The sequence below is a fragment of the Papaver somniferum genome, unplaced genomic scaffold (genome assembly GCF_003573695.1).
Source record: "Papaver somniferum cultivar HN1 unplaced genomic scaffold, ASM357369v1 unplaced-scaffold_32, whole genome shotgun sequence".
Taxonomy (NCBI): domain Eukaryota; kingdom Viridiplantae; phylum Streptophyta; class Magnoliopsida; order Ranunculales; family Papaveraceae; genus Papaver; species Papaver somniferum.
The window spans coordinates 3,686,283-3,758,371 of NW_020643262.1; the positions used below are offsets into that span (position 1 = coordinate 3,686,283).

Genomic DNA, 72,089 nt, shown 5'->3' on the forward strand with positions numbered 1-72,089 from the left:
GTCGAAACTAATATCACACATGAGGTGTGGGGATTAGGTTTCCCAGTTGATAGAGTTCTCCTTTGTATAGTCTTCAAATCAGGGTTTGCAATCAATGTTACCTTGGTAACAAAACGTTCAATATTCACCGTTATATGAAATCTGATTAGACTCAAGCTAATATCTTTCAACCGTTAGATCGAACTTAACTTGTTACAAACAAATGAAAAGTGACTTCATTTAGATATGGGTAACCGTACCTAAACGTGTACACTTTGTTGGCACAACAATTGTTAACCTAAGTTAGCCATATGAACACTTTCATATCAACCTTGTTCATCTCAATCACAACTAGTTTAAATGACTCATATGTAACTAGTTCTAGAGTTGTTCAATTGTTTATATTCTCGTAGAAGTATATGTTAGAGCACTGCTCGGTCGAACTCGCATCCGTTGCTATCTCAAGCATGTTTGTCAATATTAGTGATCAAAACTATAAGTCTTGATTTCTAGCCTATTTGTAGATGTCTCGGACTAGGACATAGATTGTGTAGTTGAGCTTAGACTTCACGACTTTCATCATTTGAAGACGAAGAACTACTAAGGGTAGCTTGTGGAACTTCATCGACAAAAGGCATGTGGAGACTTAAACTCATCTATCACTTGGAAAGTCTATTTCTACTCTATCTCCTATATTGAGACATAAGTCGTATTACGATATAGTTTTCTATTATACACATTTGAGATTTAGAGCTGAGTTTATCTCGCTTACATATTTCTCGAAATATGTGTTGGCAAGCTTTCGCTTCGACCAAGTTCATCTTATATCATGTGACAATTGCCGAGTAACGTCTTACATGGTTTGTGTGATACAATCATTTGGTGTTTTCTTGGAATGTTTCGTTATGATTATTTCAATAACTTGAAAATTGCTTTGATGCTAATAGTATGTGAAAAACGACTATTATCATCCTCTAAGAAAGTTTCAATGATTGAAATAAGAGTTTAGAACACTTAACTATTATTGGATATGTTATGTTGTGTACTCTTGCACATATGTAATCCATGTCCGGGAACCATAGTATGCGCACCCATTTGCGTACCATTTGGTTTGAGAAATCCGGGAACCTAAGTATGCGCACCCGTTTATGTACTGGCGTGCAGGTTCATGTACGAGAATTTCTGCCGGGATTGTAAGTTTGCGTACCCATTTGCGTACTGGAGAAACCCAATCTTAGTCCGGGTATTTCAAGTATGCGTACCCGTTTGCATACTTGAAGGTTAAATTTCTAAAATCGGTTGTGAACATGAAAATAAAAATTTATATAATAAGGAACGAATCTTTGCAAACTGTGGCTATAATGTTCATGATTGATTCGATGGAATCAAACCGATTTTGCTTCAATTGTGTTATTGTATAATTCTATAAGAATATAGCAATCAAACAACTCTTTAACTAGTTTCATTTGAGTCATTTGAACTAGTTATGGTTAAGATAAATAAAGTTGATGTGGGAGTAATCATATGGCTAACCTCGGTTAACTATTTGTGAACCAACATGGTGTACACGTTTAGGTACAGTTACATAAACCTAAATGAGGTTTTTCATCTATCGGTGAATATTGAATGCTTTGTTACCAAAGTAACTTGGATTGAAATCCTGATTTGAAAACTATATAAAGGAGAACTCTAGTAACTGGGAAAACTAATCCCCATACCACATGTTTGTTACTTGTTGCATAACTAGAGTCGATTCTCCTTTAACCTTAGGTTTCTATTGAGACCCTGTAGGTTAACGACTTGAAAGACTTCATTGGGATTGTGAAGCCAGACCCAACTATTTTCTTTGTAGTTGCGTGTTCTGATCTTGCCTGATTCTATCGTATTGAGTACAATTAAAATAATTGACTCGAGATTAATTTCTCCGATAGGCAAGATAAAAGTAATCACAAACATCTTCATCTCATCATTTGTGATTCCACAATATCTTGTTTCGCTAGTAGATTAAGATTATTGTGAGGTAATTGATAATACTAGGCTGTTCTTCGGGAATATAAGTCTGGTTTACCAATTGGTTCCTGTTCACCTTGATTTATCAAAAGATGTAACAAAAACTCTTGGGTATTTCTTCGGGAGACAGATTTATTCAATCCTGTAGACTTTTCTGTGTGAGACAGATTTGTTTATCAAGTCTTCGACTTTGGGTCGCAACAACTCTTGGTTGTGGGTGGGATCAACTAAGGAAATCAAGTGCTTAGTATCCTGCTGGGATCAGAGACGTAAGGAACGCAACTATACCTTGAATCAGCGTGAGATTGATTAGGGTTCAACTATAGTCCAGTCCAAAGTTAATTGGTAGTGGGCTAGAGTGTGTAGCGACTTGATACAGTATGGTGTTCAATCTGGATTAGGTCCCGGGATTTTTCTGCATTTGCGGTTTCCTCGTTAATAAAACTTCTGGTGTCTGTGTTATTTCTTTTCCGCATTATATTTTGTTATATAATTGAAATATCACAGGTTGTGCGTTTAGATCAATCAATTAGAATATGAAAAGGTGAGGGTACCCAAATATACCTCAAGCTAAAACTTTTTCTACCTATAAGTCCTTTCTCCGAAAGTGATTGTCTATGGAATGATTCGATACAATACAACTAATAGGTTCACACTTCGTGTGATCGTCTATGGATACGAGATGAGACAATACAACAACGAAGTATGTTTACTTGATATAAAGGTTCGGACTTAACCAAACATAATAGGATTGCTTATCAAGTAAATAGGAATTAACATTTGTGTAATTTACTTTAATTATAATAAAACAATTATAATGCGGAAAATAAACGTAAATGACACAGCAAGATTTTGTTAACGAGGAAACCGCAAATGCAGAAAAACCCCGGGACCTAGTCCAGAATTGAATACTCTCAGGATTAAGCCGCTACAAAAAATTACACTTAACTTCGTATAGTTGAGACCAAGTAACTAACCCTATAGTTCACCTAGTTCCGTCTGTATTCCCACGCCTCCGACGTATGAATAAGTCACGTACTTGGAACAATCCCTTTGGTTCGTATTCCAAACAGTAAAGGAACAAGAAATCTATTTGGTATCAACTCAATTCAACCAAGTGATATGAGTCGGACAAAGGCTCTTCCGTTTATCTTAACATAAACTCCTTCGTCGGGTCTAGATCTATCTTATGTTCAATCATCTAAAGGTAATCGATTAAGATTACAACACCTTTAATCCGAAGAACCGTGTTGATGCCAATCTACTCAATTAATCAATCCAATCTACCACAAGGATAAATCGATTATTAATTGGATCCTCTTTTACCCAAACAAGTATTGTGCACACCAAAGATTATAAAACCCAAGTCAGATATTCAATATATTCTCTGTCTTCAAATCTTCTTAAATCTTCAATAAAAACCTGCACACAATCACTTGAATCTCTTGTGTTCAATCACGCACATAATGAAGTCTGTTAACAATGGATTATCACAAGATCGTCTTTAGAACTAACAACAGTCTAAAGATCCCTGTCGAAACTCTGAACTAGTTTGAGTGAATCTTATATCAGAATAGAAGATTCTCAAGAATAAACAAACTAGGTACAATCAGATTTCAACCACCATTAGTCAATTAAATCAATCGGAAACAAAGATAAATCGTAATTATCTAGTTTCCCACCAACGGGTCGCGCTAGAGCTTCTCAATCCCAAAGAAGACTTTAAAACGAGCGGCCGTAAGAGATTTTACCTAATTATATTACTCTCCTCTTCGATAGGCGGCTACACTAGTAACAAATACAAAAGAGGAAGTATGTTGTTACGAAGGATTAGTTTGCTAGAAAGGCAAACTTCGTGTATTTATAGACAAGGAAGTTTGGACACCAAGGAATTTCCAAAATCGAAAATATTCTCAAGATATTCATTAAAGCACAAATTCGGTTTCCATAATTCCTGGAAATGCTCTGTCCAAAAACAACAATAGAAATCTCTCGGAAATCTAATTAGTAAATGCGCATTACTAATTCTGTAATTTCCCTACAAAGTGAAATTAATAGCCTTAATTAAAAGATTCTTAACTTCCTTATATTTCGATCCTGGGATTCTCTTCTCTTAGCCGTTAAGGAGTATCTTTGAACAATTATAGAAATAAACATTCACAGCACGTGTTCAAAGTTTGTCAACATCTTTACTTTGTAAGTTCTCTTTCACACTTACAACCTTGTAACCGATTTGCCACACTTCCAAACAAGTTTAGAATTAGTTCATCTGACTTTCATGAACTATGTGATTAATCAAACCAACATTCAATCACAATCATGGGTTTACGGTTATACCAAAACAAGTTTCGGTTCTACCTCCATGTGAGTACTACTCATGGTCACACTAGCTTCCCAAAGATTCGGTTGACTAGGTACTAGGATCGGTTCCCCACATATATATGGTATCTAACTTATATGTGTTGCACATGTCCATAGGATCGGTTCCCCTTTCTGCTATAAACCTTGCTGCACCCCATACAAGGATCGGTTTCCCTTGATGTACTGCACCCCTTACAAGGATCGGTTCCCTTTCCCTTACTAGGATCGGTTCCCTTTCCCCAATGCAGACATAATCTGATCATATCACAGGTGATTACTTAAGATTGGTTTTACTAATAAAAGTTATACCAATACAAAAGTCAGAAATTTGTGAATAGTTCTAACAAGAACACAACAAGTTGTGAGCGGTTACACTCTATCATACATATTGGTTGTTCATAAGATATGCAATGAATAACAAAACCAATAACTCCTGGAAATTTCCTTTTCGGTCCACAAACAAGTTTATGAACTTACTTCCTTGGAACACATGTAAACATTGTTCCCTAGGATGAAATCCTGACCTTATACCCATACATAATCACAATAGCATTCAAATGGTTATGGAGATATCTTATCTACAAAGTTTAATGGTTAAGAAAGAAACCTCGTATTGTATTCCTTAATATTATGTCTATCTAGATTTCATATATGCTTCGCAATTATGTTTTCAATATGCACGACTTGAAAGATACGTTAGGGAATGAAACAGTTCAAGTCAAATATCACTAACCTCAAGTGGAAGGATGATTGTTGTCGTTGTATCTCCTTGCTTCTTCACATCTTCAAGACCTCGTAATACTTGTAATGTCTCATATCCTAATGCTTTCAATCTAACCTATACGAAGTTTAACTCTAGTACATAATCAAGCGACTCTTAACATGAGTTTTGATTCACTAAAATATGACAACCAAACTTGACATACCAACGCTTGGTGGGTTCAACCGAGCAATGCTCTAACAAAATATCTAACCTTTGGTTGTTAATTTAAATTGATTGACACTTGAACATTGGTTTTTGGTACCGTTCAAGTTGTTTCACATAATAATCAGGTTCGCGGATTTCTATCTGTTTGATTTGCTGATTACATTGTGAAACAGAGATACTAAATTCTTAGATATACTTTACTCTAGATTGAGTCTGACTGTCTAGTTGATTCTCTAGAAATTGTATTGGAGTAAGTCCTCCCAGGTTCCCAAACGAATTGTTGGGTGTGGTTGTTAAACCCCCGCATTTTCAGTATATAAGACACAATTGAAGCAAAATCGATTTTGATTCACTCGAATCAATTCATGAACATTATAGCCACGGTTTGCAAAAGATTTCTTTCCTTATTATATAAACGTATTAGTTCATGGACAAACCGATTTTAGAACATAACCTACTCAAGTATGCAAACGGGTACGCATGCCTTAGTAGCCGGACTTGGAATGTGTTCGCTGGTATGCAAATGGGTAAGCATACTATCTTACACTTCCAAGCTTCAGTTGAATCCAGTACGCGTACATGTACGCATACTATAGTACCCGGACTTCAACTGACTTCGCCAGTACGCATATAAGTACGCATACTCTAGCTCCCAGACTTTACCTGACCTCGCCAGTACGCACATGGGTATGCATACTACATTCCGATCTTGGATCAACACATGTGAAAGTACGCATACTGTGCTTATAATTCAATTATGGTTAAGTTTTCTAAACTCCCATTTCAATCATTGAAACATTCTTAGAAGACGGTAATAGTTGTCTCACACAAACTATTAGCTTCAAAGCAATTTTCAAGTGATCGAATGATCAATACGAATCATTCCGAGTCTACATCAAATGACTGTCTCACAGAAATCATGTAAGATGATACAAGGTGATTTTCACATGATCATCTTTTGACTTTCGTAAAGTATATAAGATAAACTTGGTTAAAGAGAAAGATTGCCAACACATATTTCGAGAAATATGTAAGCGAGTTAAACTCAGATCGAAATATCAAATGTGTATAATCGAAGTCTATATAGCTATATGACTTTTGTCTCAAATAGGAGATAGAGTAGATAGACTTTTGAGTTATAGATGAGTTCAAGTATCCACATACCTTTTGTTGATGAATTTCCACAAGCTCCCCTTAGTAGTTCTTCGTCTTTAATCGATGAATGTCGTGAAGTTTAATTCTCAACTACACTTTCTATCCTAATCCGAGACTTAGCTATACTAGAAATCAAAACTTATAGTTTTGACACCTAAACTTGACAACAAGCTTGAGATAGCAACGCTTGCGAGTTCGCCCGAGCAGTGCTCGAACAACCTCCTCCTTTGTCAATTTTAGTGACAAAACTATCAATACATATGGATTACAAAATAAATAAACTTTGTAGCTTGTCATCCAAATGCTTTATTTCCTTGGTTCTTCAAGATTACTCGAAATATTCGTCAGTTCCAAGTACTCCAGTGATTATGAACGTGTTCAACTCAGAATCATAGTTGTTGAAGATCCGTAGTTATAAAAAAGAGAAAAATGTAGCTCTCAATCATTGTAATACAGTGTCATAGTATTACTACACCGCATCATAGTTTAATTGTATCACAACTTTGACAACAATACTATGGTGATATTTATCACTGCCCTAGGTCAATACTTCATCTCACATGAAACCACCCCCCCCCCCCCCCCCCGATCAACCATATGTATTTGTAGTATGAACTATACATTAATTCTCCCCTTTTTTGTCAATATAAATTGGCAAAGGTACGAAAACTAGTGGGATCCTAATGAAATTCTCATAGAGATGCTTCATGACTAAAAGGTACGAAAACTAGTGGAATCCTAATTGTATCAACTTTGTTTTGATTATTTCACATAGTCAAAACTTAGTGAATTCATCAAGGAGTTTATAAATATACAAGAAAACTCCTACAATATTCCACAGCCGCACTGCCCACAAAGATTTGGAAATTAAGCACAAGTTCAATTAAGAACTCTCCCTCATAAAATGCCATTCCCGAAAGAACAACAAAAGCAACCTTACTTTTACAAGAAAAAAAGTATTTCTTTGGACATAAACAAATTACATGAAACATGAATTTGTATCCAGAAAACTCAATTAAATTAACCACAAGAGAACCCATGGTTAATTTAATCGGAAATGCTCAACATAAGAGAACTTACGAAGCCGCATAGTACTTTCATATAGAAGTGGATCATGGAAAGATCAATATACGGAATATTAAAAGATTCATTTTATTTTTCATCAATATTTACATAAAGACATGTAATAGACTTAATCTTTGCAATCAAAAGTTCATCCTATCTTCATCAATATTTGCATAATGACATAATAGGCTTAACTTTTGACATATATTTGACAATCATAGTTCACGGACGCAAACACACATATCTCATACCAAGTTGCAATATACAAAACCATAAAGATTAATATTGCAAAATCATCTTCCAAATAAACTTTAGAATTTAAATAAATAATGAAAAAGCGGGGGTCTAACAACCACATCCAATATTTAGCATAGCAATCTATATGGAGAAACTCCAATATACTTTTAAGAGAATCTCTATTTCACAATGTAATCAACAAATCAAACAGATAGAAATCCGCGAGCCTGATTATTATGTGAAACAACTTGAACGGTACCAAAGATCAATGTTCAAATGCCAATCAATTTATATCAACAACCAAAAGTTGGATTATCTAATTGGTTGAACTACGCACAACCTGTGACATTTCAACTATATATAAAATATAATACGGAAAATAAATAACACAAACACCAGAAATTTTATTGACGAGGAAACCGCAAGTGCAAAAAAAACCCGGGACCTAGTCCAGATTTGAACACCACACTGTATTAAGCCTCTACAGTCACTAGCCTACTCCAAGTTAACTTAAAAATGGAATGTAGTTGAGACCTAATCAATCTCACACTGATCAAGGTACAGTTGCGCTCCTTACGTCTCTGAATCCCAGCAGGACTCTACGCGCTTGATTCCCTTAGCTGATCCCACTCACAACTAAGAGTTTCTACGACCCAAAATTGAAGACTTGATAAACCAATGTGTCTCACACAGAAAAGTCTATCGAATAGATAAATATGTATCCCACATATATACATATGAGTTTTGTTATGTATATATATCAAGATGAACAGGAACCAATTGATATACCAGACTTATATTCCCGAAGAACAGCCTAGAAATATCGATAACCTGACAATAATCTTAATCGTATGGTAGCGAAACAAGATATTGTTGAATCACAAACGATGAGATGAAGATGTTTGTGACTAGTTTTTATCTTGACTATCAGAGATTAAATCTCGAGCCAATCTTAGAGAAGATAGTACTCAATTACGATAGAAAACAACGAGATCAAAACACATAACTATAGAGAAAATAGTTGGCTATGGATTCACAATCCCAATGAAGTCTTCAAGTCGTTAACCTACAGGGTTTTGGAAAAACCTAAGGTTAAAGGAGAATCGACTCTAGTCGCAACTAGTATCACACAGGAGGTGTGAGATTAGGTTTCCCGGTTGCTAGAGTTCTCCGTTATATATTCTTCAAATCAGGGTTTGCAATCAATGTTACCTTGGTAACAAAGCATTCAATATTCACCGTTATATGAAAACCTGATTAGAATCAAGATAATATCTTTCAACCGTTAGATCGAACTTAGCTTATTACACACAAATTAAAAGTGACTTCATTTAGATATGGGCAACGGTACCTAAAAGTGTACACCTTTGTTGGCTCAACAATAGTTAACCGAAGTTAGCCATATGAACGCTTTCATATCAACCGTATTCATCTTAACCATAATTAGTTCAAATGACTCAAATGAAACTAGTTCTAGAATTTTTCAATTGTTTATATTCTCATAGAAGTATATAAGACATAATTGAAGCAAAATCGATTTTGATTCACTCGAATCAATTTATGAACATTATAGCCATGGTTTGAAAAATATTGCATTCCTTATTATATAAAAGTATTAGTTCATGAACAAACTGATTTTAGAACATAACCTACTCAAGTATGCGAACGGGTATGCATACCTAAGTGGTCGGACTAAGTTTGGGTTCGCCAGCAAGCGAACGAGTACGCATACCACCAAACTCATTTAAGTCCCGAAACTTGAAACTCACGCCAGTACGCGTACCGGTATGCGGTACTTAGTTCTTGGACCTCCACTAAACCAATTAGTACGTATACGGGTATGCATACCATGGTTCCCGGACTTGGAATAACTTGCAACAGTTAGCATACAAGTATGTATACTATGCTGTATCCAATCATGGTTAATTTGTTCTAAACTCCCATTTCAATCATTCAAACGTTCTCGGAAGACGGGAATAACTGTCTCACACAAACTACTATCTTCAAAGAAATTTTCAAGTGATCGAATGATCAATACGAAACATTACGAGTCTACATCAAATGACTGTCTCACACAAACCATGTAAGATGTTACAAGTCACATGATCATCTTTAGACGTTCGTCAAGAGTATAAGATGAACTTGGTTAAAGCGATAGCTTACCAACACATATTTCGAGAAATATGTAAGCGAGTTAAACTCAGATCGAAATATCAAATGTGTATAATCGAAGTCTATATAGCTATACGACTTTTGTCTCAAATAGGAAATAGAGTAGGTAGACTTTTGAGTGATAGATGAGTTCAAGTCTCCACATACATTTTGTTGATGAAGTTCCACAAGCTCCCCTTAGTAGTTCTTCGTCTTCAATCGATAAACGTCGTGAAGTCCAATGCTCAACTACACTTACTATCCTAATTTGAGACTTAGATATGAATAGACTAGAAATCAAGACTTATAGCTTTGACAACTAAACTTGAAAAACAAGCTTGAGATTGCAACGCTTGCGAGTTCGACCGAGCAGTGCTCTAACAAATAAATATAAAAACATTGCAAGATGAAAATCGTTGGTAATAGCTATGTGTACTCACAGAATTGCTATTGCAAACCCTAGTTATCCTTCTTAAAACACAAGAATAAATTCTCATAAGAAGTTTCCTAGACAAATAAATTTGAGCAAGAACCGAAAATCATTTCACTTACTTTGAAGACTCTTCTCATATTCCCTATAATCATCAAGTTCATCTTTAATTAAATCAATCATGGATTCAAGATTATCCATCTGGTCTTCAAGTCTTTTGATGGAGGATTCTAGTTCACTCTTCAACGCCCGTACTTGCTCCAAGACAAGATTCATGGTTAATGAGAGTTTATCAAAATGAGAACTAGTAGGATTTCCGCCAGAGGATGAATCACGTTTATCTTGAAACATCTCATTATCAGAAGAACCAAAATGAACTTTCTTAGAGGGAAAAAGAACAGTCCATACATCATCCTCTTTACTCGAAAGACTTGAAGAGGACATGATAGAGAAGGTAAATGAAATGTTTGCTTAAGGTAAATAGATTTCTTTAAAAAGAAGAAGAGATGAGATAAATTCCCAAAAAGACCTTTGACAAAAACCCTAACAGAAACTTAAAAGAGATAGAAAAAACATCCAAGTGTTCAGAATCGGTTCTTAGCTTAATAACCACACCTAGAGCAATTTAAGAAGATACACGAACAAGTCAGCAAAAATCTTTTCACGTCCCTCTTGGATATTATTGCTCTTGTCCAAGGGAAAATATACAAGAACAATCTCAAAACTTATAAAGAGTAATTTCTCCCACCTAAACAAGGATCGAGAGGTTTCACAAGAGAGGAGGGTGATTTTGTTAAAGCTTGTTTCAGATTCCTCTTTGTGGAGTGAGAATCCGAAGAGGATATTTTTCTTCCCTTTATTTTTCTGAACAAACTGTTCATCGATTTTTGCATACTATGAATGGTTCTGAAAATCTCTTTAGGAAATGACATAGATTTCTCTTTTTCTTCTTCTGAAAACGTGATTTGGAAGAATTTTTTTCAAGAACCTTTGTGCAATCCGTTTCTGAGTAATCCTGATTTTTATTCAAGGTGTACTCACAATATGCTGTGAAGTTAACCATGTCATTCTCTTCATGAGAGAGATTATAACTTGACGAAATCACATGAGTAATATGCTGATTTGGTTTGCAAGAACTTATCGAAAAGTGTCGATCATTCTTTTTAACAACACAATTGCGAGAAGTTCCATCTTCTTGTCTTAATATTTTTAGTTGACATTCCATATTTTCAATCCTTTTAATCCAGACTTCCTTTTCCAGTTGAAATTTTCTCTTAATCAAGTAGAGATGTTTGGTCAAGAGAACGAATTTTTCTTTTAGAGAAGTTTGATTGTTTATCATGGAATAGTCAGAGATGTCAGTAGAACAAGGGTGATTATCATCAAAATAAGTGAGAGAACTTTCACAGACTTCTTCCTCCAGACAGTAGTCAAGAGTTTCCATCCATGCTTTGGTTATCTCACTCTTTTCTTTATCTGGAATACCAGAAATGAGATGATCACATTTGTAGCACATGGAATAAGTTCGATTGTCATAGTTTTTGTGAACATTCTTATCCATTACATTGATTGAGGAGGATTTTTTGCGAGACCTTATTTTTCTTCTCCTAAGAGTTTTCTTTAACTATTGTACACACAGTGAAAGAGTAGAATTAAAGCAATTTTCATCCTTCAGATCAAAGAGTTATATCTCTATTTCTCAACTCAATCTGCAATCAAAAAATTAGGAATTTGCGAGCCCGATTGAATATAAGAAATAACTTAGACGGTATCAAAAACCAATATCCAAGAGTCAACCAATTTAATCAGAAACCAAAGGTTGGATTCACAATTGATTGAACTTATGCACAACTTGTGTTATTTCAATTATATAGAAAAAATAATGCGAAAAAAAAACACAGAAGCCAGAAGTTTTGTTAACAAGGAAACTGCAAATGCAGAAAAACCCCGGGACCTAGTCCAGATTTGAAAACCATAATGTATTAATCCGCTACAGACACTAGCCTACTCCAAGTTAACTTCGGAATGGAATGTAATTGAGCCCTAACCAATCTCACACCGATCAAGGTACAGTCGCGTTCCTTACGCCTCTAGAACTATGCCGGATTCTGCGCACTTGATTCCCTTAGCTGATCTCACCCACAACTAAGAGTTGCTACGTCCCAAAGTCGAAGACTTGATAAACCAATCTGTCTCACATAGAAAAGTATATTGAATATATAACTCCCACAAATATACCTATGATTTTTGTTCCGTCTTTTGATAAATCAAGGTGAACATGAACCAATTGATATACCCGACTTAGATTACCGAAGAACAGCCTAGAAATATCAATCACCCACAATAATCTTAATCGTATGGTAGCGAAACAAGATATTGTGAAATCACAAACGATGAGACGAAGATGTTTGTGACTACTTTTTATCTTTCCTATCAGAGATTAAATCTCGAGCAAATATTAGAGAAGATAATACTCAATACGATCGAAAAAACAAGATTAGAACACACAACTACAGAGAAAATAGTTGGGTCTGGCTTCACAATTTCAATGAAGTCTTCAAGTCGTTAACCTACTAGGTTTTAGAAAAACCTAAGGTTAAAGGAGAATCGACTCTAGTCGCAACTAGTATCACACAAGAGGTGTGGGTATTAGGTTTCCCAGTTGCTAGAGTTCTCCCTTATATAGTCTCCAAATCAGGGTTCGCAATCAATGTTACCTTAGTAACAAAGCATTCAATATTCACCGTTAGATGAAAACCTGATTAGACTCAAGCTAATATATTTCAACCGTTAGATCGAACTTAGCTTGTTACTCACAAATGAAAACTGACTTCATTTAGATAAGGGTAACGGTACCTAAACGTGTACACCTTTGTTGGCTCAACAATAGCTAACCGAAGTTAGCCATATGAACACTTTCATATGAACCATATTCATCATAACCATAACTAGTTGAAATGACTCAAATGAAACTAGTTTCAGAGTTGCTCAATTGTTTACATTCTCATAGAAGTATACAAGACACAATTGAAGCAAAATCGATTTTGATTCAATCGAATCCATTCATGAACATTTTAGCCACGGTTTGCAAAAGATTGCATTCCTTATTATATAAATGTATTAGTTCATGAACAAACTGATTTTAGAACATAACCTACTCAAGTATGCAAACCGGTATGCATACCTAAGTAGCCGGACTTGGACTGTGTTTGCCAATATGCAAACGGGTGCGCATACTATCGTACACTTCCAAGATTCAGTTGAATCCAGTACGTGTACAGGTACGCATACTATAGTACCCGGACTTCAACTGACTTCGCTAATACGTGTACAGTACGCATACTCTAGCTCCCGGACTTTATCTGACCTTGCCAGTATGCATACTACATTCCGGTCTTGGATCAACACATATGCAAGTACGCATACTGTGTTTATAATCAAATTATGGTTAAGTATTGTAAACTCCCATTTCAATCATTGAAATATTCTTAGAAGACGACAATAGCTCTCTCACACAAACTATTAGCTTCAAAGCCATTTTCAAGTGATCGAATGATCAATACGAAACATTCTGAGTCTACATCAAATGACTGTCTCACACAAATCATGTAAGATGTTACAAGGTGATTTTCACATGATCATATTTTGACTTTCGTCAAGTATATAAGATGAACTTGGTTAAAGCGAAAGATTACAAACACATATTTCGAGAAATATGTAAGCGAGTTAAACTTAGCTCAAAATATCAAATGTGTATAATCGAAGTCTATATATCTATATGACTTTTGTCTCAAATAGGAGATAGAGTAGATAGATTTTTGAGTGATAGATGAGTTCAAGTATCCACATACCTTTTGTTGATGAAGTTCCACAAGCTCCCCTGAGTAGTTCTTCTTTTTAATCGATGAATGCATGAAGTCTAATACTCAACTACACTTTCTATCCTAATTCGAGACTTAGCTATAAGTAGACTAGAAATCAAGACTTATAGTTTTGGAAACTAAACTTGACAACAAGCTTGAGATAGAAACGCTTGCGAGTTCGACCGAGTAGTGTTCTAACAATGATAATCAGCGTACTTCTCATGCAGCGGTATGGGTACGTTTTCCAGAACTTCATGTTGAGCTTTGGACTGAAAGTTCTTTGTTGGCAATGGGGAAAATATTTGGTACTCCTAATGTAGTTGTTCAAAGAACATTGAGTCTGGAATATGGTCACTTTGCACCAGTTCTGGTAGATATTGACTTTGCTAAACATATACCTGAAAATATTTATCTTACATCTGGAGGGTAGGAGTTTTTGGCAATACTTAGATATTCCAAATTATCGTAAATTCTGTTTGCATTATAACATCATTGGCCATACTAATGAGGAGTGCAAGAAGAAGCTAGCGAACAAAAAATCCAACAAAAGAGAATACTTAAAAGTTGGCTCCAGTTGAGAATCAACCTGCAAAACAAGTTTGGCAAGGGGTTAAAAAGAAGAAAGCTGGTATAAAGCCAAACAACCTTCCTGGTGGGGGTAATGAGTTAGCTCTTGTTGTGGTTAATAGTGAGGAGGATTCTGTTTTGGAGAAGTCTTGAGGATGATATTGCAAAATCTGAAGCTGTTATAAGTGATGCGACTGCTAAGTTATAGAGAACTAAACATGACGTTATTACACATGCAACATTATCCTCTAAGATTAAATTGGCGAGAACTAAATCTTGTGAGACTAAGTATGGGGAGGATGTTGAATTTGCTAGAACTAAGAATTCATCTCAAGATACGATAGAGGCTTTATCTTGTACTCCTTTGTATAATGCACTTGTGGAAACTGAGATTGCTTTATCGCCAAACAAATTCACTGTGCTAAGTGATGAATTGGGTTTAATGATCCTTTGAACCAATCTGAGGGTATCACTGATCATAAGAATAATAATGAAGATACTGGCCAAAATCTAGCTGAAGGTGTTAAGGGAAAGAAGTGGATGGACCTGGATGAAAAGGAAAACCTAGAAAAGATAGAAAAAAGGAAAGCACGGCGTGTTCACATTGAATCTGGTAAGTCTGCAAGTCGGGATAACTCCTATAATGCAGATAAGGAAATTCACTCTGATAAGGAATCGATGTCCATCTCGGATTCAGAAACTGATGAACTAGGAATTAAAGTGAGTAAGGGATGGTTAAATAAATTTGTGAATTGGCGGTGTAAAGATCCTCCTATGAAAGTTTCTGACCATTCTACCTTAGTTGGTTTATTCTTTTGTTACACAAAGACCACATCGAGCTCCTTTTAGAATACAAAAATGTGGTTTTCACGTCTAGATTTTATGAGGCTTGTTCAAGACAGTTGGGACGCTCCAGTTTATGGTACTCGTGACTTTATCTTTCCTTACAAGTTGAAACGTCTTAAAACAACAATTAAGCTTTGGAATCAAACGGTTTTTAGGAATGTTAATATTAGTCTAAGACAAGCTCAGTTGCGCCTTGAGGGTGCTCTGAGAAATTCATGATGACCCTTCGGATGAGTCTAAATTTTGTGTGGTGAGGGATGCTCTTGTTAAGATCTAAGATATTTGCACATATCAAGCTATAATGTTAAAGCAAAAATCAAGAAATAAGTGGTTGTAAGAGGGGTCAAGCAATACTGCTTATTTTCACAACAATATTCGAAAACGTATGAGTAACAATACCATTTCGGAGCTTGTCACTGAAGATGGGAGTACTATTATGAAAGCTAATCAACTGTGTAATCATGTGGTAAGTTATTATGATAATAAATTCAATATAGATGACCATCCTATTGACCCTCCGCTTTTTGATTATGAGCATGCATCCATTTCTGCTAGCGAATGTCAAGACATGGATAAAATTCCTACGGTGGAGGAGATCAAAGCTGTTGTTTTTGAGTTAGGTGCTGATAGTGCACCATGAACTAATGGTTTTTCAAGGTGCTTCTATAGACACTGTTGGGAGGTTATCAAACATGATTTATCTAATGCAATTATTCATTGTTGACAGCATAAGTCCACTTCAAAGGGGGTTAATTCAAGACTCATTATTCTCCTTGCAAAAGTAAGAGGGGCTAACACTCTTAGGAACTTTAGGACGATTGGAATAAGCAACTTTTTCCTTAAGATTCTCACTAAAATCTTGGCTACTAGATTGGTTTAAGATTTTCACTAAAATCTTGGCTACTAGATTGGGTGGAGTCTTAGATAATCTAGTTTCTGAAGAACAAATAGCTTTTATAAAGGGTAGAAATATCCATGAGAATATTATCTTTACTACAGAATTGGTTAATGGTCTTCAAAAGAAGCGTAAGGATGGTAATTTGGGTCTCAAACTTGATATTTCTCAATCTTTTGATACAGTGAGATGGTCTTTTGTCTTGGAGGTATTTCGAAGGTATGGTTTTTCGCAGGAGTGGTGCTCTTGGATCCTTTGTATACTTCAATCATCTAGAATTTCGATTCTTCTTAATGGATATCCAGAGGGTTTCTTTACTATTCATGCACGTCGTTTAGGCAACAAATTAATTAACTTCTATCTGCACTATTAACTGGTAATATAATGGCAAGGAGTTCGTTCCCACGAAGAGCAGGGAGATTTCAGTTGTTAAAAGTAAGAAAATAAGGGGTTTTTCAGATTTTTAATAAAAGTAATTGACAAAAGAAAATATAAAAGATTGATTCGAAAACAAGATGAACAAAAACGATCAAGGAATCCTTCATTGTCACTAAAAACAAACTTAATTAAAATAAACGTTTATTCCTTGTTGAATTTATATATTGTCACCAATCGTAGAATAACAGTAAGCTCTATTATCCCCGGAATTCATGTTGTCACTGGATACAGAAGCGCTCAACTACCAGATTTTATCCATCCTAGCAACCATGAATAAGCTCTCAAGGTGTAACCCAGTCGAATGCATTATGTTTTGTGAATTAGGTTGATCCTAGCATCCGATGCATAAACTTGGTCTGCGCACTAGTGTCATCTCTATACACAATCACTTAACATAATCCCTCTGTCAAATTTTACGATGTACTACTTGTGTAAAGGATTAAAGTGACTATTACACGTATCACACAACCCTAAACTAGTAAAATAATTATTATTAGGTTAATTCAAATGGACAATTAAATAATCTGTTAGAGCACTGCTCGATCGAACTCGCAAGCATTGTTATCTCAAGCTTGTCTTTCAATGTTAGTGATCAAAACTATAAGTCTTGATTTCTAGTCTACTTATAGTGATATCTCGGACTAGGATAGATTGTGTAGTTGAGCATTAGACTTCTCGGTGTTCATCAATTAAAGACGAAAAACTACTAAGGAGAGCTTGTGGAACTTCATCAACAAAAGGAATGTGGGGACTAAAACTCATCTATCACTTGGAAAGTCTATTTCTACTCCATCTCCTATATTGAGACAAAAGTCGTATTACTATATAGTTGTCGATTATGCACATTTGAGATTTCGAGCTGAGATTAACTCGCTTACATATTTCTCGAAATATATGTTGGTAAGCTTTCGCTTCAACCAAGTTCATCTTATATTCTTGACAAAAGTCAAAAGATGATCATGTGAAAATCGTCGAGTAACATCTTACATGGTTTGTGTGATACAATCATTTGGTGTAGACTTGGAATGTTTCGTTATGATTATTTCAATAACTTGAAAATTGCTTTGATGCTAATAGTGTGTGAAAACGGCTATTGTCATACTCTAAGAAAGTTTCAATGATTTTCATAGAGTTTAGAACTATTGGATTATAAACATAGTGTGCATTCTTGCATGTATGTGATCCATGACCAGAACTAGAGTATGCATACCTGTATGCGTACTTGTAGTTGTGAAATTCCGTGTACCAAGTACACATACCGGTACGCATACTTGCGTAAGGTATAGGTCCGGGAATTTCTGTTGGGTTTTGGAAGTGTACTAAGGTATGCGTACATGTTTGCATACTGGCGAACCCAAACTCAGACCTGTTACTTAAGTATGCGTACCCGTTTGCATACTTGAGTGATTAAAGTTATAAAATCGCTTGTGACATGAACGAATGCATCTATATATTAAGGAATGCATTCTTTGCAAACCGTGGCTATAATGTTCATGAATTGAATCGAGTGAATCAAACCGATTTTGCTTCAATTGTGTTCTTGTATACTTCTTTGAGAATATATCAATTGAACAACTCTTTAACTAGTTTCATTTGAGTCATTTGAACTAGTTGTGGTTAAGATGAATAAGGTTGATATGAGAGTCTTCATATAACTAACCTTGGTTAACTACTGTTAAGCCAACATGGTGTACACGTTTAGGTACGGTTATTTAAACCTAAATGAAGGTACATTTCATTTGTGTACAACAAGTTAAGTTCGATCTAACAGTTGAATGATATTAGCTTGAATCTAATCAGGTTTTCATATAACGGTGATTATTGAATGCTTTGTTACCAGGGTAACTTAGATTGCAAATCCTGATTTGGAAACTATATAAAGGAGAACTCTAGCAACCGGGAAACCTAATCCCCATACCTCATATATGATACCAGTTGTATAATCTAGAGTCGATTCTTCTTTAACCTTAGGTTTTTCACAAAACCCTGTAAGTTAATGCCTTAAAGACTTCATTGGGATTGTGAAGCCAGACCTAACTGTTTTCTATGTAGTTGCATGTTCTGATCTTACTTCTTCTATCGTGATTGAGTATTATCTTTGCTAAGATTTGCTTGAGATTTATCTCTGATAGGTAAGATTAAAAGTAGTCAAACATCTTCGTCTCATCGTTTGTGATTCCAGAACATCTTGTTTCGCTACTGTACGATTAAGATTGTTGTGATTGATAATACTAGGCTGTTCTTCGGGAATATAAGTTCGGTTTATTAATTGGTTCATGTGCACCTTGATTTATCAAAAGACGGAACAAAACTCGTAGGTATTTTCGTGGGAGACAGATTTATCTATTCCAATAGACTTTTCTGTGTGAGACAAATTTTGTTTATCAAGTCTTCGACTTTGGGTCGTAGCAACTCTTGGTTTTGGGTGAGATCAGCTAAGGGAATCAAGTGCGTAGTATCCTACTGGGATCAGAGACGTAAGGAGCATAATTGTGCCTTGAATCAATGTAAGATTGATTAGGGTTTAACTACATTCCAGTCTGAAGTTCGTTGGTAGTAGGCTAGTGTCTGTAGCGGATTAATACAATGTTGTGTTCAAATATGGACTAGGTCCCGGGGTTTTTCTGCATTTACGGCTTTCCTCGTTAACAAAATTCTGGTGTATGTGTTATTTCTTTTCCGAATTATATTTTGTTATATAATTGAAATATCACAGGTTGTGTGTTGAATCGATCAATTAGTAAACCTAACCTTTGGTTGTTGATTGAAATTGATTGATCCTTGAACATTGGTCTTTGGTACCGTTCAAGTTACTTCTCTTATATTCAATCGGGCTCATAAATTCCTAATTGATGATTGCTCATTGAATTGAGAGATAGAGATATAAAACTCTTTGACATACTTTTCTCTAGATTGAGTCTGACTGTCTAGTTGATTCTCTTGAAAGTATATTGGAGTTTGTCTACTCATATTGCCGAACGAAATATTGGGTGTGGTTGTTAGACCCTCCCTTTTTGAATTGGTATTAGAGCAGGCAAACACATTTAAGACCTCATAAGTCCGTGTTTGTAGCAATCTGATTTCTGTGGACCTACGAAGTATCTCACAAATTACGTACGTAGATATGCCTTCCAAAGTTTCTGATCATGCCAAAAATCTTGGGTCTTCCTCAAAGGATAACTCCTTAGCAGATTCTTTCAAATCCCGGGGGAAAAACAATAAATTTGACATCGTGTCAGAATAAAAAATGGAACTCACTAGATCGTTAAAAAAATCTGTTGATATATCATTGACTTTCCAGATTCTAAAATCAAGACTCTTGAAGAAAAGAATGATCAGCTCATTGATGAATTCGAGAAATCTCTTGAAAGAGAACGTGATCTCTATTGCTTTATTGAATCTCTTTCTAACAATATCGAAAAATAGGTTCAAGAAACTACTCTACAGCGTGAAAATATTAGTATACTTGAAGATACTGTTAGAAAGAACTCAATTAGAGAAGAACGTTTAATCAAGGCTCATTCATCAGAAATAAACTATCATCATGTTGAAAAAGAGAAACTTGTTGCATCTTTTCGATGTGCCCAAGAACAGTGTAACACCTTGAAAAAGGAAAACTTTGTTTTGATGAGTAAGTCATCCTCTGCACCTTCTTCTGATACTCACAAGGCTTTACCCAGCGTGAAGAAAATTCCCTTCAAGGAATTACCCACTGTGAATCACTTGCAACATTCGCATGTATCAGAAAAGGTTATGAGTCAAGGTAATTATATTTCTAATCCACGATGTTGTTCCTTCTGTGGGAAAAAGAATCACTATGCTCTTCATTGTTTTGATAGAAAGAAACAAATCTCACATCTTCATAATTTGCTTCTTTCTACTGTCAATGGAGTAAATCGTCCGACGACTTTTACAGTGAATTTCTTTCTTACAGAAAACCATAATTCTTATAAGAATGATCCCTCTTCAAGAAATCGTCACAGGTTGCAAGTTCCTATGTATGGTATAAACTCTTGTGCCACTAATGAACACATTCCCTGTGCTTATAAGAATAAGTCTGGCAAGTCTAAATCGAGAAGATGGAAAACCTTCAACTTTTCTCCTCTAGAACCGATCTCTAGAGGTCCTAGACTTAGTCCTCAGAAAAATCCCTCTGATGGACTTTTAAAAGGGTTTATCACTAATTCCCCTGGGATAAGTTATAATCAATTGAAAAAGGGGAATAATCGATACAAACACACAAAAGATTTGTACAACTCATCTCCCATAATTCACAGTGAGAATACTTGTCACTTCTTTACCCGATTCCAGGTAATTTCTTCCTTGTATCTATCTTGAGAGTTGCAAGGATGATATTTTGGGAGTCTCAAGAATAGTTGTATGTTTTTATGCGTCTTTATGTTAACTTTATTCGATCCTTATGATCGTATCTCGTGCTCTAATTTGAAGAGAAGTTTTCTAACTTATTGAGCCATGTTAACAAGTATTGTGTTTTCTCTAGTTGGATTTTTTTCTAAATACTTTCCTATTCTGTGACTGGTCCATGAACGCCCATGAACCTTGACTATCCCATATTAGTTCAAAAGTTAACTCTATTATATGTCGGTATGAAAGTATTGATAAAAGATAGAATGAACTTTTGACTACAAAAGTTAAGCCTATTATGTCATTATTTGATGGAAGATAGGATGAACTTTTGTTTACAAAGATTAAGTCTATTATATGTCATTGTGCAAATAGTGATGAAAAATAGAATGAATCTTTGATTATTCCGCAGTATTGATCTTTCCATGATCCACATCTTTGTGTATGTACTGTGTTGCTCTGTAAGTTATCTTATGTCGAGCATGGCCAATTGAATTGATCATTTTCTTTATAGTTAATTCAATTGAGATTTTTGGATACAAATTCATGTTTCATGTGATTTGTAAATGTCCAAAGAAATCCTTCTTTTCTTGTAAAAGTAAGGTCGCTCTTGTTGTTCTTTCGGGAATGACATTTGATGGGGTAGAGTTCTTAATTGAACTTGTGCTTATTTTCCAAATCTTTGTGGGGAGTGCGGCTGTGGAATATTATAGGAGTTATCTTGTATCTTTATAAACTCCTTGATGAATACACTAAGTTTCGATTATGTGAAATCATCGAAAAAAGTTGGTATGTTGTTCTCTTTTGGTCATGAAGTATCTCTATGAAAATTTCATGAGGATCCCACTAGTTTTCGTATCTTTGCCAATTTATATTGACAAAAAGGGGGAGAATTAATGTGTAGTTCACACCATAAATACATATGGTTTACGGATCATTATGTAAGGGGGAGTGGTTTTCATTGTGAGATGAAATATTGACTAAGGGGGAGTGACATATCACCATAGTATTGTTGTCAAAGTTGTGATACAATTGAACTTTGATGTTGTGTAATGTTACTATGACACTGTATAATGATGATTGAGAGCAACTGTTTCTCATTGTTATTGCTACGGATCTTCAACAACTATGATGCTGAGTTGAACACATTTGGAATCATGGGAGTACTTGGAAGTGACGAATATTTCGAGTAATGTTGAAGAACCAAGGATATCAGGCATTTGGATTAGAATCTACAAAGTTTATTTATTTTGTAATCATATGTTTTGATAGTTGTGTCACTAAAATTGACAAAGGGGGAGATTGTTAGAGCACTGCTCGGTCGAACTCGCAAGCGTTGCTATCTCAAGCTTGTTTGTCAATGTTAGTGATCAAAACTATAAGTCTTGATTTCTAGTCTACTTATAGTGATGTCTAGGACTAGGATAGATTGTGTAGTTGAGCATTAGACTTCACGGTGTTCATCAATTGAAGACGAAGAACTACTAAGGATAGCTTGTGAAACTTCATCAACAAAAGGTATGTGGAGACTAAACTCATTTATCACTTGGAAAGTCTATTTCTACTCTATCTCCTATATTGAGACAAAAGTCGTATTACTATATAGTTGTTGATTATGCACATTTGAGATTTCGAGTTGAGATTAACTCGCTTACATATTTCTCTAAATATGTGTTGATAAGATTTCGCTTCAACCAAGTTCATCTTAATATTCTTGATGAAAGTCAAAAGATGATCATGTGAAAATCGCCGAGTAACATCTTACATGGTGTATGTGATACAATCATTTGGTGAAGACTTGGAATGTTTCGTTATGATTATTTCATTAACTTAAAAATTGCTTTGATGCTAATAGTGTGTGAAAATGGCTATTGTCATCCTCTAAGAAAGTTTCAATGATTGAAATAGAGTTTAGAACTATTGGATTATAAACATAGTGTGCATTCTTGCATGTATGTGATCCATGACCGGAACTAGAGTATGCATACCCGTATGCGTACTTGTAGTTGTGAAATTCCGTGTACCAAGTACAAATACAGGTACACATACTTGCGTAAGGTATAGCTCCGAGAATTTCTGCTGGGTTTTGGAAGTGTACTAAGGTATGCGTACCCGTTCGCATACTGGCGAACCCAAACTCAGACCGACTATTCAAGTATGCGTACCCGTTTGTATACTTGAGTGATTAAAGTTCTAAAATCGGTTGCGACATGAACTAATACATTTATATACTAAGGAATGCATTCTTTGTAAACCATGGCTACAATGTTCATGAATTGATTTGATTGAATCAAACCGATTTTGCTTCAATTGCGTTTTTGTATACTTCTATGAGAATATAGCAATTGAACAACTCTTTAACTAGCTTCATTTGAGTCATTTGAACTAGTTGTGGTTAAGATGAATAAGGTTGATATGAGAGTGTTCATATAGCTAACCTCAATTAACTACTGTTGAGCCAACATGGTGTTGTTGATGGTGGTTTTTGGTTTATGGCTAAAATTGCGAAACCTTGTATTTAATGTGTCGTCATTCTACAAAGAAACAAAGCCGTTTAAAAGTAATGGACGCCTAGGCCTCTTTACTCAGATATATATTGAGCAATTCAGTATATTTATATATAAAATTTATCCAGAATGGTGCGTGCAACAACAATCCCAGATATTCTATAAATTTTATCTCCTGCCTGCATTACTCACTAATACATGGCCCGTCGAGTACTTATTCTATGTCAGTTCCCCAGCAGAACTCTTAATGTTGACATGACATGACAATTAATGTTTGCTCGCAGCTGAGTAGCATGAATTTTCCAAAGTGTTAGGATTAAGATATGCATGGAAGTACTCAATTAGAGGCACGCAAAGTTATACTGCCCTCTGAAATATAATTAATGATTTTGTATGAACGCACAAAATTCACCAGAAATTGATTGATCGTGCCAGCCCACAAAATTCAATCTTTCTAAACCTAATTTTACTAATTTACGAAAATTAGGTCCTTTTTGCGGCCTGCGCAATATCTCGAACCCTATTGGTCGAGACCAAACCTAGGCAAGCTAGAAAATTGATCCGCCATGGACTAGTAGGAGCAGAATCCTACCAAAAGTAGAAAACAATAAGTAAAAGAGAAACTGCGACAAATAAAAGCAGAAGAAAAAGGAGACGCGCGGCCACGCCACTCTGCTGGCAAGCCACACCCCATGTTACTGCATGCCGGCCCCTCTTTCTCGTCAACCAATCAAAACGCTTCAAATGCGCAACACACATTTTAATTAAAAGTGGAAGTTGGCTGGTCGATACGCTTAATTCCTTAAGGAACTGAATATAGGCTGCCCATGCAAGTCTTATAACGATCACGACCATACATTTTGGCCGACCAAATCGACGAGCCTAGCCTTCTCCCAGTAGGATCAACCGAGCCCCATAGTATACACCGGCGAGCATATTCATGCTTCAGCCAATCGGGATCCTCTTAGCCTATAAGAAGGTTCACAAACCGATCTCTCAAAATGGGTTGTTCGCTCGGCCAAAAAACCCTAATTTATGTTAGCGGCGGAGCATACTGTCGCAAAACGATCTCGGCCGTCCAACTTCGCTAGCCGAATCGACCTAGATTTGATATTAATGACTGGAAAGGTACGAATATGCTCACTGGCCGCCCATCTATAGTCCCGACAAATTGCATTGCTCTAAGCTTGCCAGCAACGCCGCGATTCGCTCACCCAAAGAGCGCCGACCACACGGATTTAAAAGCCCCAAATTTTACCAATGACAGCATGCGGGTATTGGTATGGTGGTTTGCAGCATGCAGCGTGCAACAAACCCATTATAAGAAAGTGTCAGGAAAGGCAGACAGTTAGTGGCAGCAGGGAATTAGTGGGTGTAAATCGACCCGTCTTCCCTCATAGTAAGACGTGGATTTCAACATTTTTACACGATCCTCACTTCTCCATCACTAAACTACTTCCACTTCTTATGACATCAGGGTGCGTTCCACCAAGACTTATATAAATAGGTTTTCAACCTATTTCAACCAACATGGGTTATCCACACAAGTATCCAGAAACCACATTCTGATACAAATCATAAAACAGCCACACCTTCATCCTGATTTCAACACCTTCTTCGCTTCCCTCCCTAAGATCAACCCTTCTCCTTCATTTTGTGACCGAAGCAAGACTGGAACGAATATTTCTTAGTTTAGGCCAGGATTGTACAAATTGATCTCTCGAATCTAAAGTACTCCCGTGCAGTGCATTTGTTTAGGGTATAGATTCGTTTCTCGGCGGCACACCCAAATTTACCATTTCCAGCAGAATCATTTTTTACCCCAAAACAGGTGTACACGTTTAGGTACAGTTACTTAAACCTAAATGAAGGTACATTTCATTTGTGTATAACAAGCTAAGTTCGATCTAACGGTTGAAAGATATTAGCTTGAATCTAATCAGGTTTTCATCTAACGGTGAATATTGAATGCTTTGTTACCAAGGTAACTTAGATTGCAAACCCTGATTTGAAAACTATATAAAGGAGAACTCTAGCAACTGGGAAACCTAATACCCACACCTCATGTGTGATATTAGTTATATAAGCTAGAGTCGATTCTCCTTTAACCTTAGATTTTTCACGAAACCATGTAGGTTAATGACTTAAAGACTTCATTGGGATTGTGAAGCCAGACCCAACTATTTTCTATGTAGTTGCGTGTTCTGATCTTACTTCTTTTATCGTGATTGAGTATTATCTTTGCTAAGATTTTCTTGAGATTTATCTCCAATAGGTAAGATTAAAAGTAGTCACAAACATCTTCGTCTCATCGTTCGTGATTCCACAATATCTTGTTTCGCTACCATACGATTAAGATTGTTGTCAGGTGATTGATAATACTAGGCTGTTCTTCGGGAATATAAGTCTGGTTTATCAATTGGTTCCTGTGAACCTTGATTTATCAACAGATGAAACAAAACTCATAGGTATTTCTGTGGGAGACAGATTTATCTATTCCAATAGACATTTTTCTGTGTGAGACAGATTTGTTTATCAAGTCTTCAACTTTAGGTCGTAGCAACTCTTGGTTGTGGGTGAGATCAACTATGGGAATCAAGTGCGTAGTATCCTGCTGGGATCAGAGACGTAAGGAGCGCAGCTGTACCTTAAATCAGTGTGAGATTAATTAGGGTTCAACTACAGTCCAATCCGAAGTTAATTGGTAGTAGGCTAGAGTATGTAGCGGCTTAATACTGTGTGGTGTTCAAAGCTGGACTGGGTCCCGGGGTTTTTCTGCATTTGCGGTTTTCCTCGCTAAAAAAATTCTGGTGTCTGTCTTATTTATTTTCCGCATTATATTTTGTTTTATAATTGAAATATCACAGGTTGTGCGTTGAATCGATCAATTGGTATATCCAACCTTTGGTTGTTGACTGAAATTGATTGATCCTTGAACATTGGTCTTTGGTACCGTTCAAGTTACTTCTCTTATATTCAATCAGTCTAGCAAATTCCTATTTGATGATTGCGGATTGAATTGAGAGATAGAGATATAAAACTCTTTGATATACTTTTCTCTAGATTGAGTCTGACTGTCTAGTTGATTCTCTTGAAAGTATATTGGAGTTTGTCTATTCAGATTGCTGAATGAAATATTGGGTGTGGTTGTTAGACCCCCGCTTTTTCACAATCTAACATCAATCTTAGACACTAAAAATAACAGAGACAATCGACAAGAGAAATCACATTGAAATAAACTTGTAGAACTAATTAAAATCTCATTATCGAGGACTTTGAAATCATCCCTAATCAAAAATAAATTAAGTAGACATAACTAAACATATTTACAAAAAATAAATAAAATAAAAGCTTTCTATGTTTTGTCTTGTAGCTAGAGAAAAGAATGAGAGAGAAGTTTTTTTTTTTTGAGTTTTGATTGCTATTTATAGGCTTCCAAAGACCCTAGTGGATCCACAATATGCGCACAGATAAAGAATCCCAAGTATTTAATCTCTATCTTGACCGACTTTATTCACCTCAGGTCCAATAGATCACTGCCACCTCGCCTGTGGGTATATCTCAACACATAAAAGTATAGGTTTAATTTCTGCCTCTTTCACGTGCACCATCAAGTCTCTCGCCGTTGACCAACGCTTCACCAGCGATCACCGAGACACACTGTCACTGCCATGATAACGGCAGTAGCAGACCCAACTTAGACTCGAACTTTATCCTCTACCGTCTTGCATTAAGAACAAATATTGTACTCACTGCAAGTTTATGGGCCATAAATTTGAAAATTGCCTTGCTGCTCGTAAAATCTTAGGAGGTTCTGCTGCTGAAAAAAATCTTCTAGTGAGAGTATCAAAGATGGTAAAGAGGATAAAACAACCAAATTTGTTTGGAAGGAAGTGCGAAAAAATTTCCATGATGAGCATGCAAATAAAGACAGTGAAGATGTTATTGCTGCAAGAGGTAATGTTCAGTCCGGGAAGGAAAATTTGATCGATTCAGCATCAACTATATCTATACAAAACATTAATCCAGTTCAAGAGAATGTTGATGATAGTCAGTTGGAGGAGCAGCTCGATAAAGCTTTCACTGGTATCGTGAAACACAGATGAAATTGATAAGATGTAAAAACAATATTGCAGCCAAAAAAGATCTTGTTGCACGAGACAATTCAATTCATGCAGATGTTCCGCCAGAGAAAAACAATTCTCAGTCCGTGTAAAATTTGGGTAATCAGCAAGCGTCCAAGTAAGCTGATTCTCAGAGATTGAATACAACTCCAAAGTCCGTGCATAAATCAAATACTTACGTGAGTAAAGATGATTTAGGAAACAAGTCCGGGTATAAGCCAAACTTGGAAAGTATTTATGTGTCCAATTTAAACTCTTCTTTGGTTGAAAATGCTCCAAATAAAGATACCCTTGCAGATCATGTAGTTCGTGGTGATTTGGTAAAGAAGTCCGTGTATAATTTGGGAACTATTCTTCCAACGTCCGTGACCAAGAATAAGAATATATCCGTGTCTAAACAAGCTAGAATTGAAGCCGTGATGGAATCCGTGTCTAATTCCAAGCTAGGGTCTGATAATACTTCTAAAGAGGATTGGACAACAATAAAGGGTAAGATCTCTCCTAACAAAGGTACTCCTTTTAAATTTAAATCTTTTGAAACTCCTTTCGTGGATGATTTTTTAAGAATAGAAGTGGTGGTGAATAACAAGTATGATGTCCTAGCTTCTGAGTTAGGTCTTGATAATAATTCTAGTGAGGTTAGGGTGGAGGTGGAGGAACAAGATGATTCAAGTGCCTCAGATGGTAGTTTGGGTTCGAAAGATTGGGGTGAAGTTGATGTAGATATTCTAGCAAGGAAACAAGCTAGAAAAGTGGCCAAGAAAATCATGGCTACGAATTCAAAGTCCAATGAGGAAACTACAAGTCATGATGAGCATACCAAGGATAATCAAGCCGGGTTGGAGGAAATTGTTTTTGATATGGATAATATTTTGACTAAAGAGGAACTAGAGGAGGCAAGTACTATTCAGATTGATGAAGTGCGTGCTAATTTCATTAGAGATCCAGCCTTTAGACAAGACTATTTCAAGGAAAAAAAGGAGCAAATGGATAGAATGTCAGCTAAGAAAAAAGCTCAATCTCCTATTAAGCTTGTGCCGGGTGGTAATTATGCTTAAGATGAAGATGAATATGATTATGATGAAACTTATGATGATTATGAAGATGAATACAAGGAGATTTATGCAGACTATGATTTGACTCAAATAATTGCTGGTCTCATTCCCAAGAAGAAGAATTTTAGAGTTGGAAATAAGGGGCGAAAACGATTTTAATTTTTTCTATTTTTCTTCTTTATGCTATTTTTTGAGAGTTTAAGAGCTTATTTTTTGAGTTTCTAGAGTTTTTTGCCCCTTTGGTTTATAAGGGTGGGGACGCCTAGAGCCTCCCATTTTGTAATTCTTGTAATTACGTTTTTTTTGCTTTAATAAACCACTTTGACCTAGCAAAAAAAATGCATTAAGAACAAAAGCAACAATCGATCATCAACCATCAAACATCGATTACCATCATTGAAAAAGCGGGGGTCTAACAACACCACCCAATATTTCGCTTAGCAATCTGTATGGACTAACTCCGATATACTTTCTAAAGAATCAACTAGACAGTCAGACTCAATCTAGGTAAAAGTATCTCAAGGAGTTAATATCTCTCTTTTGATTTGATTTACTCGAGCTAATAGAAATCAGCGAGTCTTTAATAATCAAATACAAGGAATAACTTGGATGGTACCAAAGATCAATATCCAAGGATCAATCAATTTAAATCAGCAACCAAAGGTCGGATATTCTAATTGATGATCTACAACGCACAACCTGTATTTTTTCAATTATAAAGATAAACAATATAATGCGGAAATAGAAATAACACATACAACAGAATTTTGTTAACGAGGAAACCGCAAATGCAGAAGAGCCCCGGGACCTAGTCCATATTGAACACACATTGTATTAAGCCGCTACAGACACTAGCCCACTCCAAGCTAACTTCGGTCTGGACTGTAGTTGAAACCCAATCAATCTCCCACTGGACCAAGGTAGAGTTATGCTCCTACGCCTCTAATCTTAGCAGGATACTGTGCACTTGATTCCCTTAGCTGATCTCACCCACAACTAAGAGTTGCTACGACCCAAAATCACAGGATTTGACAATAAACAAATCTGTCTCACACAGACAAGTCTATCAAAGGATCAATCTGTCTCCCACAGATAAACCCTAAAGGTTTTGTTCCGTCTTTTGATAATAATCAAGGTGAACAAGAACTAATTGATAATCCGGTCTTATATTCCCGAAGAACAGCCTAGATTAATCAATCACCTCACAACAATCTTAATCGTATGGTAGCGAAACAAGATGTTGCGGAATCACAAACGATGAGACGAAGACGTTTGTGATTACTTTTTATATCTTGCCTATCAGAGATATCAATCTCAAGATAATCAGTATGATTGTACTCGTACGATAGAAGATGCAAGATCAGATCACACAACTACGATAAAAGTAGTATCGGTCTGGCTTCACAATCCCAATGAAGTCTTTAAGTCGTTAACCTGGTTTGAGAAAAGAAAACCAGAGGTTAAAGGAGAAACGACTCTAGTATGCAAACTAGTATCACATGTAAGGTGTGGGGATTAGTTTTGCACAATACTAGATGTCTCCTTTATATAGTCTTTCAAATCAGGGTTTTGCCTTGGTCACAAAGCAAACAATATCCACCGTTAGATGAAAACCTGATTTAGATTCAAGCTAATATTTCTCAACCGTTAGATCAAAAACTTAGCTTGTTACACACACTTGACGGTGCACACTTCTAGGTTTGTTAACCGTACCCAAACGTATGCACTTGTTGGTTCAATAATAGTCAACCAAAAGGTTATCCATATGAGCATCTCATATCAATCATGTTCTTCTTCACCATAACTAGTTCAAATGAATCAAATGAGCTAGTTAGAGAGTTTTTCAATTGCAAGGAAATCTTATGTACTACACAAGACACAATTGAAGCAAAGATGATTTGATTCACTCGAATCGGTTCATGAACTTTATAGCCACGGTTTGCAAACTGTATTCCTTAGTCTTTATAAGTTTAATTTCATAAATCATCTTCAGATATATAAACTTTCTCAAGTTCGCAGACTAGGTTCGCGAACTTAAGTAATCGGTAGAGTTTACAAACTCCAGCAGAAAATCTCGGCAAAGACTTTCGCCGGTTCGCGGACTGATCTAGTTTGTCAACTCCAACAGATTTTCTCTGGATGAGAAGTTCAGAAGTTCGCGGACCCGGCTCACGCCATTCTTCGGTTTTTCTTGATCAACAAGGTTCGCAAACTTTGGTTCAAGAAATAGGACTTATACATAAATGTGTTTCCGCAACAATGTTTATGTCCACCATTGGTTATGTAATCTAAACTCTCATTTCAGTCATTGAAACATTCTTATAGGACGTTATATAGTTGTTATTCACAAACCATTTCTCGTCAAAGCAATTTTCAAAGTCATTGAAACATATCATGACTTTTGTCACTAGGTAAAGATAAACTTGATCGAAGCGAAACGCTTACCAACACATATTTAGAGATATAGATAAGCGAGGTATACTCGGCTCAAAATACCAAATGTGTATAATCCAGTCTATATATATAGCATACGACTTCTTGTCTCAAAGAGTAGGAGATAGAGTAGATAGACTTTTGAGTGACAGATAAGTTCAAGTCTTCACATACCTTTTTGTCGAGAAGTTCCACCGGTTCCTTGAGTTGTTCTTCTTCTTGTATGATGAATCGCCATGAAGTCCTTTGGCTCAACTACACTTTCTATCCTAGTCCGAAACTTAGCTATAATAGACTAGAAATCAAGACTTATAGTTTTGATCACTAACATTGACAAACATGCTTGAGATAGCAACGCATGCGAGTTCGACCGAGCAATGCTCTAACAATCTCCCCCTTTGTCAATTTTAGTGACAAAACTATCAATATATATGGAATACAAAAAAGATAAAGAAACTTTAGTAGCTCCTATTCCACATGTCTAATCTTCAACATTCCTCGAAATCTTCGTCATTTCCAAGTACTCCAATGATCCCAAAGGTTGTAAGTTTAGTATCACCGTTGTTGAAGATCCGTAGCTATAACAATGAGAAAGCATTGGTCTCGATCATTGTTATACAGTGTCATAGTATTATTACAAAGTGTCAAAGTTCAATTGTATCACAACTTCAACAATAATACTACGTGATATGTATCATTCCCCCTTAGTCAATACTCCATCTCACATGGAAACCACTCCCCCTTACACAATGATTCGAAAACCATATGTATTTGTAGTATGAAATACATATTAATTATCCCCCTTTTTGTCAATAAAATTGGCAAAGGTACAAGAACGGGATCCTAATGAAATTTCCGAAAGAGACGTTTCATAGACTGAAAAAAGAATACATACCAACTAATTTAGATGCAATCATAAAGCCGAAGCTAAATGCATTCATCAAGGAGTTTAAAGATACAATATAACCTCTCTAATATTCCACAGTCGCACACCTCTCAAGATATGACCATTAAGCACAAGTTCAAAAGAACTCTCCCCCATTTGATGTCATTCCCGAAAGCACAACAAGAGCGACCTTAATATCAAAAGAAAAGAAGGATTTTATTGGACACCAAAAACCACGAGAATGATTTTCTATATCCAAAAACTCAATCAAATTAATAACATGTAAACCCATGATTAATTTAATCAGAATACGCAATTGAGTTAATCACAAGAGGTGATCAATTCAATTGATTATTCTCAACATAAGAGAACTTATGGAGACACGAAAAATACTCAACTAGATTAATTACAAGAGAACCCATAATTAATCTAATTGGAATACACAACCAAACTAATCACAAAAGTAATCAATTTAATTGTCATTTGTTTTGCTCGACATAGGAAAACTTACGGAGCAATAACTAAATAACCAAACAAGATGACTAATTTAGTTCAATATGCTCGACATAATATATCTCACGGAACACCAACTAAGCTAATAAATCAACTTGGTTATTTAGTGCTCAACATAAGATGCATTACGGAGCCTCACAGTAATACATAAAAATATGGATCAAGGATGATCAATACTGCGGAATACACAAGGATTCATTCTATCTTCAATGACTATTTTCATAACGATATTAATAGACATAATCCTTGAAAACAAAAGATTTTAACCTATCTTCCATCAAATATTTGACAATATAGGCTTAACTTCTGTATTTGTCAAAAGTCGATTCATTCTTTTACCAGTACGTGAATACTGATCACAAACGACTTTACTTTTGACAGAGTAAGGGACAAACATAGTTCACGGACGTAAACACCAATATCCCATAACAAATTGCAATATATTAAATCACAAGGATTAATACTGCAAAAACATCATCCTCCAAATATTTTTAGAATTTAATACCAATAAATTTAAAAACATGAAGATGAAAACGTTGGACATAGCTATGTGTAATCACAATAATCTCCATTCCGAACTCTAGTAATCCTTCTCAAAAGAAGAATAAATTCTCATAAGAAGTTTCCTAGGCATCAGGACAAACTCGTAATGCACATATAAGATGATTTGTCCTTAGAGAGTAGAATCAATCTTTTTTGCCCGGATTTATGCCAAGAATAGCTACCAAAGGCGTATAAAAAGATTTTCAAAGAAGAACATACAAAGTCATTAACGACCATGCACCATAGTTCACATAAAATGATTGTGAACATTCAAGAACCCCATAGTAATGCGTACTACTGCCCATTCTTGAACTTCCTTCTTTGTGATTCACCAACAACATTCTTGTAAAAGCTACAAATGAGCTTAGAGGAGTATTACTCCATGAATCCAAGTGCCCAAGTCCAAGAGAAGTGGAACAAGTGAAACGAAACGGAACAAAACACTCAAAAACAAGAGACAGGACAAATACCAATCTTAACTCATCTAAATTCAATAATTATCGCCTCTATTTTTAAGAGAAGTTGCGGCCAAAACAAGTTTACCGAATATCGACGTCAAGTATGCATACGGGTTTGCAAACGAATTTTCAAGTCCGCGAACTTAAACCCCTGTATTTTGATTTTAAAAGATGTTATGCATACCTGGTAGGTGTACCATGAAGTCCAAACATCCCGAACTACTATTTTCAATCCTAAACGTTTAAGAACCTTAAACACAGATCAAGTTAGGTAGAAAAGAACAATAAGAAAGGTACGTGAATCATTATAAGTTATCTAAACAAATAAAAGAACAAATCTTGCTCAAGTTTATAGATATACCTTTTTAGATGAATCCAATTGAATTCTACAGCCTTACCGAACATAATCTATGCGCCCCAATTTTCGTGCTTCCCTCACCGTATACATAGCAGGGCATTCCTTGGTGAGAATTCACTTACAACACAATCAAGTTGTGTTGGGGTAAACAATGTCCTGTTCACCACAATTGACCTTTGGATTATCATGAAAGGGATCACTTTTAGAGCCTTTCACATCCAATTCCATTTTTCCAAAAAACTTGTTAAGTTCCAACATAATGGATACTGCCTTCTCCATAGTCATGGAATTTTCTGGAAGATCATTCCTTTTCACACTCAAAGCATCATTAACTCTCTTTGGTACCCACTTTTGAGTGCGTTTAGGAACAACCAGAACCTTCTTCCCATTACTCTCTTCAAGATTTCTCGGAAGAGAATTGGATTGACTATTCTTTTGAAACTTAGTCTTTCTCCAATTGGGAGCATCGGATCTTGTTTTAGTCTTTACGAAGTTATCCTTTTGATAACCATTACGATTGTGAAAAGGCTTCGTATAACGTTTATAGGCAAATCTAGGTTTATCGCATCAACAATTCCTTTGCCTAAAGGTTGGAAAATTACAACCTGTAATGTTAAGGGGATTAGCCTTAGCATATGATCTTGGTTTCACAACTTCTTGTGATGCCCAAACAAGAACATCATGAAGTTTCTTATTCCTTATACGAAAACGACATCTCCTTTCCAGGTGAGATTTATTTCCACAATAGTGGCAAACATAAGAAATGTTCTTACCTCGATCCGTATATGCTGATTTTGGAGGTTGATATTCTTTGTTCTTTCGAACTTTAATTGCCGGTGAAGGTATTTCACTTTTGCCATCAGTGGAAACCTTTTGTTGAGAAGAATCACTAGCCTTGACAAATTTTACCTCTTTGCCAATACTTGGAGCATGTATTCCCTTATAGCCCAATCCTCGTGTATCACGATGATTTTTACTTGTTCCTAGCATAGTGGTTAATTTGCTTGAACTAGTATTGAACTTTTTCAAGTCATCTTCCAACATCTTGATTTTATCAAAAGCAGCAGCTAAATCAGCCTAAAGACGTTTTTCTCGAGCGAGACAAGCACTTTCTTTGTCATCAAAACTAATTTGTTGAGAGTTAAACCTTGCTTTAGATTCTGCAAGTTTCTCTTCCAACAAAAATTACTTTTGATAAATATTATCACATTCAAGTGACTTCGTACGTAGGTTTTCCTCAGAATAAATAAACACCTGCGTAACATCTTCTCAATTTCTTATTTTCTCGACAGAGAGGAGTCAGAAGAGGTGAGACATGATAAGTTGTAATCTTCTTCATCTTCCACGAATCCAAAAACTTAACATACTCTGAGACTTCCTCATCAACATCTCTATCAATATCTGAATCACCTTCATCAGAAAGTTCATCCAACTGTTCTTCTAGGAGAGTTTCCCAATCAACAGTTTTTACATCAAGAAAATGTTTAGATATTGACTTAGATGTGATAGTTCTCTCAGGTGAATCCAAGCTTTTAGAATCATCTGGTAATTTCTGAACTGGTACGTTATTAGAGATAGGCTCGTCCATAATCAGATCACTACAAGCACAGACTTATAAGGTCTTTAACGTGTTTTCCTGCTCTGAACCAATTGAGAAAACGGGGGTCTAACAACACCACCCAGTATTTCGCTTAGCAATCTGTATGGACTAACTTCGATATACTTACTAGAGAATCAACTAGACAGTCAGACTCAATCTAGGTAAAAGTATCTCAAGGAGTTAATATCTCTCTCTTGATTTGATTTACTCGAGCTAATAGAAATTAAGAGAGTCTTTAATCAAATACAAGGAATAACTTGGATGATACCAAAGACCAATATCCAAGGATCAATCAATTTAAATCAACAACCAAAGGTCGGATACTCTAATCGATGATCTACAACGCACAACCTGTATTATTTCAATTATAAAGATAAACAATATAATGCAGAAATAGAAATAACACAGACACCAGAATTTTGTTAACGAGGAAACCGCAAATGCAGAAAAACCCCTGTGGATGGGGAAAAACGAGCCGCCGGTTTTTTGGGAAAGTGAAGAGTCGAGCGTGCTGTCGAGACTCCTCAGTCGGGCAAAATGTTAATCCTTACACAGATGTACCGCTGCAAAGGGGGTGCTTAGATTCGGGAAATCAATCTGTATGACTCCGGCCTAAACTAAGACAATGGCCGTTCCAGAGTCAATTCGGTCGTAAAGAAGGAGATGGGTTGATCTGTAGGAGGGAAGCGGAGAGTTGTATGGGATCAGTGATGATCAAGGATTGCGGGTGTGTTGAAGGTTTCTGCAATATTGTTGAACTGCTGAAGTTGAGTTCTGTGAATAAGTTTATATCAAGTTGTTGACGGATAATGATGATAATAGATGATTGATGGTATCCTGATGTCCTCGATTTAGACTTATTTATATTGCAAGAATGATGTACCACTTATCCCTGTAAGTGTGACGGTTTCTTGAGTGAAAGAGTGGGAAAGTGGGAGATCGTGGTAAAGTCAGTTCCATGTCGTGCGAAGACTTGACTGATCGTGCACCCACTACTTTGCTAACTCCTTCAACCGTTTACACGACTTACGCACATTTATCGTTGTGGATGAATCCACGTGCCGTAGACCGCTAGACCAAAACCCTAAGTGATATCCCCCCGATATTTCACGAATCGTGGAGTCTGCAAGGCAGACATGTATTAGATAGTCAGTTGTTGACTAATTTAGACTGTGAGTCTAGTTTTGTTGAATCGAGCATAAGTGGTGAATGCTCAGTGATTCATGGATTGAAGATGTAGTTCTCTGAGATGTCAACGAATTACTGACTAGAGCGACTGAGCAAGTATTGCTCAACTCGACGAATTGCTGAATATTGAGAGTTTGTCGAGCAATTGAGCAAGTATTGCTCAATTGGACGAATTTGATAATTTTGGCGTGCAACTGAGCAAGTGTTGCTCAATTCAAAAAAATACTGAATATTGATAATTTGACGTGCAATTGAGCAAGTGTTTCTCAATTCGACAAACTACTGATGAATTACTGAACATTGATGGTTGGATTAATATTCGAGCAACTGAGCAAGTATTGATCAATTCGACGAATTATTTACTGGTGCCGTGACCCAATAAAATATTAATCAAAAATATTGGTGAATTACCGAATATTATTAATTTGGATGTTGATTGCTGAATCAACATTATTTTGTGTTTGAACTTGCTTAGAATGGTGATTCGTGGAGCGTTTGTTCGAAACCCTAATTTCATCAATCCTTCATCAATTGGTGAATTGCTGAAAATTGGTCATGAGTGAGGAGGGAACGATCACATGGAATGATGAGCGTCCATGGGTGCCCAGTGCTCGAGTGAGCACGCACCAGGGTTCTCAGTTTGAGAGTTGGTGAAAAACGATGATTAAATGCAGGATTCATTATTTATTAAAATATTGCTGGATTCAGCATTAAGTGATAAAACCTAGGTATGATAGATGAGGACTTACCAAGAGAGCATGTGACCGGCTCTTGGTGGTCACGGGACCAGTTGTTGGTCATTTGGAGAATCCCCCAGTTGGTTGGAGAGAGTTCGGGCCCAATATGAGCAATTGAGCAAATTAGGTCAGAATTATGAAAACGTGTGGGACCGGCCTTGTGAAAGCCCTAGGAATGACCCTGTTCGGTCATGAAGGCGTGCACGTGTTGCCGCGGTGTCCGTGTTTCCATACCGAGGGTTTCAGTATTTTTTGATGCGCGTTCGAGCAATATCGTGAATTTCAGAAGAGTTTCATCTTGACTGAGAATTCTCGATTTTTGTTGGAATGAGCATGTATGCTCAATTCATCAAAAATTGCTGTGAGAGGCTAGCCAGTCGTGTGACTATGTTGGCTTTTGGTTTTTCGTGATTTGAGCAATATTTGAGAAAATATGGAGAAATCATGAATTTTGCTCAAACCCAGGAGTTTCATGAATTGAGGAAAATAATAATTATGCAAAATTAGGGATTGCAAGGTGTGGGACCGACCATGGCAAGGGCATGGCCGGCCGGTCCCACGCACCTTTCCCTATTTCATTATTTTTCATGAATCCTTGAAATTATGGAGAATCCTTGAAGTTATGGAGAATCCATGAGTTTTTGTTGAAACGGAGGAGTTTCGTTAGATTAGGGAATAATAATTATGAAAGATAAGGATTGTGAGGTGTGGGACCGACCATGGCTCGGGCATGGCCGGCCAGCTGGGTTGCTCGGTCCCGCACACCTCTCCTTATTTTATAATATTATTTCGTGAATCCACGAAGTTATGGAAATTCACGGGTTTTGAAAAAACAAGGAAAGTTGCTAAAACCAAGGAGTTTTCGTGAGTTCACGAAATAACAAAAAATAAGGAAAATAATGGGAGAGGCACAGACCGACCATGGCTAGGGCACGGCCGACCGGCCGGCTGGTGGGCCCGGCCTTGGGTGCCTCTTATTATTTTATTAATATTTATTGTTTTCTCGTGTTTTGCGAAGGATTCCTCATTATTTCATATTTTTGGACACTCGTTCGTGCATCCGGGTGCTCAGTCGTGCATCATTGTCGAATACACTCACACCATTTTTGTGGGGCTTACTCAGTGATGGTCCAGATGCCCGGTTGTTGATTATTTATTACTAATTTATGAAATTCAGTGGAGAATAACTCATGAAACTGAGTAATAAAAATGAATAGTTGTTCATTATTAATTCATAGGGTCAGCTGTGGATTTGACTACGAATTCAGAATAATAAAAGAAGCATTACCACCCCATGGAATCGTGGATTCGACCATAGAATCGAAGTAATATGATTATCTATTACCATTCCATGAGATTAGCCGTGAATTCGACCATGAAATCGGAATAATGAGATAATATAGTGTTTTATTGCTATTCTATGAAATCAAGTCGTGGATTCGATCATAGAATCAGAGAATTTTTTTATTTCCATTCCACGGGATCAGGCCGTGGATTCGACCATGGAATAGGAGCAATAATAGATTATTCTGGGAATTCAGTAGCGAATGTCACGGCAGAATTAACCTAGTGTAGAAAAGATGTTAGCCAGTTAAAGCGTCACATCTATTCTGAATGGTGCATAGTCAGGGAGTCACGATGTTGTTTACGACCTGAAGGCATTAGTGTTCTCAATCTATGGAGAACCTCCTGAATCTAAGCATAGTCTCTCCACATAATCAGGGAACAATGAGTGTCACCGACGTCCTGATGGCGTCCGCCACCCAACTATTCTTCTATGTGGAGGTGGGTCTCTCTCCTGCAGTCAGGGAACAGTGAGTATCACTGATGTCCTGAAGGCGTTAAGCTCTCAATCTACGGAGAACCGCCCAAATACATTATCCTGCATAGAGGTCACGACGAAATGCCAGGGATCGAACGCTCAGCTGGTGGAGGATTTTCGAAAAAATATTCATCATGGCTTCGTAAAATATGAATCGTTGCATGCCTGAAAGCGTGTCAAAAACATGCCTCATGATTTTATGGTTTTGCCCTTTGTTGAAAATCCACCATCTACATTAAGTCCCCTGCTTTGTGAGGAACAGTCATGTTCCGCAGTAAGCATTAAATGGTAATTTTCAGTCAATGAGATCAGCGGTCGAACTCAGTCTACAAAGGTAGTTTCAGAATCCTCGATTTACCCCAATGATGTCATGTACGAGCAAATGCACAGATGAGGACCCTGATAATAAGATAGAGTATCATCTCGTGAGCGTGGAGAGATCAGGCACTGCTGATTTGGGTGCTCACAAGCTTAGTTATGGTCGGTCTAGGATTTACGGGCCCGAAACCAAAAGAGGAAACCTATGTTTTATTAGGTTTTTGGAAATAAATTTGATATAAAAGGGAATAACCCTAATAATAACTTTTTTATTTTTTGACCGACCAAGATTTCTTCATCATCTCACGAGTTCAGCAGGGAGGAGGAAAAAAAACCTTCACGACAGCTCCAGCACCGCCGCCGTCCGATCACCATCCGGCAGGTAAGTCCGTGTGATTTTTTTTTTTTGATGTTCGTTTCGTGATTGATGAGTTGTTCACAAAACCAAAAATCCCAAGGTTGCATGCGTGCGTAGGATTTATGAAGGATTTTTAGAAAACGTATATATATGCCCGTTTGTTCGTTAGTTGAGGGAACGAGCAAAAATCCCTAATATGAAAGAGATATATAAAATTTTGAATCCATGGTTCAGTTGCAGTAGAAGAAGTTTTGTTTATTAGGTTTCATGAAAACCCAAGTTTATTTTTGAAAGCATGAACTTCGTAAATACTTTTAGGAACGTAGGTTTGTTCGTAAAAAGTAATAAATAACAATCCTTAGGGTTAGAGGAATTTCGAAAAGACCTGGAGTTCATGAAGAAAATTTGTTTGAGAACTTTCGAAATTTTATTCGGACTTTACAAAATAGGAAAGACCCTCGTTTCATAGGTGAATGCTCGATTGAGCAAAGTTAACTCACGTAAAAAGTTTTTTTTTATACGCGTATGTGAGTTTTCTTTTTTTTTTGATAAAATAAAATCAAACAGTGATTTTGAGTAACTGTTGAAGATGAACATTTGTGTTTCATGATTTTATGATATATGTTTTGTGGTATAAAATCATGAGATGTTCACATGAAAATTTTATGTGAATTGTTCATGGTTTCGCGTCAGTGTTGACTCTTAAATAATAAGTTTCTCGCTTATGTTGCAGGTTTGAAAGAGTAAGCGAGTTTGTGGAGTTTTACGTTGCTATCACTAAGTTCGTGAAACGTAAATAGGTAAGAGTTTATAATTACCGTTTTCGTTGTTGAAACTGATATCATTAGGTCGTTTGTAATTCTGTGCTTCTGATTTGATTCCAGACAATGATGGTTTCCACCAGCAGCAACAACGATTACTCCTCCATATCTTCTGATGAGGATTTCAAGGCTTATGCAGCCAAATCGCGAGCTAAAACGAATTATGTTGAGGGAGCTAAAGCTAGCATATCCCTTAATGACCGAAGGATCTCTTATGAAGAGCTCATGAAGAGAAAGACCCAGGATGATGAGATGGAGGATCGTCGACGTAGAAAGGATCGAATCCGGTGCAGGATACAGGCGGCTGAAGAGAGGCGTCAATTTTTTGATGGTGTACCCTCCGACTCTGACGCTAATGCTTCTGAAGAGGAAACTGTGTGGGTGGTACGGAATTACGAGATTAAGCGGCGTACCAGAGAACTTCAAAAGATTGCGAAGCAGGTTGAAGCTGAACTCGAAGCTGAGTACGAAGAAGAGGATGACTCGGACTCAGATGATCCTAATATCCACCCAGACTTCATCAATGGCCGTGATAGTGATTCTGATGAAGAACTCGAAGAGGATTCTGCAAAGGACGATGATTATGAATCTGATAATTCTGACAAATCTGATGACTCTGACGAATCTGACAATTAATTTGGCTCATAAACCTCTCTGAGATTATTTATTTTTCGTTGAAGTAAATGTTCTCTGGTTTAAGAAGCTTGGCTGTAGAGATATTTCTTTAGAGATTATTATTTTTTGAACTATAATTCCTTGTAGTATCTCCTTTCTGAATTTTCCTCACATCTCTAGTAGATGGACTAATATCCAAATAGACAATAATTACCCACAGAATACAATCACATGAGCTGTCTAGAAAACACGTGGCCTACCAGACGATCAATCCGTAGTTGTAATTTTGACTACGTCCGAACCGTCAGTCCCCAGCATTGTTACTCTTCTCCCATCTGTCACGCATCTGATTCGAGATTTAGGGTTTCAGTATAAACCGCAACAGACTTGTTTATCCGTTAGGGGATAAGCATCCACATTGGACTTAGGGTTTTATTTAAATAGTCGACCATCTTCTTCCTTTGTGTATCATCAAAAGAAATTTTGATCACAATCCTACCTCTCGTCACCATGTCGAGAAGCAGTGTTTCTTCCAGAAGTGAATCTCATGTCGAACATGCTATGGCAGTATCCGTCTCGGTGAGTTACATTTCTTCTCTTGTCTTTTGCTCGATCATAATGATTGATCAAAAGAAAAGAATTTATTGCAGGATAATGAAAAGAATCAGCATTCCTCTTGTAGCTTGAGACCTAAACGGACGGTTAAAGCTCCTGCCCGGTATAGGTCGGTTCCTGTTGATGCCGGAACGTCTGTAAGTAACTTCATAACTTCTCAAATGAGATTTTTACCATGCTCAATGGTCAATACCATTAAATACTCCATCGTTTCATCACAGGTTGATGTTCATGTCGTCGTCGACGCTAGAAAAAGGAAGAACGGGAAATCCGCAGTTGTGATTGATGGTAGCAACAACCGTGTCGATGAGAATTCCACTGATTCTGTGGAGACTGAGGTTAGATCTCGTGCTCCTGAGTATCCAACAGCTGGACTCCTGTTTGAGGCTCCTATGATCAACAATTGCCCGAATAATGAAGTGGTTGAGGGATTCGTCATTCCCAAGTGTCATGCCCCCATGTACACCAAAATTTGGAGAAGGTACGAGCATATTGCTACGACCGAAGTATGGAAAGGCTTTCTACCAACCCTCCTAACTACAGTTGCAGGATTGTTACCGATCATTGAAGAGATGAACCGGACGCATCTGCGAGATGTCAAGAATCATGAACTGCACAAATGGGATGATATGATTTCAAACTGTGAAACCCTGCAGTTTAACATAGGTTGGCTTCATCATCAACTCTATATGATCAAAATTCACAAGGTGGCGGCCGCTGCTGGTGCAATTTCCACGTCTACTGCCATATTGGAGGAGGAAAAGACACTCGCCTTGGAGTCAGCACGAGTTGAGAAGGCAGTTCATGACTTGAAGGTGAAAACCAAAAATCTCCAGAATAAGCTTGACAGGGTTTTCTGTATAGATTATCCTCTGTTGGATGGTTTGTTCTGAGTGAGAGGAAGATTTTATGTAGGTTTGAGATTTTGTTTTGAATAAATTAGGTGATTGAAAGATTTTTGTGAGATTCATAGGATATTTTGAATTTTTAGTGAATGAGCATATTGCTATATTGGAGAAAACAGAAATTACATTTAGAAATTTAATACTTCCAATGATTGTTCAAGCATAATACGCCTTGAGCCACTTTCCGTTGATGATGTTTCCTTCAACTCCTCCGTTAACAGTTAAGATTTTGTAATATCCGCTGGATACCGCCTTGATGATCACATAAGGTCCTTCTCATTTCAGAGAGAACTTGGGAGCAGACATATATTGTTGGATATGATTTGTTGTTTTCAATACCAAATCTCCTACTTGAAATGTTCGAGGTCTTACCAGTTTGTTGTAAGCCTTGGAAACCCTTTGTTTGTAGGTTTATACATATTTTTCCACCTTGGCTCTTCTTGAATCGAGCATGTCCAATTCAACAATTCTTGAATCTGAGACTTCTGCTTCATCCCATTGTACTCCACTAGCTGCTGCTATTCTTGCAGAGAGAACCTTAATTTTGGCTGGGAGAATGACATCGGTGCCATAAACGAGAGAGTATGGTGAAGTCCCAATTGAGCTTCTTGGTGCGGTTCTGTAGGCCCACAAATCCATGGGAAATTCCTAATGCCACGTCCGTGGATTATCATGAACTGTTCGACTGAGAATCCGGATCAAGGTTTTGTTGGTACTCTTCGCCTGTCCGTTTCCTTGGGGATAGTATGGTGTGAAGAAAACATGTTTGATTCTGTATTCTTCGAGCAATTTTTCAACATGTTTGTTGACGAGAGGAGTTCCATTATCCGTGATGATATGTTTAGGAACGCCGAATCTGCATATGATGAACTCTTTGATGAAAGATGCAATTGTGACTCCAGTGGTGCTCCGAAGAGGAATAGCCTCGACCCATTTGGTGAAATACTCTGTTGATGTGATGATGTATTCATGATGCTTTGAAGATGCCGGATTGATCTTTCCTATGATATCCAGTCCCCAGCTGTAGAAGGGCCACAGACTGCTCACAGAATGTAATGGAAGACAAGGAGTGTGGATGAGGTTACCATGAACTTGGCATTGATGACATCTCTGAATGTAGGCAGTTGCGTCATCTTCCATGGTTGGCCAGTAATATTTCTCATGGATTTGGAGAAACAATTTCTTATTCCCTTGGTGTTCACCTTCATGCATTTATTTCAAAATTATCGCAATTTCATGCTTGGCCAAGCATCTCAGGAGATTCCCACCGAAGCTTTTGCGATACAAAGTCCCTTCCAGGTAGGCAAAACGTTTGGATCTCTGAATGAGTTTGATTGCACCTCTCTTCTCTGACGGAAGATCGTTGTCACGGAGATATTTTATGTAAGGTTCTCTCCAGTCCCCAGTGTGATGAAGTGTTAGAACCTCCAAATGATGAGGTGGTGTCTGACAATTGGGACATGATCCTTGCATCATCCTCGACTGAGCTTCCATGGAAGGCCAATAGTATACGAGCCTTTGAAGCCTTCTGTAAAGTGTGACCACTAGAGTTTGCCCACATACTTATTCATGTATACGTTTGAGTTTTTCACCGGCTTCTTAATCTCCGAGGCATCGAGACACGGATCCATCAGGATTGCGATAATATAACGCTCCGTGCAGTAGGAAAAAGTTTTTCAACTCCTTGAGGCTAATTTTCCCCTCCGTAAGAGAATTGCTCAATTCATGAATAATGGGCGCTCACCAGTCGCTTGACTGAGCATCTTCGACTTGAGTAAGCCAGGTGGATGACACAGCGCGTCTTTGCGCAGTGATATATTTCTCAGACCCCTCAAATTGCAGTTTGGATTAGAGCTGGCAAACAAGCCGAAACCCGGGGGTTAACCCGTGCCCGGACCGTGAAAGCCCGAACCCGGACTGGCTGGTTTCTAAACAATCCGGGTTCGGGTTGTAGAAATGGTGACCCGTCGAGAAACGGGTTAACCCGTCCCGGACCGCAAAACCGCGGGTTAACCCGTAAACCCGTACTTCCAATTTTCAGATAATCGACCCGGATTCCCTTATCCTTTTTCGTGGGTGCCTTAGCAATTTAATTTGGTCTTATCACCAAAACGTGTCGAGCAGGAGTCATTTCTCTTATTCTTTATCTTTTCTTCTTCTTCTTCGTTTTTATTTCTCCTTCTCATCTCTTTCTTCTTCTTTTCTTCCTGTTCTTCGTCTGTGAGAGGCTTACGAGATGAGAGTGAGAAGTGATTGAGTAAAATCAACAATGGGTTTTTACATATGATGAAGGAGCTGAGGTAGTTGTCGATACAACTCAGAGTGAAGAAGAAGGGTAATCGAGAATTAGGGATTTTCTGTAAATTTAATTGGAAATCGAATTAGATGATGATTAAGAATAAATTAGAGATGGGTTTGTTTAATTGAATATTTTTATTTTTGATTTGGGTTCGAATTAGGGATGTATTGATCTGAGGATTACTTTAGGGTTTTTGAGATTCCGAATTCGTTGAAGTTTATGATGAATTGAGGGTGGAATCAAGTATTTCATAGGGGGTTGCTGTTTAATCGATGAGGTGAAGCTGTTCTTGTGAGAAAGGTAATTTAGGGTTCTTGTAATTTGAATTTATCTTGAGTAAAATTGAATACGAATTGATGAATCTTATATGGATTTGTTCAATTAAAGTTGAATCGGTTATATGGAGGTTTAATTTGAGTTATTTGTAAAATTATGAATTCACTGAATTAGGGTTTCTCTCATGTTCTTCCCCATATTATAAATTAAGGTTCCTGAGTTGGAAGTTTAAATGAATGTAAATATAACTGAGGTGATGATATGGCTGGTGGTGTTGGTGTATGAACTGATAGGGGTTTTGCTTTAAGATGGTAGCTTTGTGGTGTTAAGGGAGGAGGTAGTTGTCTGGAAGATGAGTTACTTTGAATTGCTAGTATGAATGGGTAATGTTGGATGAACTGAACTGGTGGTTTGTTGATGTGCAAGATGATATGTTGTTGAGTCATGAGATGCTCCTACAGGTGGCTGTAACCCGTGAACCCGCAGGTTGACTCACCATAAATCGGTTTCTGGCGAGTTGACTTACCATAAACGGGTTAACCCGTGAACCCGCAGGTTTAACCCGTTACGGGTGCGGGTTGAAGAAATAACGACCCGTGAAGAATATCAACCCGCGGGTTTTGACCCGTGTTAACCCAAACCCGTGTAACCCGTAACAAGCCAGCCCCGGCCCGCCCGTTTTCCAGCTCTAGTTTGGATGCTAGGGTCGCTAGACAGTCAGCATGTCTATTGTTGGTGCGTCCGATATGGACAATTGTTGCATCGGAAAAATGAGCTAATAGTCGTTGTGCCTCAGTCCTGAATGGAGCAAGTGTTATTTCTTTGAGAGAGTATACGCCGTTCATTTGATTGACCATCAACTTTGGGTCTCCCCTGATCTCTAGATGTTTCGCTCATGTTTTCTTGGCCAAAAATAGCCCTAGGAGAAAAGTTCATATTCTGCTGAATTGTTGGTGCAATGGAAATCCAGCTTGAATGAATGTGAGAAGACTTCACCGGATGGAGATACCAGCACAATACCTGCCCCACCAGTATCATTGCTCGGAGTGGCGGACCCATCAAAATATAATAGCCACGTTTCTTCCTGAATGATTGAAATTTCTAGAAACTCATCGAGCACTTCTTCATGCAACATCATGATGTCTTCTCCAGGGAAAGCGGCAAGTAAGTATGCAATTGCTTGTCCTTTGATTGCTTTTGGAGGGACACACGCTATGTCAAATTCTGACATTTGAAGTATCCATTTCGCTGGTCTTCCGATCAGAGCAGGTTTCGACAGTAAGAACTTTATAGGATCAGCTTTGGCCATCAGCACGACCCTGTTTGATAGTAGATAATGTCTGAACCTCTAAATTGTGTTAACCAACGCCAGACACACCCTTTCAGCCTTTGGGTACCGGAGTTGAGCATCCCTCATTGTGCGACTGAAGTAATAGATTGGGTGTTCGATACCTTATTCATCCTCTTGAGCGAGGAGTGCTCCAATAGCTACGTCATTGGAAGCTGTGTAAAGTATCAGAGGCCGTCCTTCCACTGGAGATTTCATGGCAGCAGGTGATAACAATATCTTCTGTATTTTCTGGAATGCTTCTTGTTGAACGACTGTCCATGCAAAATTTTCTCCTTTATTCAACAGAGGAGTAAATGAAGCAATGAGTTGAGCGAGTCCAGGAATGAAACGCCAGATGTAGTTGACTTTGCCCATGAAACTCTGGAGCTCTTTCACAGTTCGTGGAGGCGGCATGGTAGTAATGGCTTTTGTTTTGTCTGGGTAGACCTTGATTCCTTCTGCAGTGACCAAGAATCCAAGAAACTTTCTGGAAGAAACACCAAAAGCACATTTCAGGGGATTCATCTTCAGTTTGTATTCTCTGCATCTTTCGGAGATTTGTCTCAGAATGTCTAGGTGGGACGCCCGAGTCTTTGATTTCACCACCACATCGTCGACATAGTCTTCTACTTTCTTGTGCATCACGTCATGAAATATTGCAGTCATGGCCCACTGATAAGTGGATCCTGCATTCTTCAAGCCGAAAGTCATCACTGTATAGTGGAATTTTCTAATGGGAGTTCTGAACGCAGTCTTGTTAGCATCATGTTCTTACATCTTGATTTGGTTATATCCACTGTAATCATCCATGAACGAGAACATGTCATGGCCACTGGTTGCATCGACGAGCTTATCAATGTTTGGCAATAGAAAGTCATCCTTTGGGCAGCACTTTTTCAGGTTCCTGAAATCTACATAACACCGGATCTGTCCATTTTTCTTACTGACTGGGACAATGTTCACCAGCCATGTTCGATGTCGAATGGGTTTAATGAACCCTGCTATTAGTAGTTTCTGGATCTCCACCTTGATTTGTTCCTCAACTTCGTGTCTGAATTGCCTGGGTGGATGTTTGACGGGTTTGGAACCGGGAGTGATGTGCAAATGATAAGTAACCGATTTGTCGTTTAGGTCAGGCATCTCTTCGTACGTACAGGCGAAGATATCTTGATACTCTTTCGACATGCATATCAATCCTTCTCGTTCCTCAGGTGAGAGAGCAGAACTGATTAGAATTGGCCTTGGGTTTTCTTCCGTTCCAATGTTGATAGTCTCGAGGTCGTCGGTTGTGGAATATGTGTCATCTTGTAGCTGTCGTGGTGCATATTGAATTTCTTCATCGGGCGATTGCTCACTCTGGCATGATTCTTCAGGGCGGGGAGACTTTTCATCGACCTCCCCTGTTAATTGGTAATCCTTACGACAGAGATAAATGACTCTCGTCTCTGCATCATATCAGTAATAAAGTTGGACTTTTTTCTGAGTCGTACCTTGACCTTGAAGACGCTTGAGTAGTGTGGTGGACAACTTGACGGATTTAGTATCTGTTGATGATGGTTTGTCGACTTTCTCAATAGATTTCCAACTTGGGAGTGGAATACTGCAGATCTTGCTTGGAGGTTCGGGGATGCTCTTTGGGTGTTCCAGGAACTCAGTGATGATATTTTCAATTGAGTTGTTGTAGTAATAAGTTCGTTGGTATTTGTGAAAGCAAAAGATTTTAGACTTATAAAACTTAAAAATAATAAACTTGTTGCAAAATTAATTTCAAGATTTAAAAATAACCAAGACACTGATTCAACTATTACACATGAATGAATGATGGTAAATAACCCAAAACTCTAATTATATTTTAAGTCCCTTGTTTTCTTAACTCACAAATAATCAGGCAAATTCTCAAATATCAATTGTATTCCCTAAGCATAGATTATCAATTGACTAAACAAAGTATAACCTATCAGATTAAATCACAACTAATTAAGAAAATTATGCAAACAATTTAAAACTCTGCAAAAGCAGTGATTGGGTGAATTATAAATTATAAATTAGAGAAAATAAAATAGTTACCTATTATTCATGCGTATATAACTTCCTCATTGTCTTTGTTGTGGGAGATTTAGCTCATTATCATTTTGGAAACACGCTCAAAAGTTGATTTCATTGCTCAAATGGTGTTAACAAATAATGAAATGGGAGAAAAAAGATTAAAATCGGTTTGTAACACTTATATCTGTTACAAATCGAGTTGTTACAGAGAACGATAGAAATAGAGTGTCGTTGTCACTGTAGCACAATGACTGTCTTCCACAGTCTAATGTTCTTCGTGTTCTCTTCAATGACAGCAGCAGCAGATCTCTCCAACTTATGTTTCTTTGCTCTGTTTTCTCCCCAATCTCTCCGTAACCATTCTATGACCTCCGAACAGTCTTTATATACTCAACAGGGCCTAAGAATCGCTGTAATAACTCCAGGATAATTCTCAATAACTCTGCCATACATGGGAAAATATTCTTTCTCTTTTCTGCTCCTGCACGCGTTATACAGCTGCAAATTCTCCTTATTTATCTCTGTCACGACCCAAATGGTTGTTAGAATCTTCCTAGCATGTGCAGAACTCTCTCCAACTCATGCAAATCCCGTTATTATCTCAACTGCACACGTACTCCCCTGTTTTCTTCCCAACGATTATCCAGCCCAAGTAAACTCATTTGAACACCCATACCAGCACTGTTTGGGAATATCACGTTCATCCCAATCGAAATCAGCCGTTGAATCACACTATAACCTCTTGAATTCTCGAAACCTAATCTGCCAGGGAAGAACCAAACTTTCCCGCCAGTTCTTGAATTCAAATGATGAAAAAGGGTGACCCCCTAACCAGAGTGGGGGTGCCGATAGAAACGGGTGTTGTGGATGAATTTGGGCTACACATAGCCATGGGTGCTCCTTAGCCAAATCTGGGGTCCGTATAGCAAATGTCCTCCGGGGTCCCCCAAGCAACCTTTCGAGCCGAATTTTCCAAAAATGTTTATTTCCCAAAAATACCTACAAATACAAAAAACACCATAATAAGTACGAAATCGAGTACTAACAATACCTAAAATTAAGGACAATATAGACACATAAATGCGTCTATCAAATACCCCCAAACTTATTATTTGCTAATCCTCGAGAAAAAATAATAAAATGACTACACCTAGCACGTGCAGCAAGCCGTTAAACCGCTAGGTGGCCCTAGCGGCGGAGTGTTGTCTCCGGATGGTTTACCAGAGGTGTACCCACAAAACCTTTACTCCAGACCCTAGCTATCTACGCAGAACTTTGGAAGGCACTAAAGAATCTCCTTGGTTGGCATACAATCATTGACTATAGAAGGAAGTACCCTGATGCGAAATTCCAATTGTTGTACACGAGTTTGCACTCAACATACTAGAATTCATATATAAGTGACAGAGCTCTACTCAGATAGTTTTTGGACATCATAACCGGAGTCAACCAATCACATGAAAAGATCAAGAAGATGGATAAAGAGAAAAAATAGATGGTTTAAAGTGAACGGTGTTTCCCATATCTGTCTGAAGGCCTCTGCCAAGATGAACCTATCCTAATGGACTGAGATATCGGTCTGACTAATATCAACACAACTGGCATATACAAAGGGACCAGTGGTCGATAAACCTAACTCTAGGTCAACACAACTGGCATATACAAGGGCACCAGGGGTCGACTTTATTGAATTTATTCCGGTTGGTCTGATGGTCTGGTCTCATTTTTTTTTCTTTGTTTTTTTTGTATCTCAATCACTCTATTTCACCTAGCAATGGTAACAACTTGAATCGTGTGCCCCACCAAATCAATTAAGAAATAAAAACAAAAGGGATTAGGATTCAACGAGATATGGCGAAACTACCATGTTTTTTTTTAATTCTAACACCTGAGCTCTGTGCTTTTATGAATAGACTCTTTAGATGTTTCCATCTAATCAGATTGGTTCCTCAACTCCTACAACCAAGATGTTCCCATCCACTTAGATTGGTTAGTGCCAACCTTAATAAGCATAAATTTCTAGGCTTTGGAGTTTATTTATTGCAACTAAAAGCTAATAAAAAGTTTCTTCCCCACCCCCAAACTTAAATCTAACATTGTCCTCAATGTTTCTAATGAAAAAGCAAAACCAAAAAGTAAAGTAACATGAGGAATCATTAAAGAGAGAAGTCGGAAAGATAGTACCTGGGTGAAGAAAGAAATCAAAAACTAATATACAACATAGAATCGCCTCGATGGTCAATCAAGGGTAAACAAGGTCCTCTAGAGGGACCTCCTCAACATCACCTGTAGGAAAGGGCTCTAAAAAAGAGTTTCAATCTCGGACCGTTAACCTTCGAAGAACTAATACCATCCGGTGTATCGATCTCAACAGCTCCACGAGGAAAGACAGTGCGAACAATAAAAGGACCCGTCCACCGAGAACGTAACTTCCCAGGGAAAAGATGCAAGAGGGTATCATACATAAGAACTTTTTGACCTGGAGAAAATGACTTTTTAAAAATATTCTTATCATGCACAAGTTTCATTTATTTCTTATACTCCTTAGCACTATCGTATGCATCTCTACGAATCTTTTCCAACTCATTGAGCTGGAGTTTCCTATGGGATCCTGCCTTGTCTAGTGAAAAATTTAGCTGCTTAACAACCCAATATGCTCTATGTTCTAACTCAACAGGTAAGTGACATGACTTGCCATACACAAGTCGATAAGGTGACATTCCAATGGAGGTCTTAAACGCAATACGGTAAGCCCATAACGCATCAGTAAGCCTAGACGACCAGTCTTTCCGATTAGGATTAACTGTTTTCTCTAATATACGCTTTATCTCCCTATTGGAAACCTCTACCTGACCACTAGTCTGTGGATGATATGGGGTAGCTACCTTATGTGTAATACCATATTTCTTCATCAAAATCCTAAAAGGTCCATTACAAAAGTGAGACCCTCCATCACTAATTATAGCTCGCGGTGTACCAAAACGTGTAAGTATATTATTTTTCAAGAACTCAATCACAACCCTATGGTCATTAGTTTACACGCAACCGCCTCAATCCACTTAGAGACATAGTCTACAGCGACAAGGATGTATAAGTTACCAAAAAATTAGGAAACGACCCATAAAGTCAATACCCCACACATCAAAGACCTCAACAACTAAAATAGGGTTCAAGGGCATCATGTTCCTACGGGAAATGGTTCCTAATTTCTGGCAACGTTCACAAGTAACACAGTAATGTGGGAGTCTTTAAACAACGAAGGCCAATAGAATCCACACTGCAATATCTTAGCAGCAGTCTTCTTAGCACTAAAGTGACCCCCACAAGCATGATCATGACAAAAGGAAATAATACTGGACTGGTCACTCTCAGGTATACATCTCCTAATAATCTGGTCGGACAATACTTAAATAAATAAGGATCATCCCAAAAAAGTGCTTAACCTCGGCTAAAAACCTAGAACGATCTTGTTTACCCCAATGTGGGGCATTCGACCAGTAACAAGATAGTTCACTATATTCGCATACCAAGGTAATTGGGTAACAAAGAACAGTTGTTCATCAGGAAAGCTATCCCTTATAGGAAGGGAATCATCAGGGGAATCAACAACTAGCCTAGACAAGTGGTCTGCTACTACATTTTCGGCACCCTTTTTGTCTCTAATGTCTGGAGAAAACTCTTGCAACAAAAGGATCCACCTAATCAATCTAGGTTTCGTATCCTTCTTAGACAGAAGATATTTCAAAGCAGCATGATCAGTATATATTACGATCTTAGAACCTAAGAGATAGGGTCTAAACTTGTCTAAGGCAAACACAATGGCTAATAGTTCCTTCTCGGTGGTATAGTTCAACTGGGCATCATTCAGAGTTTTTAGCATAGTAAATCACATGAAGTAATTTTTTCTCGCTGACCTAGCACAACACCAATAGCATAATCTGAAGCATCACACATGATCTCAAAGGGTAGGTTCCAGTTGGGTGCCTGGACTATGGGGGCGGTAGTGAGTAAACTTAAGCTTCTCAAAAGCCTCTAAACAAGCATCATCAAAGACAAACTTAACGTCTTTTGCAAGCAAATTGCAAAGAGGTCTAGAAATCAAGCTAAAATCCTTAATGAATCGACGATAAAAACCTGCATGCCCTAAGAATGACCTAATATCTCTTACGGTTTTTGGGACCTGTAAAGTTTTAATAAGGTCAACTTTGGCTCTATCTACCTCTATACCCTTCGAAGATACGATATGCCCTAGAACAATTCCTGAACGAACCATGAAGTGACATTTCTCCCAATTAAGCACTAAATTCTTTTCCTTACACCTAGTCAAACTAATGACAAATGATGCAAGCACTCATCGAAAGACGAACCAAACACTGAAAAATCATCCATAAAGACCTCTAAGAACCGTTCTACCATGTCAGAAAATATGCTCAAACAACGCTGAAAGGTCGCAGGGGCATTACATAGCCCGAAAGGCATGCGTCTATACGCAAAGGTACCAAAGGGACAGGTAAAAGTGGTTTTCTCTTGGTCTTCTGGGGAATAACAACTGATTATAACCGCAGTATCCATCTAAAAAAATAATGGCTACGTCCAGCTAATCTCTCTAGCATTTGGTCGATGAAGGGAAGGGGAAAGTGGTCCTTCCTAGTGACCTTGTTCAATTTTATAGTCAATACAACACGCCAACCCGTGGTCACCGGGTTGGGATTAACTCATTATTCATTCTGGACTACAGTAACCGGATTTCTTGGGAACAACCTGAACGGGGCTGACCCACTTACTGTCTGAAATGGGGTAGATAATGCCTGCATCTAACAGCTTAAGAACCTCGGTTCGAACTACTTCTTTCATATTAGGGTTCAGTCGACGTTGCATCTCCCTAGAAGGTTTGGTGTCACTCTCTAAATAGATATGATGCATACAATCAGTAGGACTTATACCCTTAATGTCTGCTATGGTCCACCCTAAAGCTTCCTTGTTGTTTTGAAGGACGGTTACTAGCCTACTTTTGATCACTATCCAAGTCGGATGATATAATCACAGGTAAAGTTCAGATGGGCCTAAAAACATATTCAGGGTATCTGGTAATGGTTTAGGTCCAACTTAGGAGGCTCTTCTAACGAAGGAACTAGGGTAGACTTAGAAACTGGTAGTGGTTCGAACTTAGGTTTCCATCCATTACTAGTGTCTAACAAAGGGGTTGAATCTAACAAGCATTCACCTCATTAATCACATTATCATCATCAAAATCAATCCCAAAGTGAGCTAGGCATTTTCTAATGGATCTTCTAACAAAGTGTTTGGTAATGACTCCTCGACTAATGTTCCTATCATGTTCACCTCTTCTATGTTCGAGTCATCTAGTTCAGAGGGTAGCTTACTAATATTAAAAATGTTCAGCTCAATAGTCATATTACCAAAAGACAAATTCATAATACCGTTCGACAGTTGATGATCGCATTGGATGTAGCTAAAAACGGGACCTAAAATCACTGGTATCTGGTTCTCTGGGTCAGGGACAGGTTGGGTATCTAGGATAACAAAATCCACTATATATAAACTTGTCGACCTCTATAAGAACATCCTCGATCACACCACGAGGAATTTTAACGGACCTATCAGCTAACTGAAGTGTCATCTGGGTAGGTTTCATCTCACCAAGTCCTAGCTTAAGGTACACATGGTATGGAAGTAAGTTCACACTATCTCCTAAGTCAAGCAAAGCTTTCTCGACACGGTATTTACCTATTGTGCAAGAAATAGTAGGGGACCCTGGGTCTTTATACTTAGGAGTAGTGGTATTCTGAATAATAGAACTCACATGACTAGCTAGGAAGGCTTTCTTCTGGACACTAAGTTTTCTTTCGCGTACACATATCCTTAAGAAACTTGGCATAAGCGGGAATCTGCTTAATCACATCTAATAATGGAAGGTTGATAGTTACCTGCTTAAAAACCTCCAATATATCATTAAAGTTGGACTCCCTCTTAGTTGGAACTAGCTGTGGGAATGGGGCTCTAGGAACAAAGTGGGCTCAATATGACCCTCATTGGTCTCTTTAGAGACTCTATCAGTCTCCTCAGTTTCTGGTTCAGAAGGGTGAACTACAACATGTTCACTATCAGGCATGGAAACCTTGTTGTCTATCACTCTACCACTCCTAAGGGTTTTAATAGCATTCGTTCATATGGTCTTTCACCTATTTCATTAATTCCTCTAGGGTTGGGTTGAGTTTGACTAGGAAACTTACCTCTTTCTCTTAAAGACTCATTTATCTGACTAACCTGGGTTTTCAACTCGGAAATAGCCTGAGAGTTAGCCTGACCTATTCTCTTATTTTCTTCTAAACCTTGAGCGACAGATTGCTGAAACTGCACAGTGTTACGAGTTAACAAAGCAAGAGACTCTTCTAAACTCATAATCTTCTTATCCGAAGGGTTCTGAAACTGTGCCAGAGCTGAAGGATTCTTAGTATAGCCAAAACCTGGGGGAACCTGAGAGTTACTAGACTGACCTTGATTCTGGCCCTTAGACCAAGAAAGGTTGGGATGGTTTCTCCAGCCAGGGTTATAGGTTTCTGAATATGGGTCAAACTTCTGACGGTTATCGAATCTAGTGTTGTTATAAAGAGCATTGGCTTTCTCCTCAACAGTATGGCCTTCCCAAGAAGGCTCTATTCTACCACTATTACCACTATAATGACCTAATTATAAGGCTTCTAACCTTTTGGATATGGCTGTTATTTTAGCATCTGACTCATAAGATCCTTCTACCCTATTGACATTTCCTCTACTTAGAAGAATTTTTTTCTGAGGTTCCTTACTATTTTCCCATTGTTGGGTATTATCGGCGATTTCATTCAAAAATGTCATCACCTCATCAACAGTTTTATTCTCAAACCCACTTGTGCATAAGGACTCAACCATAGTTGTTGTTGAATAATCTAAACCCTCGTAGAGGATCTGAACTAACCTAACCATCTCTAAACCATGATGAGGACATTGAGATATTAAGTCATTGAACCTTTCTAAATACCTATATAAAGATTCTCCCTCTTGTTGAGCAAAAGTACAGATTTGCGTCCTAATAGACGATGTTTTGTGCCTTGGGAAAAACTTATGTATAAAGGCAGATGTAAGTTGGTCATAGGTTTCAATTGACTCAGAAGCCAAACTATACATCCAAGATTTGGCTTTATCTTTTAAGGAAAAGGGGAATAACCTAAGTTTCAATGCATCATCACTAAAGTTTTTAATTTTCAGAGTACTACAAACTTCCTCAAATTCCCTAACATGAAAATAGGGGTTCTCACTCTCTTTTCCTAAAAAGATTGGGAGAGCTGTAAAGTCCTAGGTTTGAGTTCATAATTTGCCTCGATTTCAGCTACCTTGATACAAGACGGACGATAGGTCCTAGTTGGGTTTAATAAAGCTTTCAAAGTTGCCATTTCTGGCACTACCAAAGGACTAGGAGTACTTTCTTCACTAACTTTCAAGTTTTCAAAGATGAAATTCCCAAAGACAGGGTTCTCAAAAGAAGAGTCTTCGAGATCCCCGCCTTCACAAGAAGAACTACTAGGTTTATCACTAATCAAACGACCTAGAGTGTTTCTTTTCCATGCCCGCTCTTTAATAACCTCGGGCATACACTATAAACACAAAAGAAAAAGTAAGAAATCCTAAAATGAAGGGAAGTTCTATGCAAACACAAACAAGGATGACTCCACCACAACAAACCTACTGATTTCTAGCAAACAAAAAGCATGATGGCTCCACTTAGATTGTTTCTAGACCAGCTTCTAATCCTTCGAAAGGGAATTCGTTACAATTTAAGAAACCCCTCTAGAATCAATCCGAGTTTAAGTAAGTTTAATCGAGACGAGGGAAGCTCAGTGGAACTTTGATACCCAAGGCCTCACAGGTGTTACAAGGCAGCGTATTCAACTCACAGAAACCATCATGAACTTTGAAGCATGCTTAAAAGTGTAACCAATATTTTTCGAATGACGCTAGTGTAGCTTACTCGAGCCTTGATCTTAATAATGATCAATTACCTATTCAAAAGGTAGAGTTTGAGGAAGATGCAATTAGTGCTTTTAAAAAATTCCTTAGGGAAAGAAATGAGTCCGCGGTAGTGTATGAGTGTTGCAACAATGAGGAAGTTATTCCAACTCCGGATCATAATAACGATCCTTCACCTATTCAAAAGGAGGAGATTTGGTGTGACTTACCTATTGTTATAAACGGTGTAACACCCTCACAAGATCTTACAATTTATACCGATGAAAATCATTTTAGTGAATGGCCCGATTCCGATGATGATAATATTGAAGAGATGATGCTAGAGGAAGAAACCAAATTCATTGATTTTATGGAAGACCCAATTGAATCTGCCAATGATTTTAATGATGCCAAGACTTTGGTTAAGGAAGAAAACGACGAAGAATGGTTGCAAGGTTTGATAGAGGACCATGATATACAAGAGGTAAGTAATTCACTTGAATTTTTTAAGGATGAAGAGGATTCCGTAATACAAGAGATTGTGCAAGGCTTGTCTAACTCTTTGCATATTGATTCTTCTCCTTTACCTCTTATTGGTTTGAATGTATGTGCTTCGAAAGTATTTTTGGATGATTTTGTTTCTAGATATCCACCATTGGAAACAATTGATGCTAACACTATGCAGGTTTGCCAAGAGGAATACATAGAAGTTCCCAAATTCTATGTTCTTTATACACTTCCGAGTGTGGACAAGAATAAGTGTGGGGGAAGTTTCTATCGAGAGATAATTTCACTATTGTTTTCTTGTGCTAACATTTTTATGGAGTTATTGTTTGCAAAACAGGTATTGTGGGTGGATCCCCAAATTTTCAGATTGTTAGTATATGGGGAGTGAATCTTACAAGAATCCAAGTCGGGTCGTCGACTTTAAAACAAGCGCTTAATGGGAGACAACCCATAGGTTTTGTATTTCTTATCCTTTTGTTTTTTGTTTTGTTTATTTATTTTTTCTTGTTCCATATCATGTTAGGATTTCCTACCTTTACTTTACTTGGACGATTCAATTACATTGAGGACAATGTAAGGTTTAAGTGTGGGGGAGTGGTTAAGCATTTATTTTAAAAAAAAATTGCATAAAACCTCCAACTTGTAGAGATTTTAGAGTCACTAGCATACTTCTAGGTATGTTTACATAGAGAATTCTGACCGACATAACTGAACTTGGAAGTGTTAGGGAACTACGTTCGGATTTCTTGCTTGTTAGAGTGTTAAATAATGACTTACATATAAGGAGGGTAATTTTATATCCAAGTTGAAGACTTATTTATAAGAGCAAAGAAAAGCAAAAGGTGAGAATTATTGAAGTTTATGATTTCGAGACGATACAAGTTGTGAAGAATCAAGCGGTAAAGTACTTTTCCCAAGGCCATGGTTTGTTTTGTATTTTATCTCTCTAAAAAAAATGATGGCAAGAGAAATTTTTGTTTTTATTTATTTAATAAGCCGTGGGGAAGGAAAATCTATAAGGAAGTTTCAAGCGACAAGGATTTTGAGGAAGAAAGTTACAAATTGTCAAGGAATTACGAAGTTCGAGCATTTATCATCAATAGTTGAAGCTGAAGACCAAGAAGATGAAGACAAGGAGTGGAAGACGTTTCTATTGGATGTCGTGAGAGTGGTGTAATCATAATTTGCGATCGGGTGTGAAGGTGAGTAAGTAATCTCATCCTCGATAATAGTGGTTGATTTCCTTTCTTAGAGATCGTCAGAAAAATGGTTTTTCAAAATTTTAAAAGATGTGGGTTTTTAAAAATTTTCGGAAGTTGTCCTTCCCACCATTCAACGTGTTGCAGGATTTCTCTCTTCATTCCAACCTGCACACATGTGAGAACCATAAAAGTACGTCCTTCGAGTGCAATTTCATAAAACCCTTTTTGGTGAGGCAGAAGTCGAGGCGAAATGCTTATTGATCGCTCTCAAACATGCGTTCTCTCATTATGGTGTGGTTATTTCTCACTCAACATTTAAGAATGAGAATATGTTCTTTAGTATTTCTAACTTCTTATTACTAGCATGCAGAAACTCTATGTCTTCATATCTCTTTGGATGCTTGGGACGCTGGAAAGCTTTGAAGTTGTAAGTTTTAGTTTGATTTGCTGGAGGACTAGCAAAGTCTAAGTGTGGGGGAATTTGATAGGGTGTAGAATACATCCTATTTATTATCTATTGTTTATTCTTTATCTTCTATTTTTCTTGTAAATTATGTATTTTACGCATGTTTTTGAGTTATTAGGTATTTGGAGTCGCACGGAGGAAAAGAAAAAGAAATCACCCAATTTGTGAGAAATGGGAAATATTTTCATTTCATAGGCGACTCAATTAATGAAGAATTTTCTAGACTCATCTAGACTCATGGGTTTGAAGAATTGGGCTTGGATTTGGAAAGAGAAAATGGAAGATTTGAGAAAGACTTAAAATTGGAATTAGGCTCAAATTGGGAAAGTGGTGTTATTATGGAATGAGGATTCTATTCCTAAGAGGATTGATAGGAAATTGAAGCCTATAAATAGAGAAGTTCTCTACATAACTTTTTACACTTACACACCTTTTACACATACAACACTTCTCTTTTCTTTATTCTTTGTGTGAACTCTTTAGCATGAGTAGCTAATTTTATTGATTGAGGATGAATTCCTAGTTCTTAACATGTTTTGAGTTTTGTTTTTAAATTTATTTTGAAGTTTTTCACATGATTATCGTTTGTTTTTACTAATAGGAATGTTTATACATTCATGGTTGATTGATAGGTCGTTTAGGATGCATACTAAATTGATTTGTTAATTGATCTAAAGCTAGTGAAAGTTAGGGGATAAGTAATCGTTTCTTGACTCTTTACATAAGTGGAAAACACGAGACCTTGCGGAGGGATTCCGTGGAGCAATTGTGTGTGAAAACAACGTTAGCAAGTAGACCTTGAGCTAAGAGTCTAACTACTAATATCAACATAATAAATTCATAAATCTTAATGCGTTTAACTAAATTACATCTTGAGTGAGCTAATACTAGGTGGTTTGGTGAATAGAATCCGGTAGTCGAGAACTTCCGTATCTGGTGATATTAGGGATTTAGGGGTTTAGCACTGAGCTAGATGCTTTACCTACGGATGGTGATAATTTGTGACTAATAAAAAGTGGAAAAGAACATAACTTGAATCATTGTTTGCAATGAAGAAGGATTCCTTGATATAATCTCTCTTATTGATTTCAACTTAAACTTTTAATTGCTTTATTTACTTTCTTTTGTTTTTAAAATCTAAAACCAATCCCCCCTTTTTTGTGACAACTAAACAACTAAAACCTCTTGCTCCTCGTGGGAACGAACTTGACTATACTATATTACTTGTTAATTAGGTGGAAAAACATTAATTAATTTTTTGTGGTTACGACATGCATCAGCTGACAGGGGATTCGCGAGTGTTTCGACAAACTTACCTCCCGTACCAGACGGGGGATGAACCGCTGAAGTCGACTCGGGCCACGACTCCTATGTCATGTACGAACCCGAGGGGCCGAGGCGATATCGTAATCGCCGTTCTTCTCTGCAAACAATTGATATTTAAACTACCCTTTCGTAGGGTTTTAAAAAAAATAAAGTCCCAAAGTCCGCAGTCCAAAAATATAGCGCAAAAGAAAAAGATAATCTAAAAAAATGTCTCTCTCTCTCTTTTTAATTATTTTTTTTTCTTTCGCTCTTTTCACTTTGTCTTTAACTCCAAATCTTTAAGTATTCACCAAAAGCTTTGGCAAATTTTTCTTTCGCTCCAAATTCCAGAATCTGTAGTAAAAAGACAAAAACCCAAAAACGTAAAGTAGTACAAACAAATAAAAAAAAAACTAAAAAAATAAATAAATCTAATAACTCTAGCCTAAAGACAAATCCCCGGCAGCGGCGCCAAAAATTGATGATATTTTCAATTGAGTTGTTGTAGTAATAAGTTCGTTGAGATTTGTGAAAGCAAAAGATTTTAGACTTATAAACCTTAAAAATAGAAAACTTGTTGCAAAATTAATTTCAAGATTTAAAAATAACCAAGACACTGATTCCACTATTACACATGAATGAATGATGGTAAATAACCCAAAACTCTAATTATCTTTTAAGTCCCTTATTTTCTTAACTCACAAATAATCAGGAAAATTCTCGAATATCAATTGTATTCGCTAAGCATAGATTATCAATTGACTAATCAAAGTATAACCTATCAGATTGAATCACAACTAATTAAGAAAATTATGCAAACAATTTAAAACTCTGCAAAAGCAGTGATTGAGTGAATTATAAATTATAAATTAGAGAAAATAAAATAGTTACCAATTATCCATGCGTAAATAGCTTCCTCATTTTCTTGGTTGTGGGAGATTTAGCTCATTATCATGTTGGAAACATGCTCAAAAGTTGATTTCATTGCTCAAATGGTGTTTACAAATAATGAAATGGGAGAAAAAAGATTAAAATCGGGTTTGTAACACTTATATCTGTTACAAACCGAGCTGTTACAGAGAACGATAGAAATAGAGTGTCGTTGTCACTGTAGCACAACGACTGTCTTCTACAGTCTAATGTTCTTCGTGTTCTCTTCAATGGCAGTAGCATCAGATCTCTCCAACTTACGTTTCTTTGCTCTGTTTTCTCCCCAATCTCTCCGTAACCATTCTATGACCTACGAACAGTCTTTATATACTCAACAGGGCCTAAGAATCGCTGTAATAACTCCAGGATAATTCTCAATAACTCTGCCAGACACGGGAAAATATTCTTTCCCTTTTCTGCTCTTGCACGCGTTATACAGCTGCAAATTCTCTTTATTTATCTCTGTCACGACCCAACTGGTTGTTAGAATCTTCCTAGCATGCGCAAAACTCTCTCCAACTCATGCAAATCCCGTTATTATCTCAACTGCACACGTACTCCCCTGTTTTCTTCCGAACGATTATCCAGCCCAAGTAAACTCATTTGAACACCCATACCGGCATTGTTTGGGAATATCACGTTCATCCCAATCAAAATCAGCCGTTAAATCACACTATAACCCCTTGAATTCTCGAAACCTAATCTGCCAGGGAAGAACCAAACTTTCCCGTCAGTTATTGAATTCAAATGATGAAGAAGGGTGGCCCCTAACCAGAGTGGGGGTGCCGATAGAAAATGGGTGATGTGGATGAATTTGGGCTACACATAGCCATGGGTGCTCCTTAGCCAAATCTGGAGTCCGTATAGAAAATGTCCTCCGGGGTTCCCCGAGCAACTTTTCGAGCCGAATTTTCCAAAAATGTTTATTTCCCAAAAATACCTAAAAATACAAAAAACACCATAATAAGTACGAAATCGAGTACCAACAATACAGAAAATTGAGGACAATATAGACATATAAATGCGTCTATCACTCAGCATCGTAAACCGGAGTATAAGGATACACTGAGGCTGGGATACGGACAATTTTGTTGTTGAACAAAACTTTCATACATTGATGGTACTTCGATGGAACAACTTTATTGTCGTGAAGCCATGGCCTTCCGAGTATCTTGTGATAGTCAGGGTCTTTCTCGATCACGTGAATTTTGACAGTGGATTGAATCGTCCATACTTTCAGATCCACATAGACATACCCATATGTGTGACTCTGGATTCCTTCAAAAACCGTCATCAATATGGGATGATGAACGATCTTGCTTTGTGGAACATTGGCCTCCTTGAGAGTCTTCATAGTGATAAGATTCGTGGAAGCACCTGTATCGATGAGAACTCTCCTGAATTCAGAGTCCTTAATGGAAGCAGTAACGAACAAGTATCGGCTATGCCCTTCCTCCGCCATTCGGTCTTCCTTAGTGAAGGTGATATTGTTGATTGAGAGTTCAGATACCATGACACTTGTTCAACCACCGGAGATGATGGAACTATTCGCACATCGGAGGATATTTTATTGAGAGCGACAAACGTGTCTGTGCGCTGATCTCTGGAGAAATGAAGAAGTTCACATAGATTCTCGATTAGATGTGTGACCTCTTGTTTCACCGGCTTTTCATAAGTGGTGAAGTTGTTGGCTTGAGGGTTAGCGTCAGTGGTGTCAAGAGATGAGCGTTCCACAACTTGAGCTCCTAATATTCTTGTCAGGTCCACCATGCAGTTGAAAAAATTATCAATTTCTCTTTTCAATCGATTTATGTTCCTTTCCAAAATCTCTTGCCTTCGTGCCAGTTTAACTAGTGACGGAATTTCTCCATCAAATGCACCAATAGATGAAAATAGAGTAGTAAAGTACGGATGATGGATGTTACCAGAATCATTCGGGTGAGTTAGAGAAGCGTTACCATTTGAAAGACTCTGACTGGAGTTTTGAGAAACTGAATTAGATCTAAGACCAACCATCTTGCGAAAATTAAAGATTGCAACCGAGAGATTAATCTCCCACTGTGGTCGCCAATCTGTGGATGGGGAAAATGAGCCACCGGTTTTTTGGGAAAGTGAAGAGTCGAGCATGCTGTCGAGACTCCTCAGCCGGGCGAAATGTTAATCCTCAGACAGATGCACCGCTGCAAAGGGGGTGCTTAGATTCGGGAAATCAATCTGTATGTCTCCGTCCTAAACCAAGACAATGACCGTTCCAGAGTCAATTCGGTCGCAAAGAGGGAGATGGGTTGATCTGTAAGAGGGAAGATGAGAGTTGTGTGGGATCAGTGATGATCAAGGATTGAGGGTGTGTTGAAGGTTTCTGCAATATTGCTGAACTGCTGAAGTTGAGTTCTGTGAATAAGTTTATATCGAGTTGTTGACGGATAATGATGATAATCGATGATTGATGATATCCTGATGTCCTCGATTTAGACTTATTTATATTGCAAGAATGATGTACCACTGATCCCTGTAAGTGTGACGGTTTCTTGAGTGAAAGAGTGGGAAAGTGGGAGATCGTGGTAAAGTCAGTTCCATGTCGTGCGGAGACTTGATTGATCGTGCACCCACTACTTTGCTAACTCCTTCAACCGCTTACACGACTTACGCACATTTCTCGTTGTGGATGAATCCACGTTCCGTAGACCGCCAGACCAAAACCCTAAGTGATATCCCCCCCATTTGTGACGTGATTGATATTTCACGAACCGTGGAGTTTGCAAGGCAGGCGTGTATTAGTTAGTCAGTTGTTGACTGATTTAGACTATGAGTCTAGTTTTGTTGAATCGAGCATAAGTGGTGAATGCTCAGTGATTCATGGATTGAACATGTAGTTCTCTGAGATGTCAATGAATTACTGACTAGAGCGACTTAGCAAGTATTGCTCAACTCGACGAATTGCTGAATATTGAGAATTTTTCGAGCAATTGAGCAAGTATTGCTCAATACGATGAATTTGATAATTTGACATGCAATTGAGCAAGTGTTGCTCAATTCAACAAAATACTGAATATTGATAATTTGACGTGCAATTGAGCAAGTGTTGCTCAATTCGACAAACTACTGATGAATTACTGAACATTGATGGTTGGATCAATATTCGAGCAACTGAGCAAGTATTGCTCAATTTGATGAATTATTTACTGGTGTCGTGACCCAATAAAATATTAATCAAAAATATTGGTGAATTACCGAATATTATTAATTTGGATGTTGATTGCTGAATCAACATTATTTTGTGTTTGAACTTGCTCAGAATGATGATTCGTGGAGCGTTTGCTCGAAACCCTGATGTTATCAATCCTTCATCAATTGGTGAATTGCTGAAAATTGGTCATGAGTAAGGAGGGACCGACCACATGGAATAATGAGCGTCCATGGGTTCCCAGTGCTCGAGTGAGCACGCACCAGGGTTCTCAGTTTGAGAGTTGGTGAAAAAACGATGATTAAATGCAGGATTCATTATTTATTGAAATATTGCTGGATTCGGCATTAGGTGATAAAACCTAGGTATGAGAGATGAGGACCGACCAAGAGAGCATGGGACCGGATCTTGGTGGTCAGGGGACCAGTTCTTGGTCATTTGGAGAATCCCCCAGTTGGTTGGAGAGAGTTCGGGCCCAATATGAGCAATTGAGCAAATTAGGTCAGAATTATGAAAACGTGTGGGACCGGCCTTGTGAAATCCCTAGGAATGACCCTGGTCGGTCATGAAGGCATGCACGTGTTGCCGTGGTGTCCGTGTTTCCATACTGAGGGTTTCTGTATTTTCTGATGCGCGTTCGAGCAATATCGTGAATTTTCAGAAGAGTTTCATCTTGACTGAGGGTTTCTGTATTTTCTAATATTTAAAATTGCCGTGAGAGGCTATCCAGTCGTGTGACTATGTTGGCTTTTGGTTTTTCGTGATTTGAGCAATATTTGAGAAAATATGGAGAAATCATGAATTTTGCTCTAACCCAGGAGTTTCATGAATTGAGGAAAATAATAATTATGCAAGATTAGGGATTGAAAGGTGTGGGACCGACCATGTCTAGGTTGTCCGATCACATGCACATTTCCCTATTTTATTATTTTTCATGAATCCTTGAAGTTATGGAGAATCCTTGAAGTTATGGAGAATCCATGAGTTTTTGTTGAAACGGAGGAGTTTCGTTAGATTAGGGAATAATAATTATGAAAGCTAAGGATTGTGAGGTGTGGGACCGACCACGGCTCGGGCATGGACGTCCGGCTGGGTTTCCCGGTCCCGCACACCTCTCCTAATTTTATAATATTATTTCGTGAATCCACGAAGTTATGGAAATTCACGGGTTTTGCAAAAACAAGGAAAGTTGCTAAAACCAAGGAGTTTTCGTGAGTTTACGAAATAACAAAAAATAAGGAAAATAATGGGAGAGGCACGGACCGACCATGGTTAGGGCACGGCCGGTCGGCCGGCTGGTGGTCCCGGCCTTGGGTGCCTCTTATTATTTTATTAATATTTGTTATTTTCTCTTGTTTGTGAAGGATTCCTCATTATTTTATATATTTAGACACTCGTTCGTGCATCCGGGTGCTCAGTCGTGCATCATTGTCGAGTACACTCGCACCATTTTTATGGGGCTTACTCAGCCATGGTCCAGATGCCCGGTTGTTGAGTATTTATTACTAATTTATGAAATTCAGTGGAGAACAATTCATGAAACTAAGTAATAAAAATGAATAGTTGTTCATTATTAATTCATAGGATCAGCTGTGGATTAGACTACGAATTCAAAATAATAAAACAAGCATTACCACCCATGGAATCGTGGATTCGACCATAGAATCAGAGTAATATGATTATCTATTACCATTCCATGAGATTAGCCGTGAATTCGACCATGAAATCGGAATAATGAGATAATATAGTGTTTTATTGCTATTTTATGAGATCAAATCGTGGATTCGATCATAGAATAGGAGCAATAATAGATTATATTGGGAATTCAGTAGTGAATGTCACGACAGAATTAACCTATTGCAGAAAAGATGTTAGACAGTTAAAGCGTCACATCTATTCTGAATGGTGCATAATCAGGGAGTCACGATGTTGTTTACGACCTGAAGGTGTTAGTATTCTCAATCTACGGAGAACCGCCTGAATCTATAGATAGTCTCTCCACATAATCAGGGAATAGTGAGTGTCACCGACGTCCTGAAAGCGTCCGCTGCCCAACTATTCTTCTATGTGGAGGTGGGTCTCTCTACTACAGTCATGGAACAGTGTGTATCACCGACGTATTGAAGGCGTTAAGCTCTCAATCTACGGAGAACCGTCCAAATACATTATTCTGCATAGAAGTCACGACGAAATTCCAGGGATCGAACGCTCAGCTGGTGGAGGCTTTTCGAAAACATATTCATCATGGATTCGTAAAATATGAATCGTTGCATGCCTGAAAGCCTTGTCAAAAACATGCCTCATGATTTTATGGTTTTGCCCTTTGTTGAAAATCCACCATCTACAACCCCAGGACTTAGTCCAGATTGAACACACACTATATTAAGACGCTACAGACACTAGCCTACTCCAAGCTAACTTCGGAATGGACTGTAGTTGAACCCCAATAAATCTCCCACTGATCCAAGGTAAAGTTAAGCTCCCATTCCTCTGATATTAGCAGGATAATGCGCACTTGATTCCCTTAGATGATCTCACCCACAACTAACAGTTGCTACGACCCAAAATCGCAGGCTTTGACAATAAACAAATCTTTCTCACACAGACAAGTCTATCAAAGGATCAATATGTCTCTCGCAGATAAACTCTAAAGGTTTTGTTCCGTCTTTTGAAAATAATCAAGGTGAACAGGAACCAATTGATAATCCGGTATTATATTCCCGAAGAACATCTTAGATTAATCAATCACCTCACAACAATCTTAATCGTATGGTACCGAAACAAAATGTTGCGGAATCATAAACGATGAGACGAAGACGTTTGTGATTACTTTTTATATCTTGCCTATCGGAGATATCAATTTCAATCCAATCAATATGATTGTACTCGTACGATAGAAGATGCAAGATCAGATCAAACAACTACGATAAAAGTAGTATCGGTCTGGATTCACAATCCCAATGAAGTCTGTAAGTCGTTAACCCGGTTTGAGAAAAGAAAACAAGAGGTTAAAGGAGAATCGACTCTAGTATGCAAACTAGTATCACACGTAAGGTGTGGGGATTAGTTTTGCACAATAGTAGATGTCTCCTTTATATAGTCTTTAAAATCAGGGTTTTGCCTCGGTCACAAAGCAAACAATATCCACCGTTAGATGAAAACCTTATTTAGATTCAAGCTAATATTTCTCAACCGTTAGATCTAAAACTTATCTTGTTACACACACTTGACGATGCACACTTCTAGGTTTGTTAACTGTACCCAAACGTATGCACTTGTTGGTTCAATAATAGTCAACCAAAAGGTTAGCCATATAAGCATCTCATATCAACCATGTTCTTCTTCACCATAACTAGTTCAAATGACTCAAATGAACTAGTTAGAGAGTTGTTCAATTGCAAGTAAATCTTATGTACTACACAAGACACAATTGAAGCAAAGATGATTTGATTCACTCGAATAGGTTCATGAACTTTATAGCCACGGTTTTCAAACTGCATTCCTTAGTATTTATAAGTTTAAGTTCAGAAATCATCTTCAAATATATAACCTTTCTCTAGTTCACAGACTAGGTTCGCGGACTTAAGCAACCGGTAGAGTTTACAAACTCCAGCAGAAAATCTCCGCAAAGACTTTCGCCGGTTCGCGGACTGGGTTCACGGAATAGTCTAGTTTGTCCACTCCAGCGGAATTTCTCGGAATGAGAAGTTCGGCAGTTCGCGGACTTGGCTCAGGTCATTCTCCAGTTTTTCTTGATCAACAAGGTTCGGAAACTTTGGTTCAATAAATAGGACTTATACATAAATGTGTTTCCACAACAATGTTTATGTCCACCATTGGTTATGTAATCTAAACTCTGATTTCAATCATTGAAATATTCTTAGAGGACGTTTTATAGTTGTTATTCATAAACCATTTCTCATCAAAGCAATTTTCAAAGTGATTGAAACATATCATGACTTTCGTCACTAGGTAAAGATAAACTTGATCGAAACGAAACGCATACCAACACATATTTCGATATATAGATAAGCGAGGTATACTCGGCTCGAAATACCAAATGTGTATAATCTAGTCTATATATATAGCATACGACTTCTTATCTCAAAGAGTAGGAGATAGAGTAGATAGACTTTTGAGTGACAGATAAGTTCAAGTCTTCACATACCATTTTGTCGAGAAGTTCCACCAGTTCTTTGAGTAGTTCTTCTTATTGTATGATGAATCTCCATGAAGTCCTTGAGCTCAACTACACTTTATCTCCAAGTCCGAGACTTAGCTATAATAGACTAGAAATCAAGACTTATAGTTTTGATCACTAACATTGACAAACATGCTTGAGATAGCGACGCATGCGAGTTCGACCGAGAATTGCTCTAACAATCATCTTCTCATCACTATCAATCCATCGGTAACTCGTGATCATCATCAGCCTCATGATCTTCCCTAACTCCTCTGCATCTTCGTCGGTGTTCTCTCCACAGCACCATCATAACCCCATCGTCTCTGCCAACAACTTCATCGAACACAACAGCATCATCGTTCAAAGGATAGTACCGGCAACACCTCCATGACTCCCTGTTTTCTATACTGCAACCAGTCCTGCATGCTCGCGTTCTTCTCAGTCACCGCAAAGCCCGAGCATCACTTCCCGATAATATGTTTTCTTGTTCTTCTTCACAACCACCAACTCCGTCGTAAGTTTTCATCATTAATGGATCGTAAGGGCAGAGTCCATTATCACCATCAATGTTAACCTTCGACAGTACTGTCAAGCTCCAAGCTCTTCTCTTTATTCTTCCACCGATGATCATTATCACCACCATCCTCTGTTTTGATCGAGCTCCTTGTGACTACTATTTTTCCTATAGCTTACGTAATATGGTCAACTTAGAGAATCGTGTACTAAGAAGTAATGATATATCGGTTGAACTGAAAAAGCTCAATAAAAGGTACTCAATATAATATCAATAGTTAAGACATGCACAACTATAATGTAAATGCTACTAAGTTATCAAGAGACACAAGGATTTACGTGGTTCGATATTTGTCTACGTCCACGGGGTAATGAGTGATGATTTTGTATTAAGTAGTGGGTGTTACAAGGATCTTAAATGTTTTCCGAAAGTAATAAAGAGAACTCAAGTCGAAGTTAATACTTAAGTTCTAGACATTAAAGAGGTATAAGCTTAAGACTATTGCTTCCTTAGTGAATTGAATGCCTCCGTTTGTTGGCGAGGCTCTGTATTTATAGTGCTTCATTGCCAGGAACATCCATTGGGAATTGATGTATCCTACATACGTCTCGTACCTTCATCAACCGTGCGTCTTCTCTAGTTGGATTTTCCACCTCAACTCGCATATGTGCCCTTGAATACTGTTCAACCTTAGTCAAGTTTGTGCCTTCTTTCACTATGTGCCTTCGCCATTTAGACACTGCCAGCTCGCCCTTATCCACACGCCAAGGTTTTGCTTTATTGTTGATTGGATATGTCAGCTACCTTTGTCCCCTCGCCAACTGCCATATCCTAGTGGACTAGGGAATAGCCTTTTCATCTTCACGGTCGAGGTTAGTCTCCTCGAGATAAGATAAAGTGGATGGAGAAGAGATCTTCTACTCCTCAGGATCCCGTATATCACTGGGTCTAGTCTGTTATCTTGCACCCGACCGTCTAATATTGTGACACATGTAGGGAGAATTATTGATATTCACAGTTTTCCCCTTTTCTTTCATATTCTACCGAGAGTAGGATGAGAAGAAAATCTTCTTTGGTGCCGCCATTTTTGCACACACGTTTTTGGTGGTCCCCACTTGTACTCCATGAAATAAATGCTCCTTGGATATATGAACAACCATAATTTTGGATTTCCCAGCCGCCTATAAGAAGAAGTTTTAAGGAAGAATAATCATTAACTTCCCTTCTTTTCTCCCACTGTAGCTCTCCATCTCTATCTCTTTCACAGAGATTTCTTGTTATCTTCCTCTTCTTTAACTGTCGATCTTCATTACCGACTTTCTGGATTCCCAGCCTTGCTGCAACTCGATCTTCTTTGTCAGGTTAGTGAATTTTATCATCTTTTCGCCTTTTGTTTCTTTGATTCGTTGCTTTGATATTCCATGCTTTTGTTCAACCTTTTATCTTCGATTGTTAATGGTGATTGCATGTATTGTTTTGGGCTTCGATCGTCTTCTTCATGTCATTTAAGAAAGTGGGTTGCTCTTTATTTGTGTTGTCTCCACCATTATTTGCATGATCGGTCTCCCCTGCGACTTTGATCTTTGGTGATCAAATTAATCTCCGTTTTTTTTGTTTGAATAATTTTTCCCTCTCCTGCTTGGTTGGTTTGTTAATCCAGGCCCAAGGTCTATTTTCTTTGATTCAATCGAGTTCGAACTTGTTGTTATTTTATCACGCCATTGTTGATGAACTGCTTTTGGTGTTCTTCAATCGTTTTGAGAACTGCTTTTTTGTTGGTGTCAGTAACGATGAGACTTCCGAAGAAGCCTGCGTACAAGGAGTCTAAGTATAGATCTTATACTAATCTACCTTCACGTGTTGATCATCCGGATGCTACGCCTTCTCTGCCTCCTGAGGTACCTGAGGATGCCAACATTTCTGAGGCTATAGAGGAAGTTGAGGTCGAGGAAGTTGGGGACGAGAATATTCCACCTGTTCCTCCTCAGTCCTCACTACAAGTTACGGAGGCTCCAGCTGAGCAATGAGGACAGTTATCATAGTTGGTCTCTTAATGAGATTTCTCGTTCCTTTCGGCTAGATAGGTTTGAAATATCCTTTGTTAATGGACCAGATGTTCTTACTGAATCTGTGATTAAGGATTTTCCTTGTGATGAGAATAATATATTGATCAGTGTTTTGGTCAACTGGATGCAGGTCTACTCCTTCCTCTATTTAGTAGAAAAGATCCCTTCTATTACTAAGTCTTATCCTCCAAGGATGATCCTGCGAACAAGACTCAGGTTCGAAGAATAATGCAATATACTGGTAACTTCTGACGTGTTCTCCATGAAAGATGGCTTCGTAGCATAGGTAAGGCATCCATGAAGTCTTATGATCCTTTTTCTCCTGGGAAGTGTAAGCATGAGGATTTCACCCCCGCCAATTTCAATGCTACATATGATGATGTTATACAAAAGATAAACCTTCTTCCTTGGAGCGTGGTTCCGCGTCGTACTCATGTTACTTCCAAGCAAATCCGAGAGGGTAATACCCTTTGTTTACTAGAGGAGATTGAAAAGACTGGGTTGTTTGTTATTCCATACTAAGCTAGCCTCTTCCTGACCCATGAGGATCGTCTTCGTTAGACCATGATAAGCGTTGGAAACGTACTCCTCTTCGTGTGATCGGTCCATGGGAGCGTGGGTTTACTTCTGT

General features: G+C 37.8%; 1 protein-coding gene across 1 annotated transcript; it reads left to right on the forward strand.

Moving 5' to 3' along the window:
* Nucleotides 1-15,977: 15,977 nt before the first annotated feature.
* On the forward strand, nucleotides 15,978-41,647 carry LOC113341887. The gene is made up of 4 exons (XM_026586600.1): nucleotides 15,978-16,212; nucleotides 16,463-16,706; nucleotides 40,924-40,933; nucleotides 41,075-41,647. The coding sequence occupies exons 1-4, from the start codon at nucleotides 15,978-15,980 to the stop codon at nucleotides 41,645-41,647; spliced, it is 1,062 nt and encodes a 353-aa protein (XP_026442385.1).
* The last annotated feature ends 30,442 nt before the right edge of the window (nucleotides 41,648-72,089 follow it).

Coding starts and splice junctions, on each gene's coding strand:
- LOC113341887 (XM_026586600.1), top strand. CDS start 15,978: ATGAGTAACAATACCATTTCGGAGCTTGTCACTGAAGATGGGAGTACT. Junction 16,213..16,462: donor AGCTGTTGTTTTTGAGTTAG/GTGCTGATAGTG, acceptor CTTGGCTACTAG/ATTGGTTTAAGATTTTCACT.